Raw genomic sequence first — 72,089 nt, 5'->3', positions numbered from 1 at the left:
TTGTAAGGAACAAATGAAATACTATTTGCAAAGTATTTACCATAACAATTTGCTTAATGTTTAATAAGTGCTTATTTATTTTTAGGATGCTCTTACTAATTCTGTAACTCTCTAAGTTTTTCCTGTGTTATTTTCCACCCCAATTTCCCCTCCAATATTAGCCCTCAAAACCCCTTAAAAATCCTGAAGGATGGAAATGTGTTCATTTCAAGACCAGCAGGGCAGGGGGCTAATTGAAATGCTGCATCTCTTCCTGCAGTGAATGAGATGCTTGTTTATACCTTCATGTCCAAGTTGAGTCGCCCGCCAGAAGTAGTTGCTCAGTAAGTCTCTGGAATAACAGCTAGTTATTACTTCTGTGACCTAGGGTTAATCGCTCCATCTTTATGTGCCTTCTTTTCCCAATGGTTTAAAATGAGGGAGTTGAACTTGATGGCCTTTCAGACTTCTTCCAAATCTAAATTCGATGATGATGATGAAGGAATCTAAAGCTTTAAATAAGGGAGAGGATAGAATTCATTAACAATAAATTTATTCCAAATCTTGCATGTGTGCTGTATGATAAAAGTACAAATATAAGAAGGGATATAATAATAATGATAATGATAATAAAAAATTAGCAAATGTTTACATGTGCTTCTAATGGAAGGACTAGTTACTATGATAAACACAATACTTATTTCACTGCTCTCAAAGAATTTAGATTTGAAATAGAACACATTCACATGTAAGTAAAAACAGTATTAGGGATTTTAAAAGTGAGAGGGTGAAGAGAGAATGCATTGCTGACCTGGGTGTGGAGATGAGGTAAAATATTTCATATGAGGAATAGCATGCAGGCCAATACCACAGGTGCATGAAGAAGAATAATGGGTTATCAGCCTGGAAAAATAGGATAGAGTCAGACTGCTAAGACCTTTAAATGCCAAAGATAAGGGTTTGTACTATATCCTAAAGATTAGTGGAAAGACTTGAGGAAAAGCAATGAATTGGGAACCTATTGTAATAGTAAATGCCAGAGGCAAGGCAGGTCTGGTCTAAGCTGAGTGGGTGGCACAGTGAATAGAGAGCAGACTAGGTCTGGAGTCAAGGAGACATTTCCTGAGACATTTAACCTTCTTGCCTCAGTTTCCTCATCTATAACATGAGTTGAAGAAGGATATGGCCAGGTACTCTAATATCTCTGCCAAGAAAACCCCAAATGGAGTCATGAAAAGGCAAGCAGAACTGAAAAAAACTTAACTCAGAGATGAGAACAGAAGCAATAGATAGTGAATACATAAAATCAATGAGATTTGGCAACTAATTAGAATCTAGGGGTGTTCTAGTGTCAGTTCTAACCAACTTGAGAGAATAGATTGCTAAATCTGCAGTGTGAGCTCTGATATGCCCTAAAATCAGCAATCACTTCAAATTAGGGCTCAATTTCTTGTTTAATTGATTATTTTGACTCTAAAAAGTATTATATAAATAAAACTTAAAATATATATTTATATATGTGTTGTGTGTGTATGTGTGTACACACACATACACTCATACATACACACACACACACACACACACACACATTCTCCCGGAGAGTCTGGTTGTTAAACATTTACCAGAATAACTTTGTATTATCTTTGAAGCATTTTTTTTAACTCAGCAGGAGTTAAAATCACCATTAGACTGGAGGCCCATTTCCTTCTTTAGCTCATTTTATAGATGAGAAAACTGATGCAAGCAGGGTTAAATGTGCCCAGGGTCACACAGCTAATAGCAGTAGTAGTAGTAGTAGTAGTAGTAGTAGTAGTAGTAGTAGTAGTAGTAGTAGTAGTAGTAATAATAAGAAGAAGAAGCATTAATATAGTGCTTTAAATTTGACAAGGTGTTTTAACATCTATTGTCTTGTACCTCATCCATGTTGAGGTCTAATTAGGCTGCTTAGTATCTAATCTTAAAACTCCACTGGAAGCAAAGAAGGGTACATGAGGAGAAAATGTTGAAGATGACTCCTAGGTTATACATCTGTGCTATTGGAAAATGGTGGTATCCAAAAAAAAGGGATAGAAGTTAGGAGAACATGACGGTAAATTCCTTGAGATTAGGGTCTTTGATTTATTGATGATGTTTCAATACCAAGTGTAGCACTCTGCATAATTAGACAGAAAATACTTTTATTTTTGGTAGGAGGTAGGAAGGGAGGAAAGCAAAAGGAAGAGAAGAGCAAAGGAAGAAAGAAAAGATACTATTTGTTGTTTAGTCTCTTACTGAGATTTACCAGGTTACTTCTATAAATAGAATTAATGAATTAGTCATTTTGATTATCTTTTAACAATCATTATAAATAAATTTTGTTTATTTACTAATTATTTGAATTAAACTGTCATTTTGATAAAAAAGACTGATTTTTTCTGCATCTAGGTATAGCCTTAAGATTAGAACATTTCATTATTTCTCTCTCCTAAGTTCCATCTGTCAGTGCAGTGCCCACTCCTTTCTCTCCGCTTCCCCTAAAGAGAATGTGTTTTATTTCATTTTAAGGTACCTAATGTGAAATACAGTGCCAAATCTAATTCTTGACTGTGGTTTTATATTACTCTAGGTTTGTTTTCCTACCTTCCAGTTTTCTATTTTCAACTTCTGCATTCCCACACTCTGTGGTATTTTATGGTTATATAATGACTGGATACCAAGCAGCCTAATTAAACCTCAGCATGGATAGGGTCCAAGAGATGAAGAGTAAAAAAAAAAAAAACCAGAGAGATCAGTGTGGTATGAAAGCCTACTCTTAACAGTGTTTCCCTTGTCTCTGGGGAGCCATTGAAAGACAGTGTGATTTCATAAAGTGCTATGTAATTGCTAAATAATAATAAAAAAGCTGAGTTTAAATTTTTGAATGACTGAAATAAATCTTTCATCCATATAGAAGTAATTAGGATTATAATGTTTTATGTCAGTTCAATTCCCTAGGTTCTTTTTCCTATGTTTCCCAATAGAATGGGAAACAAATCCTATGAAGTCTGTCAGGGAGTTCCCAAAGGGCAATTGACTGCTTTTTTTTTGAAAGCTCTGAACCTTCTTAGAAGCTGACTGTCCACATTCCAAAAGATTTATTGCTCAGTGATTTAATTCTAATATTGGTGCATATCAATATGATTGCCTCTGGTATTCAATGAGGCTAGTGAGCTCTCAGTCAATCAATTGACTTTCATGAGCTATTTTAATTAATCAGTTGAGAAAGGTGATATGTCACTCCACAAATCATAGAAGAATTCACCCTTATACCATTCATTCATGGTAGTAAAATGACTCTCATTAAGGTTAAAGATCTCTAAAGATAGAGGAGTAAGAATCTCGGATGGAGAGAAACAAAAAAAAAGGAAAAGAGGAAAAAGAACAGAGAGAGAGAGAGAGACAGACAGACAGACAGACATAGAGGGGAGATGAGCAGGTTCGATTTTAAATATTATGAGGCAGTATTATTCCTCATATGAGTACACTCCCTAATTCTCTATCATTCAATCGGCTTAGTTTCCTTTGTCCTATCAGCAGGTTAACAGGGATCATGCTCATAGACCCTGGAAAAGTGACCTTCAGAATCTTCCAAACAATGGTCCATGCCTGGACTGATCAATTCTACTATGTGAATCATAGTAAGGCAAGATGAAGAACTAAGGAAGATCGTCTTTGCCTTTTTACTTTTTTTGCTTTGTTCATACTTATACCAATCATATATCCTAATATTAAGTTGTAATTCCTTGCACATTGGTACTGTGTTAATTCTCATCTGCAGCACCTTGCATGAAGCTTGGCACATAAGGGGATTAATAAATTCACATTGAATTACTGAATTAAAGTCATATTTCCATTTAAATCAGATTGTTAGAATTCAGTCAGCTAAAGTCCTAGAACAAATATCCATGTGGACAAGTGATTTTGGTTTTATTTTCATAGACACAGACAATTCATCCTTAACCCTGAACAGTTATCTCACAAATACTTGCTGTTGTCCCTATGGGGTCCTGAATGAAAAAATAAATTATAGAAGAAACAGTACAAATTCTTCATCACTATGGAAAAAATAATTAAAAGTTTTGGCTTTGCTAGATAGGAGGCTGCTGGCATCATCTCTTCTAAAATGAAAGGTAACAGTAAATGAAAGAACTCAGAAATAAAGTTGAAAGGATATACTACCTATATTTTATCTTCCACTAGTGTTACAAACTTTGGAGAGATTAAACATACAAGATGGCTAAACAATCCCAGCATCCATATATTTCTGGCCACATTTTGCAAAATCAACAAGTTGTTAAAGAAAAATAGATCCTGAAGATTTGAATTCAAATCCCCATTTTGTGTTTGCTATCTTAGATAAATTACTTAGCCAACTTTATTGATTTATAGGAAAATGATTATGGACTAGACCATTGAGAAACTTTCTTTCAGTTCTATATCCTATATATGTCTTATTTATTTTTAAGTTCATTTGTTTTCTCAATATAATGCTCTTTTTTCATATATTAACTATTTTATATTTGTCTTGGTAACTACACTCTCTGTCAAATCATACTCCTTTTATCTATCCTGATAGAAGTAAAATTCTCAAGGGTTGATTGGTTGACTTCATCATATAATCACTTTATATCCAACACTCTGTGTCCAAGTGCCCTCCCCTCAACTAATTTCTTTTGTTTTCAATGAACAAAACCACATTTTTTCTCTCTCTTTCATGCCATCCCTTCTAATTGCAAGAAGAACAGAGAGAAAAAAAGAAAACTAGAACCCCATTACAAATCTGCGGTCAAGCAAAGTAGCTTCTCACATTGGCCATGTCTTTAAAAAAGTCCCATTTTGCACTCTACATCTATCACTTCTTTGTCATTGTCAAGGGTAGAAAGTTAGATCATGAAGCCTCTAGAATTGTGACTGAACATTGCAGCAGTCAGCATTCTTAGATTTTTTTTAGTCCTTTATCTTTGAGGTGTTGTCATTATGATATAAATTATTTTTGTTCTGATTCTGCATTAGTTCATAATTCTTCCCACATTTCTATGAAACCATCTATTTCATTATGTTCACATAACATACTTTGTTCATCCATTCCACAACTGATAGATACACCTTAGTTTCAATTTCTTTGTCATTAGAAAAAGAGCTGCCATAAATATTTACATGTTATATAGGTTCTATACTTTGGTGTCTTTAGATTATAGTTTTGGTAGTAGCATTTCTGGGTCAAAGACTATGCACAATTTAATAGAGGAGGCACAGTTCCAAATTGCTTTCCAGAATGGCAATTCATAGCTGCATCAACAATATTTTAGTTTACCTCATTTCTCTCATAATCCCTCCAACTTTTTTCATGCTACTTTTGGGGTTGGGGTCAATTTTGCCAATTTAGTGGACAAAATGTGATGTGAAATTTCAATGGCTTTAATTTGAATTTCTTTAATCATTAGAATGATGAGGAACATTTTTATGTAGTTATTGATAGTTTGGAAATTTTCCCCTGAAAATAGCTATTCATATCTCTAAACCATTTATCTTTTGAGGAATGGTTCTTAATCTTATTAATGTCTTATTTATTTATGAAAGTATAATAAGTGACATGTCCATTTTCAATTAATTCTAGCAATGGCATTAAGAGAAAAGTTCCTCTTTCTCCTTGACATTTGTATACTAGTAAACATATTGAGGAACAGAATGAATTTGTTGTTGTTTCTTCATTTCAATTGTGTCCAACTAACATGACCCTAATTTGGAGTTTGCTTGACAGAAATGGAGGATTCATTTGCCATTTCCTTCTCTCAGACTCATTTTACAGATGAGAATTGAGGCAAATTGAATTGTGACTTACCCAATGTCACACAGCTATTAAGTGTCTGAGATCATATTTAATCTCAGATATTTCAAATGGATTGACCCAACCCAGGACTATCTAATGAAACTGCTTTTTTTCTATACTCTTTTCCAAAGAAAACTGTCTCTCTATGTAGCAACATATTGCTTACTCTTTGGGACTTATTTGAATAGTGAACTCATGTTAACACAACCCTTTGCTATATCTAATACTTATTGTAAGATTTGAATGCTTTGTTTTTAAAATTCATATTAAATAAGAAAAAATCTTTTTTTAGCATGTGTGTGTGTGTGTGTGTGTGTGTGTGTGTGTGTGTGTGTGTGTGTGTGTGTGTTTTGGGCCAGAAGAACTAAAACTAGACCTATATCTTAAGTTGGATGCTGTAATGTTAATAAATGATAGAGAAATGAAATTCTATTTTCTTATCATGGAGAATGCTCTTCAGAGAGAAAAGGGAAGGAAAAAGACATAATTAAAAGGAAATTGCTACTGAAATTCATGTTACTTGGGAATGCTGAATCTGGTGGGAGTTCAGGTATTCTGATTTATAGTTGTCTATGCTGAATAAGTGTCTCATTAAGTTTATCACCGATAAGGTAAACCTCCATTATATCGGATTGCATAATGTATTAGAGTGGTTGACTTGAGAATCATTTATGGAAACAGTAACCACCATGAACCAACATAGTTTCACTCAGAATAAATACTTTACAGATGAATGAAGTCCAATCCAACAAATATTTATTAAGCACTAAGTAGATGGTACAAAACACCAACATATTTTGTTATTTCTAGGCAAAGGTACAAACTCTTCTGTTTAGTATTTAAAGCACCTTACAACTTGCCTCCAATCTACTTTTCTTGGCTTATATTGTTACTTCCCCTTTTCTCATTCCATGATCTATCAGCAATGATCCTGCTGGTTCTCATGTGTGACTTTCCATCTCCACCTCTAGAAGACATTCCCTCCTCACCATTCATTGCCTAGGAGAAGAAAAACCCTAATTTCCTCCAAAGCTCTGATCACGTGCACCTTCCTTCATGAGACCTTTTATATGCTTACATGTATATGAATTATCTCCCTCAATAGAATATAAAGTCCTTTATTTCATTTTTTAAATTTGTGCCCTAATCCCAAACACATAGAAGATGCTTAATAAATGCTTATCAATTGATTGATGTCAGTATAATATCATTTAAGGAGGAGGCAGGCAGAAGAAGGAGAGAGGATGGGAGGGGAAGGGGAGAGGGGGAGGGAGGGAGGGAGAGAGAGAGAGAGAGAGAGAGAGAGAGAGAGAGAGAGAGAGAGAACAAACTAGGGAAATCAGGAAGGCTTCTTGTAGGAAGATCTGAAAGCTAAAAGATAGTTGATAAATTATATTAAAAGCATCAGGGATAACACCTACAAGGCACAAATTTATGAAATGTGATGCTGGGTTTGGAAAACAGAAAGTAGGTCAATTTGACTGGAATGAAGGGGAGACATGCAGAATTATCCTAGAAAGTAAGAATGGAACTGGATCAGAAAGAACTTTAAATATTAAGTAGGGGAGTTTGAATTTTATCCTAGAGGTAAAAGGGAAATACTGAAGTTTCTTGAGCAAGGAATTGAGATGACCTGATTCGTGCCTCAGAAAGATTATTTTGGCAACCGAGTAGTGAACTGATTAGAAATGGGAAAGATTAGAGTCACAGAGTCCAAACTGGAAATTGATGAAACAGTTCAGGATGGGGATGAAAAGAATATGAAGTTTCTGGTCTAATGGTTGGGTTTGTTTTTTTGAATGATGAGAAGTTAATGAATTCATGTTATGTTGGAAATAGACTTGCCAATTGATTTGTATATAGGGAAAAGGGGAGAGAGATGATTCCAAAGTTGAAAAACAGGATAATCTGAAGGGTTGAGTGCTATCAACATAATAAACTGGAAATTTGGAGAAGAGACAGATCTAGGAAGGGGACAAATTTCATAAGCTGAATACATACTGAATTTCAGTCAGCTACAGAGATATGCACTAGGTGGTTGTCCTCTTAGGGCTTGCTCAAAATACAGTCTAAAAATAGATATAAATATTTTGGATTCATCTGTGTAGAAATGATTATCTTTATGGAAATAAGATCACCAAGAGAACATAAAATTCCCAGGACAAAGTTGTGGCAAACATCTACAGTTAAGAGGCTGAAACTGAGTCTAGTAAAAGTGGACTGAGAAGTGGTCAGGTGGTCAAAAGAAGCTGAAAGAGAGCAATTTCATGTTAAAAAAATAAAGAAGAGAGAATACTCTGAGGAGGGGAATGGATTAGAAAAGTTGACCAGCTTTAGTCATTAAGAGATCATTGGTATCTCCAAATTACCTTCTTTTCTTTTTTTCATTTCTTTTTAGTAGGGTTTCTATTCTAATAGATCAGAGGAATGTCATAAAGATAATATCCACAGCTCTCAGCAAGGCACTTGACAGATTCTTTCATGATGTCCCAGTGGACAAGATAGATAAATATCTGTTAGAATAGATGATAGTACAGTTAGGTGGATTAGTAATTGGCTGAACAACCCACACCAAGAATATTGAATAATGGATTAATGTCAGCCTGAAGTATTTCTAGCAGGATGCTATAGGGATCTGTTCCTGGCATTATTTCTTTCATTTTTTATCAGTGACTTGGATGAAGACATAGATGACATATTTATCAAGGCTGAATATAACAAGAAGCTGGGAGGGATATCTAATATTTTGGATGACATAATTAGATTTAGAAACAGCTCCCAGGCTCAAATAATAAGTCAAATAAAATAAGGTAAAATATAATAAGTATTATTGTAAAGTATAACACTCACACTAAAAAAAATTCCACCATTACAGGATGTAAGGACCTTTGGTAATGCATGATATATGTGAAAAAGATGAAAGTTGTATGTTAATGCAAGCTCAATATCAATCAATTAACAAGCATTTATTAATTACACAATCTGTAATGGATGCTTGAATTAACCAGGTGACATGGAAAGCACAGAAATCTAATGTGATCTGAAGTTATTGATAGAATATTATTGTCCAAAAGTGGATGGAAGTTATATTCTCACTATACACTAGTGATTGAAATATATCTACATAAGCAAAGTTATTCCTTGGCATTGTTTTTTAAGAATGACAGTGATAAGTAGGAATATTGCCAACTAGGGGAAACCAATTTCTTATGTATGTAAATTTGCATGTGTTTTGGTGGGGAAGATTGGAGAGAACATGATATCATGTCACAGAAGAATTGGATAAATGAAATGAGGATATTCATTATGAAAATGAACAGATTCACTGACTTGGAGAATTTCTTAGTTGAAAGGGATCTCAAGTGGCCATCTAATCCAAACCATACCTGTTAAAGAATCTCCAATGCAATATACTCAATAGATCATTCAGTCTTTGCTGGAAGAGCTTCCCCATTGGGAATCTGTTGCTTCCCAAGACAGCCCATCTACTTTTTATTTTGATTTCATCTTTCATTTTTAGGAAATATTTCCTAATATCAAACTTAAGTTCGTCTCTGTACAACTTCTGTTCATGCCTTCTCCTTTTGTACTCTGAACAAAAACAGAGCAGATCTAATCCATTCTCTGAGCAAAATCCTTCAAGTATTTGAATATAGTTCAAATCTCTCAAGTTTCTTTTCCAGTCTAAATGTTACTGGATACTTTGACTAATCATAATCATGCTTTGTAAATCTTTCATTGTTCTAATTGCCCTATCAAAGTTTTCAGGCTTGCTGGAGTTCAGTTTTGGTCTGGCCAGTGAAATATTCTCAGAAGATATGCCTTCCATTGCAATTTAAGATTCAGAGAAGATGATTCCAAAGTTGAAAACCAGGATAATTTGAAGGGTTTCAGTGCTCCCAACATAATAAACTAGGAAATTTGGAGAAGAGACAGATCTAGGAAGGGGATGAATTTCATAAGCTGAATACATACTGAATTTCAGATAGCTACACCTAGTGGTGGTTGTTCTTAGGGCTTGCTCAGAATACAGACTAAAAATAGATATAAATATTTTGGATTCATCTGTGTAGAAATGATGATTATCCTTATGGAAATAAGATCACCAAATATAGGTATAGTATTCATCGTGTGTGTGTGTGTGTGTGTATGCCAGGTCTGTCTATCCTGTCTATCTTATACTTGTGAAATCTTTTTTAACCCAATACTTGACACTTATCTCCATTAAATTTCATCTTAATCGATTTGAATCAATGTTTCTAAGTCTCATCTTTTGGAATACTGATTCTTCCATATATTATATTAGCTTCCCTATCAAATCTGATGAGCATTATGTCAATGACTTCATCCAGGTCACTGGTAAAAGATTAATCAGCCCAGGACCTAGTAAAGGATATCTTACCTCCTTCCAAGCTGATATTAAACCATTAGAAATTTATTTCTATTCTATTTACCAATTTTAATTCCATCCAGTATGCTATGAATTATACTTCATCTTTCTTGCAAACATAGCATCAAATATTTTATCTAACACTTTGTTGAAGTCTCCATAGATTATATCTATAATATTCAATTGACTAACCAGTCTATTAAATCTGTCCAAAAAAAAAGGAAGAAAGGAAAGTTTGTCAAGTATGATGGTTTATTCTCTAGGATTCTTGCTTTCTTTTGTAAATTATCCCTATTCATGATTTAATAATATTTTCTTAGAATTTCACCAGAAATTGAAGTCAAAATTACTGGCCAATAGTTTACAGAAACTACCTTCCCTTTTTTTCTTTAGAAAAATCAGAATAATGTTTGTTCTTTTGCAGTCCTGAACCACCTCTCAGATTTAGTCTCTATCTTCTGAATTGCATCAAAGGGAAAGGAGATGGCAAATATTCTGTGCTGCTTCAAATAAAAACCTTCTTAGAAAATTCTTTGTGGAAGGGCGAAAAAACCATGCCTACCCTTTTACCTGGCAATGCTACTACTAGATCTGCATTCCAAAAGAGATGAAAAACAAAAAGTAAAAGCACTTATACATACAAGAATATTTATAGCAACTAGCAACTATTTTCTGGTGGCAAGGGAGGAATGGTTGAACAAATTGTGCTATGATGGAATGCTATTGTACTATATGAATTGATGAGCAGGATGCTCTCAGAAAAACCTGGAAAGGTTTACATGAGCTGATAAAAAAAGTGAAATGTACTGTATACACACCATAACAGCAATATTGAAGAATGATTAGCTGTGAATGACTTAGCTTTTCTCAGCAGTACCATGACCCAAGGCAACTCTGAAGGACTTATAAAGAATGCTGTCCATCCTCAGAGAAAGAGTTGATGGTATCTGTATAAAGATTGAAGCATACTTTTTTTTTTAAAAAACTTGTTTTTCTTGTGGTTCCTTTTGATGGAGGGATCTATACTTTCTTTCATAACGTGTCTATTTTGGAAATATTTTGTATGACCACAGTACAATATAAATTAAATTGTTTTCTCAATGAGGAGAGCAGGAACAAGGGAGAGAATTTAAAACTCCAAGTTTTAAAAATGAATGTTAAAAATTATTTACATGTAATCGGGGGGGAATACAAAATAAATACATTTAAAATAACTGCAATAAAAAAGTTCTTTGTGTTGACAAACAATATGTTCCAAATTATTCTAAAATAAAAAATGCTTAATTAGGCAGTAAGCTTTCTGTTCCCAGAATTTTCAGTGAGATAGCAGAAGGGATTTGAGCAAACTGATTGTCCTCTAAGGGCCATTACAGTGCTGGCATTCTATAATTCTGTGATCAGGTAGAACAACCTTAAGAAATGAAAAGTTGCATTGTAAATTGTTACTCCTATTCTTCAATGTAGAAGGATTTAAACTAGTTTAATAAAGAAATATATTAGTCATAGTATTAATAATGTTGGTTATTTTCAGTGCAGATTGAAACTACACCACATATAATCATAACATATGCCACCACCAAGATTCTCTGAGAAAATATATATATCTATAGTAAGGTTACACTCCAGATTGTTGCAGATGCTTCTAAGATAAAAAAATATTTTGATGAAAAATTGTCATATTTTGAATTGAAAAAAAAACTGGGTTTCAGCAGCTTTTTAGGTTAAATAGTCATGAAGCCAAATATAGGTATGGTATTCATCATGCAATTTGATTAGCACAGCTTAAAATCATAACCTTTTCAGTCTCATTTCTTATTAATAATAATGTTTTTCTTCATTTTTGAAGAAGGTGATGCCATGACAAACACATGAATTGGATTTGAGTGAGGGGTGTTGTGTTAAGTCACCAGCTTCACTTTCTCCTCCAAAGCCATCTGAGTCTAGTGACCAGATATGAATCAGGATGATTTGATGTGAGGCAATCAGCATTAAGTGACTTATCCACTGTGCCACCTAGGTGACTCTTTCATACACACCTGTAATAAAATTGACCTTGTTGTTTCCTGTAAATGACATTTTTTCTCTCATTTTTGTGCTTTTTAAAAAGTGTACTCACACACACACAGACACACACAGACACACACATATATACTTTCTATTTCCTTATCATTATACTTGTACCCAACTCCCCCAGTTAAAACATAAGCTATTTGAGGGCAGGGCAAGGGCTACTCCATGTTAGTCCTTTTATCATCACCACCTAACACAGTATTTTGCTGTAGAAGACTAGTGTTTTCATATTTTGTGTGCTCAGAACATAATATTATTCTTTGCTATAAGGAATTAAGGAATATTAAGGGAATCTGTAGACCCCTGCATGCATATCCATATACTTTTAAAGCTTCAAGGGATCATAGATTTAGAGATGGAAAGGAGCTTAAAGACCAACCAGTCCAAGTCCATATTTCATAGATGAGGAAACTGAGACCCAGAGTGGTTGAAATAATTTCCCCGGGGCGGCTAGGTGGCACAGTGGATATAAGAGCACTGGCCCTGGAGTCAGAAGTACCTGACTTCAAATCTGGCCTCAGGCACTTACCTAGCTGTGTGGCCTTGGGAAAGCCACTTAACCCCATTGCCTTGCAAAAACCTAATAATAACAATAATAATAATAATAATTTCCCTAAGACAAATGGCTTATAATTATCAAATGTGAAATTTTAACCCAATTCTCTATTATACCATACTGCCACTTTTAATTCTCTATCTACTACAATATTGGAAATTAATTTGAATTACTAAGTTCATAATAATGGAGGGGAAGTATGGCATAACAGACAGAGTGTTTGGCCTTGGTTTCAGGAAAACCTAGAGTTAGTTGCTGCTTCTAACAGACAGACAGTAGACAGATTATCTAGCACCCCAGTGATCCTAACAACTATTTAAGATTAAATTTTGGTGGGGCAGCTAGGTGGCGCAGTGGATAGAGCACCGGCCCTGGAGTCAGGAGTACCTGAATTCAAATCCAGCCTCAGACACTTAATAATTACCTAGCTGTTTGACCTTGGGCAAGCCATTTAAGCCCATTGCTTTGCAAAAACATAAAAAAAAGATTAAATGTTGGAAAGAGTTGTAGTATGCACAGTAAATGGAATTTCTATATATTGAATTCCCTACACCAGTGAAATCCACATTTGAACTCCTTCCCCAGAAATACGGTATTGCAAGAACCTTGTTCTAGCAATATCAAATATTATTTCATTACTTCCTTCCAAAGAACTCAAAGAAAATTTTATTAATTTTACTGTCAGGCCAACTGGTAGATCAGGTGTTTTTTGCTTCAGATCTATAATCTTCAAATTCTATAGCTGTTTGTATTTTCACTTGTAAATTGTTAAATCATAGCATGTATCCCAGTGATTAGAATCACTTTTGCCAAAGAATATAAAGAATCCAATAAGGTTTTTGGCGGAAAATACCAGCAGATTGCCAAAATGTAGAGAAAATGACTGTTTTTATAGCAAAGAAATAGCAAATCAGAGTAAATACAAACCCTATAGAATGCTCTTTTCACTGTAGTACTTAAAGTGTAAAATGGGCATTGTTGTTATTTTTTCCAGTTTCTAGGAAATGTGGAAAATGTTCAACAAGTTCAAGGGAAAAATCACCTCAATTTGCTACTATAAAATTTGCAATTTCTGTGTCCCCAGAAACAATGACATGATAATGATATTTACTCTTTTGCAGAGGGTGTGCTAAGAAAGTTGTGAGAAAAAGCAACACAGTTTCCATGATTCATATGTAAAAATATCTGCTACAAAGAAAAAAAGTCCTGTAAATTATGAATTTGATGAATTCTTGAAATGAATGCACCTGAAACTGAGTAAAACTATATTTAGACTCAATTTGCAAACAATTTATTGGGTCTTTGTATTGATCCAAGGAATCATAGATCTAGTACTGAAAGGGACCTTAAAAATCAACTGCTCCAATTCCACCATTTTATAAAAAGAAAAACTGGGGCCCATGGAGGTTAAGCAATTTGTCCAAAGTTACATAGGTGATAAGAATTAGAGGAAGGAGTTGAACCAAAGTCCTCTGATTATAAAACAAGTATTTTTTCCCAACTATATTATTAAAATTCATGAGATAATTAGATTCATGGGAGCTGATAATATCATCAAATGAGATAGAAGCAAGGAAAAAGATAAGAATACAAGAAATGGAGCTTTGAAAAAAATGACATAGAAAAGAAAACTGAAAAGAAGCAGTTTGATAGATAAGGGGAGAATAAATTGTGTCACCAAAATGTAAAGAGAACAGTATTGAACATTGTAAAGGATTTAAGAAGGATGAAGATTGAGAAAAGTTCATTATATTTGACAATGAAGAGATCCTTGGTAACTTTGTAGGAGATATTTTCAGTTGAAAGATGTAGTTGGAAACCAGATTGCAGAATGTGAAGAAAAAAGCTACTTTCTCAAGGAGTTTAACCATTTAAGAGAGGAAAGATATAGAATGATAACCAATAGGCATAACTGAATCAAGTGATGTTTTATTTAAGGACAAGAAAGACATGAGTGTGTACAGAGGAAAGATGCCAATGGAAAGATAAAACTGAATATGAGAGGGTAGGTATTATTGGAAGGATTCTGATAAAGAGGAAAGGAAGACATGGGATCAAGGATCTATCCATTCTTCTTAGCAAGAAGAATGACTATATATGACAAGAATAAAGGAAGAGATTGAAAGACAGTGATGTGAGATAACAGCTACCACATCATTACCCCATACTACTACTACTACTACTACTACTACTACTACTACCACCACCCCATGCAAGTTTCCTACTTTAGTTCCTTGAACCTATTCTCTTGAGGTATGATAGGAGATATGGTATTACACTTCAACTTCCTGATTCTTCTGAACTTCCCCCAAATTACAGTGTAATACCTTGAGTGTGGTGCTCAGAACTGTACACAATACTCCACAAGCAGTTTGATTAGAACAAATTTCAGTGGAATTGAATTCTATGAGATCTGAAATATATGAACAATACAAGCAATACTACAGGACTAGAAATAGGCAAGTGCTGTCCTTTTTTAAAAGAATAAGAACATGTATTCTTCAGACTATAAGTGAATTTGAGATCTCTGTCAAAATTCCAGATTCTAATCTTTTTTTTTCAGTTTTCAAATTTATTTTGTTTTTAATTAATGGAATAAAACAAGTATTTCCATAGCAAAGTACAATAAAAAAGATGATTGCACATGAAATTGCAAATCTACTATGAACAACTTGCTATTCCTTTCAAATATACAACAATGTTATCATATATTTTTCATTTTTGTCCTTTTTTCTTTTTCCTCCCCCCATCCCAGAGATGGTTATCATTAGACAAAAATATATAAAATATATACACATATATACATACATATGTAAAATTATTTCATACATTCTTCTAGTTTTCAGTTCTTTTTCTGGATTCAAATTACTATCTTTATTTTATGCTTCTTTAATTTATGCATTTATAACAGTCAAAATAATTTATTTATTCAAAGTTGCTCTTAAAACAATATTGCTGTTACTATATTCAATGTTCTCTTGATTCTGCTTATTTTACTCATTATTTCATGTCTTTCCATGTTTTTCTACTATCATTGAGCTAAACATTTATTATAGCAGAGTAGTATTTCAGTGCAATCATACACCATGACTTTTTCAACTATTTCCCAATTGATGGACATCCCTGCAATTTCTAATTCTTTGCTCACCACTGAAAGAATTGCTATAAACATTTTAGAACATTCCCCCTTAACCATCTATGGAATTAGTTCTAGTAGTGGTGGAATAGAACCTAGGCTTAAATAGAAGCTAGTCTTAAAAGAATGTGATGGGGTTTTTTTTGAGTATTTAGAATATAGAGAGGTGGTCACTGAGTTTTAGAATAATCTTATCAAAATTTTTTGTTGTTAAGTCATATCTAACTCTTCTTGATTCCATTTTCTTGGCAAGGATACTGGAGTGTTTTCCCATTTTTTTCTCCAGCTCATTTAACAGATGAAGAAACTGAGGCAAACAGGACTAAGTGACTTGTCCAGAATCACACAGTTATATGGATATAGGGTCTGATTTGAACTCAGGAAGATGAGTCTTCCTGATTACTGGTACAACATTCTATTCATTGTACCACTTTTCTGTCCCCTATCAAGAATAGCCTGTGCCAAACTCACTCACTTTTCCCAGTTTTATTAGTGTCACTGCCATCTTACTGCACGTTTACGTTCCTGCTGTTTCCAGTTAGGTCCAGAAGCCTCTCACCACTTAACTATTGCTTTAATGATTGCCAACCCTATGAGTACATGGTTCTCTAAAAGGATTCAGTGACTCTCCTGTGTTTTTGTTCACTTGTTTAAAAGCCTGTTCCAAGTTGTAGCTTTCTTATAGAAACTAGCTACAAATAAATGCATGACATGCACTGTGGAGTTCACCTTTCTCCTTCATTCCCCAAGCTACCTATTTATCCCAAACTATAACATTGCTTGAAATATTTTTTTCCTCAGAGTTGGAGATTGAATTAACCATAGCCAAGCAACTATTACTACTCCAACTCTCATAGGGATAACCCGAGTTTGTTGGAGAGTGGAGAGATTTACTTCTACTTTTCACTTCTATAGTTACTGAACCTCACTTCCTCTTTAGACAAAATCAATAACAAGGACACCATTAATTCTCTCCGCTTCTCTCTCTCTATTTCTATCTCCTCTTTTAAAATAAATGGTTATGGATTTTTTTTATATCACATAATTTTCCCTAGTATCCCTCTTCCTTCCTCTCTGAGAAAACCTTTTTATATAATTCATTTTATATACCAAATAGCATATTTAAAGACAAAAGGGGAGAAATTAGCAGTAAGTAAATATATTTTAATTGATTGAATTTTATGATTAATTCTTATAATGAATACATTATGATTATGAATTTAAAAAATCTTATAATAGGTGAAATGTTCCATATCTCTGGACCTTTCATCTTTGCAAAGAGTTGGGTTGGGAGTGTCTTCTTATACCTCTTTTTAAAAGTCATATTTGTTCTTCATAATTTTAACACATTTACTTTGACTTTTGTGTGTCTGTGGATTTTTTATGTTGTTGTATTACATAGTTCTTCTATGCTTCTCTGTTTTCATCACATTTATCATTTCTTACAGAATATTAATATTTTATTATTTGCATGTACCAGAGTTGATTAGCCTTTCCTCAATTGGTAGACATCATCTTGGTGTGAACTTATTTACTATTACAAAATATGCTGCTATAAATATTTTGATGTGCAAGAGGACTTGCTCATCAATGGCCTCTTTGCCAATAACTATGAGTCCAATAATGGAATCTCTGGGCCAAAGTATATTTACATTTTGTTAACCATATTTGCTTAATTCCAAAGTATTTTTCAAAGCAGCTTTACCAGTACCACCAACAAAGGACCTTGCATTGTCCCTGAAATCCTTTCAACATTGACTATTTCCATCGATGCTAAAATTGTATATTATTTTGGTACCTCTTACCCCCAACCCTTTTACTCAATAAATTCATGAGTAACTAATACGAAGTGCCAATAGCAGAAAGGGGGAACCTAGAAGTTATATATAAATCCTTCCGAAGAGCAAAAGGGCATACCCAACATATTAATCAAAAATCTCATCCTGTTAATATGTGCTGAAGAAGGGAAGCCATCTAGACTTGGTTGTCAGTGTCTTTTTGTCCTGTGATTATGTAAATATCAAGTGCTAAAAATTTAACAATAAAGTTTTACCAGTAATTTTGAGATTATCTGGATATATTAATAATCTCTCCCAAGATGGCACAGATAAGAATTATTTTATTCTCCCCAAAACCCTATAAAATTTGACCTCACATTCCTGCCCCTTAGCACTCCTCCATCTCCATATGGGTCTCTACTGTTGAGTGTTCCTAGCTCTAATTCATGGTTACATAATTCCCCATCCACTTCCTCACTCACTGGCTTCCTTCACCATCATATTCCCTGTCCTCATAGTGTCTGCCTCCATATATTTTTTTCACCTAGTCTCTGTGATTTTTGCACTATTTGCTCCTAAACTTTCTGTGCCTTTTTTAAGAATGATTGCTACTTTACTTACTGCTTCCATCATGATCTTTCCTGGCAAGAACTCAAAGACCTAGGTAAGACTGTCTCATTTCATTTCATAAATTATCAATTCACCATATTATATCACCTTTCCAATTTGCTATGTCTCTAATGGAGATAACGCCATTGACTTTTAAATATGAAATATTTGATGTGATAAGGAAAATGCAAAAATAATCATAATATTTACCTATTTAAAGGTAAAAGCTATCTGTTTGCCTCTTCTCCTAATAGCTCTTCTGCTTGGCAAAGATGTTTCTCCACTACCACTATTAGGCAACAGAAACAGTGAAATACTCTTACATAGCCAAATTTGTCAGAATAATAAATGAGTGGGCAAGTCAGGGAATTGCAAAACTTTCTCTTAGACATGCTCTAGGGCTCTGAAAAATTTTAAATTCTCAAGTTGAATAGAACAATAAGACCATATAATCTTTGTCCCAACTAACTGTTCAAATAGAAGGGCCTTCTGTTTTATCCAAAAAGCTTTAAACAAAGGCAACCTCCATTCACAGCAAAGCAGATGCAAACCCTGTCTTTCCTCACCCCTCAATACCTCTGTTCACCCATTTACACCAAAAAGGGCAGTAGAGGATAACACAGGCAACTAAATAGAATTCGCATATCTGAGGCTATGGATGGAGTTAGAAAGTAATAAACTCAGCTAAATGACAGCCCGTCAGCAAACTCACCCTCTGTATATTTGTTCTAGTTCAGCGATTGGCAAACTCTTTTTGTTAAAGGACTCTTTTTAAAGGATAGTCAATATTTTAGAGTTTGCAAACTAAGAGAGGAAATCAAGGAAATAATATAGGTACTTCTAAAAGAAGAGGGAAAACAAATTTCCATATTTGTACTGACAAAATTCAAAATATTATAGTGAGAATTCTTTATAATGTCTACTAATAAAGGAGTAACATTTCCTTTAATTGAAAAATGCAGCTATTACCTTTCATCAAAATCAGTTACTTATATTCAATTACTAATGCTTATCTGTAATGAGATTTTGCATATTGCATCTTTGAAAATGTCTTTTCATATAGCTGGGAATGGTCAAATGCTGATAAAGACATGTGATTTTAATGCAACATATTAATCACCAGGAAGTTATTTATAGAAATCCATTAGATTGTCCTCTTGATATTGACTTGTTAGTCTGTCATTAAATTGCCTATTAATCACTTCTAACTGAAGATCAGATGAAAACTCTTCAATTGCACATTTAAATGGACTTTGAAATATGGAAATTTAAAAAAAATAAAAAAAAGAAATATGGAAATTTCTTTTCCTTTGAAAAACCCTGCTGGAACTGTAGTTTGAGCAAAGAAATGTATTTGCTACAAATTTTGGGGGAAAGTAGATCTCACTTCCTGTTTTAACTTTTGACAGTAGAGGAAGTATATAAAGCCATTTGCTATTAGTTGTAATTCAAATATTAGTTTTTATCAAATTTATTTACCCTACAGAATGGTTCATATAAAAACATGGTTTTCCCTTTTAATTTTAGGTTGAATTCATTCAGAAACATTATTAGATCTATAACAAAAGTAATTTCCAAGGAAATTCAGTGCTCCATAATAGTGGCTGAGGGAAGTTCTCATTCAGAAAAAAATTCAGTCTCAGACTTAGCACCCCCAAAAAAATCATAGTTTTTTTTTCTTTTCTTGTTTTATGCAATGAATATATACTAATGGTTTTTTTTTAAATGTGGTGTTCTGGGGTAGCTAGGTGCTGCAGTGGATAGAGAATCAGCCATGGAGTCAGAAGAACCTGAATTCAAATCCAACCTCACTTAATGATTACCTAGCTGTGGTGACCCTGGGCAAGTCACTTAACCCTATTGTATTGTAAAAACACAAACAAAAAAAATGTGATGTTCTTGTAATACACATGATATTCAAAATACTGGAAGTTATAACTGCCTCACTGGGATTTTTAACTTATGGAGCAGTCACACAAACAATAAGAATACTAATTATTAAACTCTACCTTTATAGCTGAAAGCTGTATCTAATGTGATATGTGTCTACATACACAGGCAATTTAATGACAGACTAACAAGTCAATATCAAGAGGACAATCTAATGGATTTCTATAAATAACTTCCCAGTGATTAATATGTTTTGATAAAACTTTACTTATGTACCCTGAAATTTAAATTTTATATGATTTTTGTGTCACAAAAATATTATTCTTTTTTTTTTGTTCAGTCATTTAAAAGTAGAAAAATCATTCTTAGCTCATGGGTCATACGATACCAGACAATGAATTGGAACTAACCTGTAAGTCATAAGTTTGCTGGTTATTACATTATTCTATCTTCTACAAATAACTCTTCTTGATGCTTCCTGTGCCTTCTTTCCCCAGACTTCTCTGAGCTCAGTTTTTTTCTCCTGTTTATCGGCAACTTAGGAGGTAACTAGGTGTCACCTTGGATATAGCTCCGGGCTTGGAGTCAGAAAGACCTGAATTCAAATCCACCCTTAAATACTTACTAGCTATGTGATCCTAAGCAGATCACTTTATTCTTTCTATCTCATTTCTCATTTGTACTAAGAGGATCATAATATATATACCTGCTAGGGTCATAGGAGTCAATTGTGATAATATTTGTAAAGTATTTAGCACAACGACTGGCAAATAGGTACCTAATCCTTCCTCTCTCCTTCAATTCTTCTCTCTTCCTTTTACCTCATTCCTTTCTTCATCCCTTCCTTCCATCTTTCTTTCTTTTCACTCTTACTCCTTTTCCTTCTTTCCTTCCTCCTATGCTCCTTTCTTTCCTTTCTTCCCCTTGTCTCCCTTTATCCTTCTTTCCCTGTCTCTCTTTTTCCCTCCTTCTTTCCTCCTTCCCTTGCTTCCTCTCTTCTCTTCATCTTTTCTTCTTTCCTTCCTCCCCCCTCCTTGTCTTCTTCCCTTTTTTCCCCCTTCCTTCCCTCATCTCATCATCTCATTGTCTTCCTCTTCTATATTCAATTCTTCATCAACTGCACTTTAATACAAGAAATGAGGGCTTTCTCTAAGAAGTATCTCATTTGTGACTTTGAAATGAAAATCAAAAATTCAACTTTTCTTCAGGCCCATCCCCAACAATACTTTTACAGATTTTCCTTCCACCCCATCCAGTTTATTTCCCAGTTTTGTCTTTTCTTCTTTAAATTAATGCTTTTGCATTCATTAAATCACTCCATCTCCCATGTCCTTGCCTTCATGCTGGCTATTTCCCATACCTCTCTCAATCTCCATTTGTCTTCAAGACAAATGTCATGCACTACATCTATACTTTCCCTTTTCCCTTATCATAACTGCAAATGTAGATTCTTCCAAAACTCACATTTATTTTATTTTTTTTACAATAAAAATAAGTTTATTCTATAGAATCACAGTTTCATTCTTAAAATGGGTAATAACCTCCTAGGTCAACTAGTAACTTTCCTCCTTAACATCCCTATCAAATAATCACATGTAGAGTGATAGGGAACCCATTTTCCTCTAAGGCAGCCCCACTTTAAATTTGCTCAGTTCTAATTGCTGGTGATTTCTTTTTTTTTTAAATCAGTCTGAAAACTCAATTTTCCCTTGTTCTTTTTTTAATTGTTTTTTGAATTTTACAGTTTTTCCCCCAATCTTGGTTCCCTCCCCCTACTCCCCCCCCCTCACAGAAGACAGTCTAATAGTCTTTACATTGTTTCCATGAACAAAATTGAATGTGTTGAGAGAGAAATCAAATCTTTAAGGAAAAAATAAAATATAGGAGTTAACAAAATTACATAAGATACCTTTTTAAAAATTAAAGGTAATAGTCTTTGATCTTTGTTTAAACTCATATTTTACAATTATTATGTATATACATTTATATGTTGTCTTGCTCCTGAGAATGTAACATATTTGAGGGCATGGACAATTTTATTTCTGGATCTTTGTCCCTGGCACTTGAATTATCCATTCTTTCTTTGTCATATTGCTGGATAAATCTGCCTAAGCCATACTTGTTAATTATCAGTTCTCTCTTCAGCCCTTTGTAATCTGGCTTCTAATGATCATACATCTGAAAACTTGACAGTGACTTAGTAATCATCAGAAACAGTGGACTTTTTCAGTTGTCTTTATCCTTACACTGTTGACTAGTAGTAATTACTAATTTGGAAGTTGTAAATTTGGGCAAGAGGTCTCTAACAGAATGTCCTTGATACTAGGTTTAGCCCCAGGTTAGTTGAGATTTTTATCAATGATTTGGATAAAGGTATTGATGACACATTTCTGAAATTTTCAGGTATTCTAAAACCAGAAGGGATAGCTAGCATATTTAATAACTGAGATAAAATAATCTTGACAGGTTGAACTAAAATTTATATTTAATAGGGATGAATAAAAGTCTTATATCAGTGTAGAGTCAAGGTAGCAGCATGGAGGCAGTAATTCCCAGAAGCTCTCTTCCAAAATATTCTAAATACCTTAGAATGATGACTCTAACCCAATTCTAGAGTGGCAGAACCCATAGAAAGACCAAGTGAAACAATTTTTTACCCTGAGATAAATTGGAAGATCCATGGAAAGACTCTGTGGGTCTGAAGGGGCCACAGCACAATCAGAGTCATATTGCACCAGAGCAAACAGCTCCATGCAGGTGCCTAGGTCCTGGGGGCACCTGGGTTTGTGGCAGCAGGAGTATTTTCCAGACCTCCCAACCCAGGGATCGTCAAGGACAACTTGGAAGGTCAGTAGGAAAAACTGACACATCAGAGTGAGCATGGAGCCCAGGCCAGTCAGGCCTCAGTGCAGACCCAGTCCCAGGACCCAGAAGCAGGCCAATGGAGCCACCCAGCAAGGAGCCTCCCAACAGCTCCTTCCAAAGTGCTAAGCCCATGTAAGATAAGGGGGTTGAGGGAGATTATCAAGGTCTCTCTGCTATCCCTGGGACAGGACTCTGTGGCTTTGTCTATATTCAGACCTTGATCATAGTCTGGAGCCCCTTACTGTCATAGGAGTAGTGACCCTTCTCAAAACTTCAGGGCAAAGGGGAGTACTTATGACCAACCACAAATCAATAGAACCTCTCATAAGACATTGAAGGAATTGAGGTCCTTGGAGGGGTGTATCAAAAATACTCAAAAGCTTTGGAAGAACATTAAAACTAGATCATAGGATGGGAAAATGAGTAAACAGAAAAAAAAGAATCTGACCATAGAAAATAACTTTGGGCCCTTGGAGAATCAAAACACACACTCTCAGATCTTGATAAAGTCAAAGTTTCTGTATCCAAAACCTCCAAATAAAATAGGAATTAGTATTAGTCTTAGACTATGAAAGAGCTCAAAAAAGATTTTGAAAATCACATAAGGGAGGTAGAATAAAAATTGGGAAGATAAATGAGAACAATGCAGGAGAATCATGAAAACTAAGTAAGTAGCTTGGTGAAGGTGATAGAAAAAATATTAAAGAAAACAGTATGTTATAAACCAGTTTAGATCAAATAGAAAAAGCAGTCCAAAAGTTGAATGAGGAGAAGAATGCCTTAAAAAGCATAATTGATCATATCAAAAAGGAGATGAGAAAGCTCTCTGAAGAAAACAACTTGAAATTTAGAATGGAGCTAAGGGGAGCTGAAATCTTTGTGAGAAATGAAGGAACAATAAAACAAAAACAAAAGAAAGACAAACTAGAAGAAAATGTGAAGTATCTCATTGGAAAAACAACTGACCTAGAAAACAGATTCAGGACAGATAATTAAAAAATTTGGGGGCTATCTGAAAGTCATAACCAGGAAGAGAGAGCCTTAATTTCATCTTTAAAGAATTTTTTCGGGAAAATTGTTCTGATATCTAGAAAAGGAGAGGGTAAAATAGAAATTGAGGGAATTCACCCATCACCTCCTGAAACAGATCCCAAAATAAAAAATCCCAAGAATATTATAGCCAAATTCCAGAACTCCCAACTCAAAGAGAAAATTTTACAAGCAGCCAGAAACAAACAATTCAAATATTGTGGCACTACAGTCAGGATTACACAGGCTTTGGCAGTGTCTACATTAAGGGCTCATGGGCTTGGAATATGATATTCTGGAAAGCTTGGATTGCAACTGAGAATCAACTACCCAGCAAAATTGAGCACCTCTTTCAGGGGAAAAAATGGACATTCAAAGAAATAGGGGAGTTTCAAACTTTCCTGTTGAAATGACCAGATTTGAACATAAAGTTTGATCTCCAAGTACAGGACTTAGATAAAGAAGCATAGAGAGAATGGACGGGAAGAGCAAATTATAAGGGACTTAGTGATGTTGAACTGATTGTACTCTTTCATGGGAAGATGATGCTGATAACTCATATGAACCTTCTCATTTATTAGAGTAGCTAGAAGAGCATATACAGAGAGTATATATAGACATGGCACAGGAGCAGCTGAATATAAAGGTATAATGTATTATAAAGATGGAGTCGGATGAAAAAAGAATTTAATGGGAGAAAGGGAAAGGAGAAGTAGAATGGGCTAAGATAGTTCACATAAGAGGCAAGAAAAACCTTTTTCAATGGAGTGGAAAGGGGGCAGGTGAGGGGGAATGAGTGAGCCCTTATTCTCATCAGAAATGGCTCAGAAAGGAAACAACATATACACTCAGTAGGGTATAGAGATCTATCTTATCCCAAGAGGAAAACAGAGAGGAGGGGGATAAAAGGTGGGGGGGAAGGAGGAGAATGTAGGAAATGGAGGAGAGGGAGGATTGTGGGAGAGGGTGGTCAGATATAACACATTTTTTTTGCAAGGCAGCAGTATGAGTGCTTGCCTGGGGTTGCATGGCTGGGTGGTTGTTGGTTATCTGGGACCAGATTTAGGGGTCAGATCCTCCTGGCTCCAGGGTCAGTGCTTTATCTGTTGTCCCACTTGGCTGCCCCTCAACACACTTTTGAGGAGGGACAAAGTGAAAGGAGAGAGAGAATAAAATAAATGGGAGTGGAGAGGAATAGATGGAGGAAAATACAATTAGCAATAGTAACTGTGGGAAAAAATATTGAAGCAATTTCTCTGGTGGACTTATGATAAAGAATGTGATGTATCTTAAAAAGAGAGTTAATGATATCTAAACACAGACAAGAACAATTTTTTTCTTTTTCTCTCACTTTATTTTTCATGAGATTTCTCTATCTTTGTTGGGGGAGAGGGGATTATATTTGCCATTCAACAAGACATTTGCAGTATTGTGTAAATAAATTAATGAAAATCATATCAACATTTTTTAAGATTAATTTCAGAAGTGCAAAATTGGGGAGCCATAGTAGATAGCCGCCCTCTGAAAATAAAATGTGGTGTTTTAGCAGAATCCAAATTTTAAATAAGTTAAGAATATTATATGGCAGATTAAATAAAAAACACACTTCCAAACATGCCATTTTGGGAGAAAAAATATGATTTGAAACAGCTAGATAATAGATTGGATAGAGCTCTAAGTCTGCAATTAGGAAGTCATGAGTTCAAATGTAACCTAAGTCACTTAACTTTTACTCTGCTTCAATTTCCTCATTGATAAAATGGAGATGATAATAATACCAACTGATCAGCATTTTTGAGTATTAATTCTAGAGTGCATACCATAATACTTGAGAGATAATAGGTACCACATACATGCTAATTGCTGCTGTTATTATTGGCAAAATTCAGAGAAGAGTAGCAAAGTCTCACTGTATTCTGATCTTGTCATACTGCATCTACAATATTCCTTTTCCTTATGGGAATTCATTTTATGATAAACTGGTCAGTGACCAGAGAAAGAACATTGTCTATGAAGACTGGTTGATAGAACTTGACAAAAGCTTCTCCTTTTATCCTCATACTCCATTTCACATCATTCAGATAGTCTTCCTCAGTATCTTTTCATTTACCCATGAAGAGACAGCCCTTTTCCTTTACAAATAAAATTCCTCTATGTGCACCCTTGATCTTAACCACTTCCCTAATATCTGATATTCAATTTCTACCTATTTAAAAGCTTCATTCCTAATGCTTATGGACATACACATAACTCCCCAATCATTTGATTAAATAATTCTTCCAACTTATCACTCTATATTTCTCCCCCTCTCAACAACTAAACTCCTTGAGAATACTCTAGGTGCCTCCACTTTTTCTCTCCTTCACATTCTGCAATCTGGCTTCCAATTTCATCATTTAACTTCCAAAATTACAAAGGGTCTCTTAACTGTCAGATTGAATAGATTTTTTTCTCAATTTCTCTCAAAAGTCTTAAATTAAATCTTGTTTAACACTATTGATCACCTCAATGTAGATATTCTCTCCTCTCTGTTTTTTGGGGGTAGGGTGGTGGCAGGGTTGGGATTTTTTTTAGGTTTTTGCAAGGCAAATGGGGTTAAAGTGGTTTGCCCAAGGCCACACAGCTAGGTAATTATTAAGTGTTTGAGACCGGATTTGAACCCAGGTACTCCTGACTCCAGGGCCGGTACTTTATCCACTGCACCACCTAGCCACCCTGGGATAATTTTTTAATGTTTTATTTTTGAGGGGATAGTGCTTGTTTGTTTGTTTGTTTGTTTGTTTACTCATTTATTGATTTTTTTAAAAGTTGAGTTTCAAATTATCTCCTTCCTTCTCTTCCCAACCATTGAGAAAGCTAGCAATATGATGTCAATCATACATGCAATCATGCAAGCATATTTCTGTTTTAGGCATGTTACAAAATAAGCAACAAAAAGTAAGAAAGAACTTAAAGGTTTATGTTAGTTCTTTCTTTGGAGGTAGACAGCATTTTGCATCATGACTCCTTTGGAATTGTCTTGGATCACTGTATTGATCAGAGTTCCAAGTCTTTCATTTATTCATCATTGTAATATTGCGTATACTATTGTATAAATATTGTGCACAATATTCTCCTAGTTTTGTTCACTTCAATTTGTATCAGTGAATATAAACCATTCTATTTGTCTTTACTTATAGCACAATATTATTCCATCAAAATCATATACCATAACTTGTTCAGTCATTTCCCAATTGATGAAAATCCCCTTGGTTTCCAATTCCTTTCTACTACAAAAGAGCTACTATAAATATTTTTTAACACAAATATCCTTTTCACTTTTTTTGTCTTTTTGGAATATACCCCTTTGGGAACAGTTCTAAATTGTTCTCCAGAAAGATTGGATCAGTTCATAATTCCACCAGCAATGAGTTAATGTTCCTATTTTTCCATATGTTAGCCAATCTAATAGGTGGGAGGAGGTATCTTAGAGTTGTTTTAATTTACATTTCTCTAGTTAATAGTGATTTAGAACATTTTTAAAAATGTGACTATTGATAATTTTGATTTCATTTCCTGAATACAGGCTATTCATTTCCTTTGACCATTTATCATTTAGGGAATGGATCTTATTTTTAGAAACTTGTCTCAGTTCATTATATATTTGCGAAAAGAAGTATTTATCCAAAAGAATTGCTGAAATTTTTTCTTAGGATATTGTTTTATTTCTAATTTTGGTTGTATTGTTTTCATTTGTGCAAACCCTTTTTAATTTCCTGTAATCAAAATTATCTTTTTTTACATCCTATAATCCTCTCTGCCTCTTCTTTGGTCACAATGTCTCCCTCTCTCATAGAACTGACAGGTAAAATTTTCTATTCCTCCCCATTTTACTTTGGATATCACCCCTTATGTCTAAATCATTTACTCATTTTGACTTTATTTTGGTATGAGATATTTTTCTCTGCCCTATTTCTGATAAACTGCTTTCCAGTCTTCCAAGAAATTTTTGTCAAATAGTGAGTTTTTGCCCTAAAAGCTTGAATATTTGGACTTATCACACCAATATTACTATTCTCATATCTATTCTACTTATCTATCATTCTATTTTTTAAACTAGTACCAGATTATTTTGATGATTGCCATTTTGTTATATACTTTGAAATCTGAAACTGCTAGACTGTATTCTTCCACAATTTTCCCCCAACTATTCTTTTTATATTCATGATCTTTTGTTCTTCTGGGCAAATTTTATTTTTTTCCTAGCTCCATAAAATAATTCTATGTTAGTTTGACTAGGGTGACACTGAATAAGTAAATTAATTTAATTTAGATAGAATTATAATTTTAATTACATCAGCATGGTCTAACCATGAGCAATTAATATTTTCCCAATTATTTATATCTATTTTTGTTTCTGTGAGGAGTCTCCCTGGATTTTGGTGATGTTTTTCTCTCCTAGCATTTGTCTCACTACTCCTTTTCGGTTGCTCTTTATAGAACTTCATTCATAGCAAAGTCACTAATATTTGATGTCTAAAGTTCCATCCTTAATCCTCTTATCTTTTCCCTCTATTCTCCCTAAATTTAATGATTTTATTAGCACCTATGAAGTGTTATCATCTGTATACATCTTATTCCCAGATCTGCACAGCTTTGTTTTTTCTTCTAAACTATAGATCTCTATCACCAATTCAGACATTTTATATCTCAATTTCAACATGTTCAAAACTGAATTTATTATCTTTCTTCAAACCTTCCTATTTTTAAGGTTCCAAACTTTGGTCAAAAGCACCACCAACCTCACAACCACCAAGCCAGCTCCTTATATGTAATTTGTACTCATACCATGTTGTTTCTACCTTTATGGCTGTTCTTATAAAAGTCTTCTTTTATCCACCCACATAGTTCTCATCCTATATTACTTGAACTACTACTACAGCATTCTTCTTATTGATTTATTTTTTGCATTTTCTTCCCCAAATATTCCATCTTCCACTCAACTGCCAAAGTGATTTTTTCCTAGATATGACCATGATACTCCACTAAGTAAATTTCAGTGAGTCTCATGATTTCTAAGATCAAATATTGAATCATCTATTTGACTTTTAATACCCTTCCTGATCTAGTAATTCCTCTTATTCCAATAGTCTTATACTTTATTCTCCTCCACAAGCTTTGTGATCACCTATTTCCTGTTCCTCTCTCAGGACTCCTCCAGCACGTTTGTCCTGGATATCCCTCATGCTTGAATGCTCCCTCCTCTCTTCCACTTGCTGGTTTCCTTCAAGTCTTATTTTCTATCAAAATTTTTTACTTCCTATACCATCCACCCTTGAATGCCAGTCCCATTCTTCAAAGATTACCTTCCATTTATGATGAATATCTTGTGCATACCTAGTTATTTACATGATATTTGCCTCATTAGAATGTGAGTTAATTGAAGGCAGGAATTCTATTTTTTTGCTTAGTAGAAACTACCATAGAATGTAATTGGAAAAGAAATAAAATATTTATATAATAATTAAAAAAAGAACTGGGAAAAAAAAAGAAATACTCAGACGAGTGACGGACCCCATACAAGTTGGAGAAATCATCATGAGGTAAGTCCATAAAGATCTCCATGAGATTAATTTTACCTCCATATGCTATTTTTCTGTGTGAATTTAAGATATTGCTCAAGGAATTGTCAAATCAGGGTCTGCAAGACTTGAAATTGCATGACTTTAAACATGCTTCCTCCCTTTTTTTTACAACCTTGTTTTACTGGACTTTCCCTCCCATTCACCATTGCTTTCCTGCTTCTAACTAGTTAAATTCTTATTATGCCCACTGCCTTTGGGATATTTTTAAATTCAGCTACTACTTGTATAGCAATCAAATCTTGGTGGTGATGATAGCAGAACCTAAACAAAACCCATTACAGGGAGGTTTAGCCAACAGGACAAAAGAATTTTAGCAAGCATGATAGTTGTTTTTAATATTTGAAAGGTTACCATAGGAATGAAGAATTAGATTTGTTGTGTTTAGCTTAGAGAATAGAATTAGAAGCAATGGAAAGTGGCTGAAAGGTTGATTTTGTTTCCTTGAATGAAAACCTTCCTAACAATCAGAGATATCTTAAAGGGGAGTGAGTTGCCTTGAAAAATAGTGCCAAGTAATTCTTGGCAATCTTTTGGGAGGTATTTAGTGAAAGGGACTCTCTTAAAGGCATCAATGAATTAGATGACTTCTGAAGTCCCTTTCCACCCTCAGCTCTGTGACTGAATGACCTCTGTATATTTTTTCATCCCTTAGTTTTAGAGATACTAGACTCTGCTGGTTTTCTTCTATTTCTCCTATCTCCTTTTGATTCGTTCAGTGGCTCATTGTCACTTTCTCCATATAGCTAAGCAGGTATAATCAAAAGCTCCTTTCTTTTTCTAGACACTCTTTCTTGGTATATTCATTTTCTCTTGTGGTTTTGGCCATAATTTCTAGGTAGATGGCTGCCAAATGCACATCTATAGTCATAACTTCTCTTGAACATGGCAGACCTATATCTCCAACTGCTGAATATCTTTTACTGGAGGTAACTCAATGCCTGAAACTCAATGTCTCCCATGTAGAATTTTATTATCTTTCCCTAAAACCTGTTTTGCATTCTCAATTGATGATTTCTGTTAGAGAGACCATCATTTTCTCTGTCCCCTGAGTTTGAGATTTTATCTTTAACTCTCTTTTTCTCTTTTCATAAGCTTCAGTTGCTGTTACAGAAATTCCAGTTTCACAATATCTCTCACATCATTTCATGACTTTATGAGTACAAGATGTGTGAAAGGAGGTCTAAACCAAAGAGCAAGTTTTCATAGTACCTACATTCCCATTCTATATATCCCTTTACCCTGTCTCGGGATGAAAATACCTCATTATAAAAAAACTTTTAAGAGGAAGGAAAAAATTCAACTAAACCACTTAATATATCAAAAACATATGTTTACTGTGCCATACTCATTGTCCCTCATATCTTTAAAGATACAGAGGGAGGTGTCTTTTCACTTCTCCTCTTTAGGGCCAATTTTTGTAATAATTTCTCTGTCTTGTTTTTATTATTTTGTTTTTGTTCTTTTGAATAAACATTTTTAAAAGATAGAACAGGAGCTCCAGTTCCTTCCTATTTCTTTCTTCTTTTGTTTTTTTAACTGCTGTCATGCTAGTCTAGGGTAACCTCTTTTATAATCTCTCCAACTCCACTTCTATTAATCATTCATACTACAGTCAGCCTAATTAGTTGAATGACTATGAGAGTTCTGAAACTTCATTATTCAAGAATAAAAGAATTATATTGACTACCTCAGTCTCTAGGGACAGCCAGGTGCTGAAGACATCAGTACCATTATTCCTTCTTCTATTTCTCCTCCTCTGCTTTTTTAAGGTTCTGGTATATGAGGAGAATAAAGTAGGGTGGGGGAGTCTCTGGTGACTCAATCACACTATAGCCAAGAGCCCTCTTCTAGCCTTCTTTAAAAAAGATATACTATCTTGCTTCCTGTGGTGGCACATCTGCTTGGCAGATTCAAGTTCTAGTTAAGTTCGGGTAGACTGTTAGTTGTCCTCTCTCCTTCATCCTCTAACCAGCTATTTTAGTCAGGAAACAGTCCCTTAGATAATTTTTTTAATTCCCTTTGCCTTCTCTGGCCACTTATTTTGTTTTCTGGTAGCTCAACCCACCGTGTAGCCATGAGGCCTCTATTGGTATAGGCAAGAAAATTTTTAAAAAATTGGAATTTTAATCTTAAAAGACTATTCCTGTGGCCAAAAGCACAGATTCCAATCTCAGTCCCTCATAGAAAGGAGCAGACTGTAGAGAAGAGGGAGTAGTTAATAAAAATATTTAGTCAAGAAGATAAGGCACATGAGGTTATTCTGTTATAAGGAAAGAAAAAAGGGCTGAACTTAGCTAGAACTTTAGTTCTTGCTTATTCTTATTCTAGGCAAATCTCTTGAGTTTGGGAAATTTCTCTCCAGGGCAAAGCACAAATGCTTGTGCCCAAAGTCAGCTGAATAAAAATATCATTTTATACTTTTTATTTGAAGTACTATATTTCCCCATGTGTAAGACACACCTCTTTTTCCAAAAATTTTGGGATCTAAACACTGGGAGCATCTTAATACAGTGATTATAGATTTTTAAAATTGCATTTCCCACTATTTCGTGTTTGTTGCCTCAGTGCTCATTGTTTTGCATGTTACTGGTATATATTAGGCTACGTTTTTGCCATGTTTTTCCCAGAAGTAGTTCAGAAAAGATTTTGTAGAGTGCTGAATTCAAATTCAAAGTGATCCATTTTGCAAAAGTGAATGGAAATCCTGCTGCTGAATCTAAGTTTGGTCCTCCTCCAATTGCGGGAAGAAGAAACCCTACTGAAAATGCCCTAGTGGAAGAAGGCCGTGAGAGACAAGGCAGCCAAATGACCTGAGTAAGAGAAGGAATTGAAGCTATGAGCCACTGGAATTCCTGTGTCCCCAAAGATGGCTCAGCAGAAGGCAAGAAGAATTTCTAAGGAAAAAGAAGTGAGCAATTTCAAAGGAGGACACTATTGGTGCTTCAGGTTCATGAAATGGAATGGACTAAGTATGCATCCACACCAGACTTGCCCAGGGAGTGCTTGTAGTGAACCCCAGACCAGAGCACAGGCAGGAGAGAGCTTCTCCTAAGACAGTGATTTGTCATCAAACACAGATGAGGACAAGCTAATGGATGGGAGTTTTGAGAGTAATGAGGACTTGTATGAATTTTATGATGAATAAAACTTGAGTTCAATAACTTTATGTACTACATTTTTTTCAAATTTCAGGCCCCCAAATTAAGGTGCATCTTATACATGGGGAAGTATGATACTATCTCTATTCCACTATTTTCATTCTATACTTTTAAAATATCCTCATCTTTCTGCTGGTTAGGAAAGGGTGGTCTGAGTTATGGTTCATTCTTTGATGATTTTTACATTTATTGTGTTCAACACATGTATCCTTTCTCTTCAAGTGCCTTCATGGTTCTCTCTCACACAGGCAACTCTGTAGGAAGAACCATTTATCTTTCCCTTCTCTTACAAATATGTATATAACACTACTGGAGGAGCTTTATATACTGAGGAGTTTCCTGAAGTTCAAACATATATCAAACAAACAAAGGTTTTTATAGTATGTTTTACTTTGTTCTTTATATATTTTGCTTTTCATGGAATTTTCCCATAAGAAGACTTCCATTTGTGGTTATTTCCAAAGGTCTCATAGTGACCTTGGCTTGGAACTGATAACTACTCTCCTGAATCTTAATTGTGATAGTGATATCAATATACCATCCTTTAAAAATCTAACTCAAAAGTTATGACTTCAATGAATTTTACCTAGTAGTGCTAGTCATGACCTTTTCCCCAGATCCCTCCTCCAGCCTAACAATTGACATGTCTACTGTATTTAGCAATATGATTTTGTAGTACATATTTTTTTTTTGCAAGGAAATGGGGTTAAGTCACTTGCCCAAGGCCACACAGCTAGGTAATTATTAAATTCAAATTTAATTATTAAGTGTCTGAGGCTGGATTTGAACTCAGGTACTCCTGACTCCAGGGCCAATGCTCTATCCACTGCGCTACCTAGCTGCCCCTGTAGTATGTATTTTTTATGTAATGATATATCCCCTTATATTTTTAAATTCACTAACATTGGGAATCATGTGTTATGCTAACATTCTTGTATTAATAACAGTATCTAGCATTTATATAATGTTTTAACTTTTGTAAATTTTTATGTATTTTTCCTCAGTTGGTACTAGTAGGATCACAGATTTAGAGCTGGAAGCAGTCTCAGAATCTATGAAGTTCAACCTCTACACTTTACATTTGAGGAAATAATTAGCAGGGATCTGAGGTGGGATTTGAACCCAGGTGCTCCTTACTCCAGATACAATGATCTATTTTCAGTATGCTAAGTTCAAGAGGCCTAGGAACAACAATGCAGAACTAGCTTTGCTTCTAGCTAGGTAATTATTAAGTGTCTGAGGCCATATTTGAACTCAGATCTTCCTGACTCCAGGGCAGGTGCTCTATACACTGTACCACCTAGATGCCCTAAGACTCCATTTTAATGTATTATACTAATACTTTTATACCAATTATATACTCAAATCAATGATTAATTGTGAAATATCAATTATTAAGGGTATTCATACCATCTTTATCTATATTAAACTACACATATGTACACAATCTCCAATTTATCCTACATCTATCTTATTGGTACATAGTTATTTTCATTTTGTCTCATCCATCATACCGAGTTCTTGAGAACAGTGACTATCTTTTGCCTTTCTTTATATCCCAGGGCTTAGCACAGTATCTGAAACAGAGTAACTGCTTAATAAAATGTTAGTTGACTGACTGAGTCTGACTCTTCCCCATTTCATCCATCAAATGGAATGGTGCCACTACCACATATCAGCAACAATTAAGACACTAACTTGTAAATTAAAACTAGTCTGTTTGGGTCTTTTGTGATATTAGCTCTTGGGTTGTTCCACATTAATATCTTCCTGGAAACTCTCTGCCAATTGGGTAGTTGAAAGAAAAGATAACTTCGTTTTGGTCTATTTCATTTATGGATCTGCTACAAGCTCAGACTTAACTAAGTTGGGCAGTGTTCAGCCTTATATTCTTCAACAACTCTGCACTTTTTATTAAATAATAAAAATGAGATGTAGTTATTCATAATCGGCTCTGTCAAACTCAGTTTGGTGGAGCGTCAAACACATTCTACTTAAGAGTGCCTGGGGAAACTTTAAGTATCAGATGCTTGCCTGGAATAAAAACCTCGGTTAAATCCATTGACCTAAGTTGAACATCAAGGATTTCCAGGCATATGATATAATGTTTTCTCCTCTTGCAGAAGAAATGATGAGTCAAGTAACAAAATTTGATTACTTTAATAGACATCAGTGTTCAGAAGGTTTTGTCTGGATTCACTGCTCTAGTGATCACCTGTTTGTTACCCTGACAACTATACAGGTCTCTCTTGTGGCCTGGAAAAATCACACATTTCAAATTTGGAAATATGAGCCACATTCTCTCAGAGTAATTTTGCTCTATCCATCAATCTCAAAGGGTCAAGCCTAGTAAATATTAAAATTAGGAAAAACTCAACAGAAATTAATATGCTGCATAAAGTGAAAGATGGTCATTTAAAATCAGGTAAGACTTTTTCATGTGATTTAGGATTGCATGAGGCTAGTTATAAATGCCTCCAAATCCTTTTTTTGCAGCAATTCAATGCATCCTGACTATAATTGTTCTCAAAACAGCATTTTATTTATTAAAGCATTTAGAGCATTGTCTCAATATTACATGGAAAAACTCAGGAACCAAGATGCCAGAGTAAAGGTAGAAACTCACCCCTTTCCCCCAAACTCCTCTAAATATTTTTAAATAATATTCTAAACAAATTCTTGAGCAACAGAACCCATAAAAAAGACAGACAGTGAAATAATTTTCCAGCCCAAGACAACTTAGAAGGTTGGAAGAGTAAGAGAAAAGTGTAGTCCGAGGCAAAGATCCAGACCCGAAAAACCAGGAACAGGTTTCGTGGTAACTGAATCAATGGCAACAGTGGCAGTTTCCAGACTACACAGTTCTATAAAGAAATCAAACAATGGGTAAGAAGCAGATTTACAGGAGTCCCTTTACTGGCATTAGTGGAAGGACTCTATTGCATTGTCTATATTTGGATCTGGGAGTCTTAGTCCCAGTGAAAGGAGAAGTATTAACATAGCAGAGCTTACATCTAAAGGAGAACAGGGACCCCGGTCACAGTTCCAGGGTTGAATAGAGTGCTTATGGTCACTCCCAAACCAAGGTATGGTATAAAAGATCCCTAGATCATACTATCTTGGAAGACAGTTCCTCAAAATTATCTCTGAAAACAGCAGCACCAAAACACCTTCCTTCATTTGGAAAACAGAGTCACAATTTAACAGACTTAAAAATCTAGAAATTATTTGGTAAAATGAGCAAACAACAGAAAAAATTCTGACCATAAAGTCACTATGGTGACAAAGAAGTTCAAAATATATACTCAGAAGGCAACAAAGTCAAATATCCTGAATCCAAAGTCTCAAAGAAAAAAAAATATGAATTGGTCTCAGATGATGGAAGAACTCAAAGAGTATTTTAAAAAGAAAGTAAATGATGTAGAGGGAAAATTGGAAAGAGAGATGAATGATGCAAGAAAACAATGAAAGAAGAGTCAATAGCTTGGTAAAGTAGGAACAAAAAATTACTGAAGAAAATAACACCTTAAAGTAACAAAATAGATCAAATGGTAAAAGAGGTAGAAAAATCCAGGGAAGAGAAGAATTCCTTGAATAACAGGATTGGTCAAATTGGCCTCTGAAGAGAAAATTCCTTAAAAAGTAAAACCAGCCAAATGAAAAAAGGAGGTACAAAAAATCTCACTGAAGAAAATAACTCCTTAAATGTTAGAATCAGGCATGTGGAAGCTAATGACTTATGAGATATCAAGAAAGAACAATACACAATCAAAAGAATGAAAAAACTAGAAGAAAATGTGAAATATTTTATTGGGAAAACAACTGACCTGGAAAATAGAGCCAGGAGAGATAATTTACCAATTATCTCTTCCTGTAAGTCATGGTAAAAGGAAGAGCCTAGATCTTTTCTTTCAAGAAATTTTCAAAGAAACCTATTCTAGAACCAGAGGGCAAACTAGAATTTGAAAGAATCCACTAATCATCTCCAAAAAGAGATCCCAGAATGAAAACTCCCAGGAATATTATAGCCAAATTTCAGATCTCCCAGATTGAGAAGAAAATACTGCAAACAGCCAGGTCAATATAATACAAGATTTAACAGCTTCTGCATCTAAGGAGCAGAGACCTTAGAATATGATGTTCTGGAGGACTAAAGAGCTGGGATTACAACTAAGAATAATCTACTCAGAAAAATTTAGTATAATCCTCCAAGGAGGAAAATGGAATAGAAGACTTTCAAGCATTCCTGATAAAAATACCTGAGCTGGGGGTGGGGGGGGCAGCTAAGTGGAACAGTAAATTGAGCATGGGCCCTGGAGTTAGAAGGTCCTGAGTTCAAATCAGACCTCAAGCACTTACTAATTACCTAGCTGTGTGACCCTGGGCAAATCACTCAGCTTCATTGCCTTGTAAATACCTAAAAAATACCTGAGCTGAATAGAAAATTTGATTTCCAAATGCAAGATGCAAAAGGGGCATAGAAAAGTAAATAAGAAAGAGAAATAATAAGATATTCAATAATTAATTAAATTGTTTGTTTAATTAAATTGTATATCCCTGTATGGGAAAATCATATATATATAAAACTCTTCAAAACTTTCTCATTATTAGTACAATATTGTATAGTTATCTCCTATGATTAACTTAGCTCTTCTCAGCAATACAATGATATAAGATAATTCTGTAGGACATATATTGATAGATGCTGTCTATCTCCTGAGAAAGAACTGGTAGAGCCTAAATGCAGATCAAAAGTAATTTTTCTTTACTTATTTTTCTTGGATTTATTTTGGTCTGTATTTTCTTTCACAGAATGACTTACATGTTTACCTAACTTACAGTATGACTGAACTTGTAAAATCAATGTCAAATTACTAGCCTTCTTAATGGAGTGTGTACAGGAAGAAAGGAGATAATTTAGAACTCAATTTGAAATACAAGAAATGTTAAAATGGTTTTTACATGTAATTGGGAAAAAGTAAACTATTAAACAAAAAATTCATTATTTATATTTTTACTCATCTCCCTGGGCTAAGGAATATAGATATTTATAGCCAAATTTGTTCAGTATTCAATCTCCAAACATTATTCATTCAGAAAATTTATATTACTTCATTGTATACACATTCCAGTGATAATATTCAATATATATACAATATTCGATCTCCAGTCTCTATAACTTTGCATAGTCTGTCCTCCATTTTTGGAATTCTTTCCTCTTGCTTCAATAGCCTAGTACTCTTAGTTTCCTGCAGAATTCAGCTGATGTAGTATTCTGAAGTTTTTCCTGATTCCCCGATGATATGTGCATGCTCTCATTCATACCCAGATTGAAATTATATTTATTATGCATACATGTACATATTAGGTCATTTTCCTCTCTTTTCCCCAATAGAATGTTAGCCCTTTTAGGGAAAAAAAAAAAACTTTTTTTTGTAAACCAGTATCTTCAGTGCTATCATGAGGGTACTCAAAGACTTTGTGATCCTTTCAGTGTGGGTTCTTCCTCCCTCTAGTTATATATACACTATGGTAATTCTATAGCTTTCTACTGTATGCCACCTTTTCATGACCAGCAAATTCTCTACAAGAAGCCCAGCAAATGGTCTGGGAACTTTATTCTAACAAATGAGAACCTCTGCATGAATCATAATTCTTCCAGCAGATACTGAAGAATAATAGGTTATTTTCTAGTCTGGCTACATAAGTGACTCATGTCCTCTTTTGGTCATAAATCTCTCTGATGATGTCAATTATATCATTTCTCCAGTTATATACCCTTTGGGAAATATGTTTAAACCTCTGTGGTTCATTTGTTTCAGCTGTGTCCAACTCTTTGCAACCCCATTTGGACTTTTATTGGTTAAAATACTGGAGTGGTTTGTCATTTCCTTCTCCAGCTTATTTTACAGATGAGGAACCTTAGATAAACAGGGTTTGGTGACTTGCCCAGGATCACATAGTCTAGCTAGTAAGTGTCTTAGATTGGATTTGAACTTAGGCATTCCTGACTCCAGGCCCAGCAATCTATCTACTATATCTCCTACCTCTTTATGCCTATTTATACACTAATCAGTATTTATTTAATGGTATTTATCAGTATTTATTAAATTAGCATTAATTAAATGTGTAATTTTTGCCAAACATTGTGCTAGATGTGAGGGATATCAAAGAACTTATATTCTAATAAGGGAAATAAGAAGTAAAAATATATGTTGAATAAATATTAGGAAAATATATACAAATTCATAAAAAGGTAGTTAAATAGAAGGTAGTTTGGTAGGAAAGACACCAGCCGTTGAAAATATCAGAAAAGTCTTCATTAAAAGCAGGGGTTCTATGACAGGGAAAACTTTTCCTTGATTTTTCTTTCCTCCCACCTATAATAGTGGGAAATTTTTCCTAAAAGAAGACAAAACCACAAAGTCTTGGTCATCTAAGGACAAACAAATTCTCAGTCTAAGCCCTCAGACATGGTGGAATTCTGAAGACCATATGAGTTACATGTCTTTGCTCATAATCAGATACATTTTCATAGAGACAGGGTGGATAAGGGAGTACCTTCAAAAAACTTAAGTGTCACTGTGTCTATGTTGCATATCCTTGCTCCCTTAGGACAAAGTGAGCCTTTTGTTAACTACTCGATGTCTTGTGACATCCCCTAAAACTGAAAATGAATTAAGAAAATATTAGTATTAGAACCATCTTAGTCAGGTTCTTAATCTTTTTTGTGTGTGTCATGGACCCTTTGGAAGTTGAGGAAAGCCTATAGACTTATATTTATTTTTGTTGCCATATTCATAGTAAAAGAAAATGCTAATTTTCATTTAGTGCAAATAAAGATGTATTTTTTTCATCAAAGCTCATAGAACCCTTGAAAACAATCCACAGAACCCTTATTAATAGACTAACTGGTTTGTCCATCAACTAGAATCAAAATCTGAACAACAGGCAATTCAGAATTTGATGAAAAGCTCATTGAATACCTTTGGGTTACAAGGCTAATTCACTTTAAGGTTCCTGGCAAATGATTGTTTCTTTCCAATATGATCCAGCTCAATAAATGTGTATTTATAATTCATTCTATATAAATGTCAAATGATTTAAAATTTAAGATAAAAATAATTGCTCTTCTTTGTGCAACAATACAATCTTTGTACATATAAAATAAATATCATATATATAATACATAAATTTTATATATAATATAAATCTATTAAATAGATATGTAGTAAGTTTATAAATATATGCATATATATAGGTGACACATAAAATATCACATATTGAGGAATAGATAAGCCTCCAATTCTATATTTGGGAGACAGAGTTAATAAGGACAGATATGAAAAGGAGGTTGAGGAACTGACCATTGTCCTTTGACAGGTAATTTGAGGGTACTAGTCTATAAGTTTACTCTTCAGTATATAGAAAGGAACACCAAACTAAGATAAAGCAGAGGGTTTTAATGTTAAAACTAAAGTCTAGACTTTAAGTAAACCAGAAATCTGAACCTAGAAGAAACTATATATCCTATAATATCCTCTTCCCTAGACTTCCCTAGGTTTCTAGTGCTTCATTTTGTTTCCTGTAAACAAAAACATTCGCATAACTATAGCCTTATTGAGATAATGCTTTAACTTCCACAAATGTCTCCAGCAAAAAACTTTTAAGACTCATACCCAACCAAAAAGTGAGAGGATTGAAGTTCATGAATTCTAAAGTCCTCTTTGAATTGTAAATTCTATAATCCTTAGTTATATACTTTCTTAACATTTTAATAATCTTTTCTAAAAGGTTAAATAAAATAAAAAAAATTGTGACCATTACCAGAAATTCCTTCTGGTCAATTCTTTATTTACTATCACTTAGCACTATAACATTAGATTCTCATATAATTCTTAGTGGTCACTAAATGTAATAGAGTTCATGGACTAAACAAAGTACTTAGTACTTGATCAAACCAGTTAAACATTCTAAATAGAAAGGTCTTATTTTTATTTTTTAAAGGACTGCTATAAAATAGATGTATCCTATATGCATCTTGCTCTATAATTGCATTTTTGCTTCCTTGCAAATGGTTAGTGCCTATATACAAAATAGTTCCACTCAACAGAGCACATAGCTCAGAGAATTCTGTCTTGTTTTCAGTGACCTGGAAAGTACAGAGTTACAAGTTGCAGAAGGAGAGAGAGAGAGAGAGAGAGAGAGAGAGAGAGAGAGAGAGAGAGAGAGAGAGAGAGAGAGAGAGAGAATTACTTTACAAGAATATTTGTGGACCTTTATTATCAGCATAAATTTAAGACCCATCCATTTCTTGGGAGAAAGCTATTACAAGGAAAATAGGAGTATAGAGTCCTATCACCCTGCTCTTTCATTTGGGAAATTGTAAAAAAGTAATGATGATAATGAAAAGAGAGTATCTCAATCCATGGAATGAAATAATAATAAATTAAGTTTAAAATAAGGTCAAAGAAATTACTATCATGGTGGCTTACTAAAGGAAACTCTTATCAGTGCTATATTACTTTTGTAAACAATATTTTACTTGCTTGACACACCTACAAATTACTTTTCTTTTCTAAGACTATTTAATCACTGACACTGGTGCCATTAGTTATAGAAAAGCTAATCTAGAACCAACAATTCACTTCCTAAATGGACAATGGAGAAAATTACTTTTATTGAAAAGTGTTCATTTTATTAGTTGCTTCATTTCAAGAGTTGATGGTGAATTCACATTTGGTCTAAACCATACCTAGACAAAAATTTCTTTTAAAAAACTCCTGAAATTCTCTAGGTAGGTAGTGCAATGGATAGAGTGCTGGACTGGAGTTAGGAAGATTCATCTTTCTGAGTTCAAATCTGATCTCAGGTTTTTGTGTGTGTGTGTGTGTGTGTGTGTGTGTGTGTGTGTGACCCTAGACAAATCACTTAACCCTGTTTTCCTCATCTATAAAAATGAGATGGAGAAGGAAATGGAAAACCACTCCAGTATCTTTGCCAAGAAAATCCCAAATGGAGTCATGAAGAGTCAGACACAGCTACAAATGAACAATAACAATGTTTTCACAATACAGTTCTTTAAGATAGACTGTAACTTCTGTGTTTTTATTTAAATAGCAAATGTATTTTTGCCCCTGGAAAGATAACTATATCTTTGAACATGTTCATGCTAAATAAAACATTGATTTCCATTTCAGTATTTGGTGGCACAGTATTTAGCATGCAGGACTTGGAATTTGGAAGGTCTAAGTTCAAATTCTACATTTGGACCAAATGTGAATTCACCACTAACTCTTGAAATGAAGCAACTTATCAAATGAACACTTTTCAATAAATGTAATTTTCTCCATTGTCCATTTAGGAAGTGAATTGTTGGTACTAGATTAGCTTTTCTATAACTAAGGGCACCAGTGTCAGTGATTAAATACTCTTAGAACAGAAAAGCAATTTGTAGGTATGACTGAGTTCAAATCATGCCTGAGATATTACTAGATATGTGACCACTCTCAGCCTCAGTTTCCTCAAACATAAAATAAGAAGAGGTTGGATTCCATGGCCTCAAAGGACTCTGTCAGTTCTAAATCTGTCATCATTTGATTTTATTCATCCACTTAATTCCTTAGCAAATGACTGCAGCAAACCCCAGATTGCAAGGATGCTTCAGAAACACTTTCCTTATTTGCTTATTTAATACAACAAAGCAACTGTCTTATTTAAGCCAGCAAAATAACCATTTGCCCCCCCAAAAGAAATCTGAATCAGAAAAACTAATTCTCTAATAACAAAATGTTGTTTTAATGCTTCATTTTCAAAAGTTCATACTCTTTACCTAATGCTCTAATTCCTTACTCTTGAGGTTTATGTGAACATTTCATGCCTTTGGTATAAATTTTCCATATTCTGCAAACATTAAATATTGTACCATATGTTTTGAATTAATATACACAAGATAATGCCTGATTTTTAGTGAGTAATAAAATATGACACAATACATACCATTTCTGGAAACACTATACCTAGCCTCTAGGTTACTCAACAATTACTAATTATTTCACTTGCCACTTTCTTAAATTATGAGTTTTCTTAGTATTAAGAGTTTTTTTTATTCCTTAGACTAATTATACAGCTGTTTTTTTATCCTTTAGATAGCAAAATGCTGATTTATTTCAATTAGCATTTAGCAGTTCATTTTCCCATTAGATTAGTAGTTCTTTTGGCCTTGTTATTTCACTTTTACTATATTTAATGTTAGCATTTTGTTCCTAAGTGAATCTAGTTGTGTTCTCAAATGAAAGTCTCAGTGTGGGCCAGAAATATATTTAAAATACCCCCCCACCTTACTCAATCCATCCCACTGGATTCAAGCTTCCCTCCCTTATAATCCACCCACCCCCTTTACCCTACCAAAAAAATCTATAAATATTTATCTCTTCCCTTTAAATATATACTTGGGTATCATCATGGTTAGTCTATTTAGCAAGTCAATCAGTGCAGGCATAATGTTGAATTTAATTGTATTAATTCGCCTCCTCAGAGAAAGAAGGCGAAGTTTCCATCTGGCTCTGCCAGTTTTGTTTCTTCCTAAGGAGAAGAAGACAATGACATTTATACCACATAGGTGCGAAATGTACCATATTCTTCAATTTTGCTCCCACCCTCACTTGAATTCCATGAAATATTCCAGTCAAAAAGAATATAGCTTGGGGGAGAAGAGCAGCACAAGCAAGGTTACAGTCACTAATTTTAGCAGCTGCTCCTTCTTTTTTTAATCCAAGCTCCAAAGTAGAAAAGCTTCACTAAGTTCCATTTCTTTCCCCATGGTTATAGACCTTTAAGTGATGACCTGGTCCTTTGGGATATTGCATAGACCTTTCATGCATGAAATTAATTCCATGCTGTAGTCAAAATAATGGACAATGAACCCCTCTCTCAATGATTTCCAAAAGCTTAAGACAGGAAACATTTTAAGTGGGAAAAATGTTTTATGTGAGATACATCCCATAGGTATGCAAATTTGTCTGGTCATTTAAAAAAAATTAAGGGAAATGTTTTATTCAGGTTTCCAAATAACATGTTAAATGAATTAAAATCACTCCAGGACAACATGTTTTTCCCCTTTAGAAAAAGTAGAAGCATGGATCAACAGGGTACCACATCACTGAGGGGTGTAATTGAAAAAAACTTTCCACCTAGATCTTAATTATAAGGATATCAGAAGTAGTTATAGTATACCAAAAATGTAAGTAGCCCAAGGATGGTGGCTGCTCCAGTTAGGATCTGTGGTCCACTAGTGTTCTGATGCTTGAATTCAATTCTTGGACTTTCTTCAAGTAGCCAAAGATTTGTCTCATTGTACTCTACAGAAGTAATGCATTGGTCATCACAGCTGTAATACCAGCAATATGGAGCTTAACAAGGGTTTCTAAATGAACTTAAAATCTCCTCCACATTAGAAAAAAACTATTTCTAGTGGAGCTTTCAAGGAGGCCTATACTCAAACAAATACTTTACTCCCTGGCATGTAGAAACACTAAAGGAGGAATTGATTTCCACCATCCTACAGCTGAACCAACAAAACAGCCGAGAGCAATTTGTGTAACCTTCATCATTTGGTTCCAGAGGACCAGGTGAATGTGAGGAATCACTAAATGAGAGGGAAAAGTATAGATCCTGCAAAATCTCTAACTCAAGCATCCTTTATCTTTTTAGTTGTGTTAAGGACCCTTGGAGAAAGGTCTTGTGAAGTCTTTGAACCTCTTCTTAAAACAATATATTTAAATACATAAAATAAAATTCATAAGTATATAAAGGAAATCAATTAGATTGAAATATTTGTTATTTAAAAATTAACAAACACAAATGAGTACATGTAGTACTTTCCAGTTTCTCAAATACTGCTTCTCCCTTGATACTTGGATAAAAGTACAGTAGGGAGAGATAGGATATCTGCTAGACTATATTAGTCTTTTTTATAGGTCCAGGTTACTCTTAGTGGTAAATTAATTGCTGATAATGAGAAGGTGGTCACAGTGATATAAAAAGTTGAGGAAACTTCTGTAAATAAAAATCTGTATATTAGCTTTCCATCTCTAATAGCCTCCTTTAATATCTCCGAACAAAGGCTCTTCTTGTATCAGTGATTCTTCTTATTCCCTTTTTATATCCACAGTTAACTATTTTTGAAGTGCAAAATGTTGAATCTGCATCCACGATCTAGAATTATAAATATGCTTTAATACATCTTTGGATCTTTAATCTCATTGATGGATATTCCTCTCTTAGTAGAGATTGCCACTCAATGATGCCTTCTTATTACATTATTTTTGTTGTTGAGATTCTGGAGTTAGAGAAATTTGCAAAAAACACTATTCTAACATCCTTTCAATCCTATGATTTCACTATTTGTTGCATGATCATCAGCTATCTTTGAGAGATTCCTCATTGAAGGGAAAGCTGTTATTTTTCCTATTCAAATAAAATGTTTTCTTCTTCAAAACAAAATAAGCACAGTATAATATTGTATTCTGTGCCTTCAAGTATTTTTCAGTGTGACTGTAAATGTTATCTGCTATGGAAAACTGTGAAGCATTGCTTTTTTTCATTCTTATATTTTCATTGATAACTGTTAATACATTGAAATAATACTTATGAAGAATTTACAGTCAACAAAGTCAATTTATGGATCAATGATTATCCAAAATAATAAAAAATATAAATATAGAAAGAAAGAATAACTATCTATCAGCAGGCATTTATTTTTTAATTTAATTTTTCCTGGTTAAATGCAATCCCCACTTCCTTCCTCCCATGCCAATCCCCTCATTGAGAAAGTAAGTTATTTGATATAGTTTAGAAATGTGTAATCATGAAAACTATTACTAAAATAATCATGCTGTAAGAGTAAACATAATCCCCCCCCACCAAGAAAAGAGAAATCTCAAGAAAAATATATTTCCAACTTTGGTCTTTCAAATAATGTTTGCATAAAAAGCACAATTCATCCTCAACCACTCAAGAAGAAACTCAAGATTCTTCTTAGTCAGGGAAAGAATTTGTTCTCAAGCCAAAAAATACCAGAGAAGATAGTAACTACCACTTGTGACTTTGTTTTGGTTACATAGCAACAAGTGAAAAGAGGTTTGCCAGAGCTTCCACTGGTTTCATAAATTACTTTCTGGAGTACAAATTCGAACTTCAAATTCAAGCTCAATAAGCATTCATTATATCTTCTATTTCCAGGGAATGCATGGAAAAGATTGACCTTTCCCTGAAAGGTCTCTGCTCTGCTCCTTTTATTTCCTTGACCACACACTGCAGCCTCTATCCACTGCTTTAGCATCAGCATTGAGTCTGATTCTATCTGAGTGATTCAACCAAGATGATCTGCAGTACTTGTGTTGAGGAGAGAGCTAATTTTCCAACTGAGTAAACAAACAGAATACCATACAGAGCATTGCTCTGCAGGTTGTGTGAATATACTCTCCAGTCTTTCACCTTCTCACCATGGGGCTCCAGGAGATATTTTCCAAAAGATTGGGCACTGTAGCTTGCAAGCAAAAGATGTATCATTTCAGAGTTCACTAATATAAGATAATAAATTCAACAAAACCTCAATGAACAGGAACCTAGCTCCCTGATAATATTAATCAACCACAATTTTTTTTGGTCCTTCACTTTTAGATTAAAGGCAAATGGCAACCAAATAAAAATATCAGAATTTATTAAAAAATAAAACCTTCCCTATTCTAAGCTAATTTTCCATCTGTGTCTCCATCTATATGATGAGGCAATTTTTTTTCTTGCCTCTCTCTCTTTAGTTAACCAAGAAATGCAATTAATTACAATAATCCTTTCCTCAAGTATTCTGGCTAATTGAGATTTACTGTATATTTATAGTAGAACTAATCTTTGCCCACAGCTCACACTAAGATAAGTTAACATTATTATCTTCATCAAAAGAATTCATTAAGTATTGGTCTGTACAATGTTCTTCATTAGGTACCAAATAAAATAAATTAATGGAAACAGTCCCTACCTTCATTGATCTTTCTTTCTATGATGAGCAGTCTAACAGCAAAGATTGTAGGAATGTCTATTAAATCAAAATATCCCTAAATGTTAGGCTCGAAAGGAATCTTAAAGGAGCCTTCATCTAAACCTCATCCTTTATAAATGACAAAACTGAGACCCAGAGACATAAGGGATTTATCCAAATTTCACTAGAATCACAGGTTCTCATAAGCTAGAAGGAATTTAGGAATCATTTAGTTATAGAATCAAAAATTTAGATTTAACAAGAACTTTAGAAATTATGTAGTCCAAACTCTCATGTTTTGCAAATGAGGGAATGGAGGCCCAGAAAATTAAAGATTTGTTCAAGGTCACACAGCTAATAAGCAACAGAGTAGGATTTCAATTAAAGTCCTCTGACCCCAAATCCAGCTCAATTTCTACTGTGTATTGTTGTCTCTCTCATTTTTTCACATATGTGAAGAAGCCCCACTTCCTATGCAAGCACTCAAGAAAACACATATAAAATACAGGCCAGGGTTTCTATCTCTTCACAGACAACACAGAATAAACAAATGATTCGCAGAAACTTCTTATCCATCAGTGTCACTCTCCCTCTTTGGTCTTGATCTTTCCTTGATCTTTTCTATTAAATCAGACCTGGAGTTTTTTTTTCTCTCTTTGTATCCCCAATGTGTAGGAAAGCATCTTAAGAGGCAGGCTATATTTGAAAGGAAGCTAAATTTGGCATTGGGAAAGACTTTAATTGGAACTCTATCACCAACTGACCTCAGGACTGTGTCTCTAGGCAAAATACTTAAGTTATCAATTCATTAGGTAATTCTCTAAAATTAAAAGTTATAAAATAGTTGCCAATATGCATTAGTAGAAGGAATTTCCTCACTGTAAATTATTTAGACAATTAAATTGTAAGTCTGGTGTGAAAAGACCTACCTCACAGGGTTATTGTTAGGACAATGTCCATAAAGTAGTTTGTTAAATTTAGAGTGATATATATGAAGTCAGTTATAAGGTTCATAATAAATATTTATATTATTTTAATAATTACTGAAAATTAACAAATGATCATTAATAACTAAATAATTTTATATTAACATAATATTTAAGCCATTTAAATGTATTCATTCATCAGACATTTATGGAATATCTGTGGCAGCATCACATCAATTTTAAAGTTATAGTTCTATGTAGAGGTAATTAGATGGCACAATATATGGACTGCTGGTTTGAAATCAGGCAGAGCTCAGTTCAAAATCAGCTTCAGACACTTACTAGATGTATGACTCTAGTCATCACTTAACCTCTGTCTACCTCAGTCTCTTCATCTATAAAATGTAATGTAGTATAGATTTGATGTAAAAAATCTAAAATATATTATTATCTGCATCAGGGATAATTATTGTTAGAATCAAATGAGATATTTGTCAGGTGCTTTGAAAATCTACCTGCCATACTAATATTATCAATTATTCTATTTAAATTTTTAAAATTTCAAGTGTTCCCTTGCCATGAGACAAAATATATGTTTCAATGCATTTCTCTTACACTCACCCTTGTTAAAATTTCCTTTTCATTGTTTATAAATTAACTCAGATACCACTTCCCTTATAGAAGATCATAACTAGCATTTTTTTGCATTTGGAAAAGTCAAGAAAATTAGCCAACCTGAAAACCCGAAGCATCCTTTGAAAGAAGCTGCCACTACTCTCATGAAATTAAGTGACAAGAGAGAAGCCACTTCCAACACACTATGGGTGGCGCCACCAATCTAAAAGGAAGCAACAATTGCTGCAGCTCTAAATTATCTATTCACTCTAGTTATCATTGTCACCACAAAGCTTTGTCTAATTCCAGAAATGGAAAATAATTGTTCCCAATCTAATCTTTCATAATTCTTTGTACCTCCTCTATTTATTTGCTATGTTCACATTTATACCATAGTCACTTACATACATACCTCATTTATTCATTCATTCACTCAACAAACACTTATTAAAACTCTCCTGGACTAAAGACACTCCTGTTGGTTAGATAAAAGGATAAATGAAACATATACTCCTTTCCTCAAGAAGTTTATAATATATCAAAATATATACCCAGTTAAATAATAATACAAAGTAGAAGATATTAAGTACAAAAGCAGAATATATGAAACGTTATCAGATCAGATGAAGAAAAACAATTCATCCAGGGCTAAAAGGATCATTTGGCCCAGATTCTTAAGGTCTGTCCTCTATAGGAATTCTTGTTTTAATTTGGGTTTTTGTTTTGTTTTGTTTTGGTTTTTGCAAGGCAATGGGGTTAAGTGACTTATCCAAGGTCACACAGCCAGGTAATCAAGTGTCAGGCTGGATTTTAACTCAGGTCCTCCTGATTCCAGGGCCAGTGCTTTTATGCCACCTAGCTGCCCCCCCTCTATAGTAATTCTTAACCTTTCTTTTTTTATGGCATGGACCTTCTTTGCAGTTTGATGAAGCCTTGGGATCCCTTCTAAAAGTACTATTTTAAATGCATAGGAAACCATTACAAAAGGAATTTACAAAGGAAACCAAGTGCATGTAGTGAAATTCAGCTAATAAAATACTAAAAAGGCAAGATCACAGACCTTGGGTTAAGAATAGTACATCTAGACATTATCATCTCTGACAGAGTGATGTTGCAGAAGTATTAAAGATATATATTTAATAAAAACAATTATTTTATATCTCATGTTAAATTTTAAGAACCCAAAGTATAGGAATTATATCTTATTCATTATTTCCTCTAGAATAAAATACAAACTTCCTTGCCCGGCATTTAAGATGTCTTCAAAATCTAATTTAAACTTTTTTCTTGTCATATTTAATTCCCTCTCTCTCTCTCTCTGCCTTTCTATCTCCCCCCCTTTGTTCTTCTCCCCTTTCTACTCTTTCTCACTCTTTCAAACTGCTCCCATGTCCGATGCATTATGAAGTTCTGTTAATTATATCTTTGTATCATTTCTCTATATTACCCCCTTCTTTCTTCTGGCACTACCCCATCCTTGTGCAGGCTTCAGTACTAGAGTATGAAATAGCATGTTGGTTGATTTTCCTTCCTCAAATGTCCCCCCACTCCATCCAGTTCATTTTCCAAATCAACTATCAAAGTGATCTGCAAAGGTCTGACCATGTCACCCTCTTAATGAATAAACTCTTATGACTTCCTATTATCTCCAGAATCAAATAAAAAATCCCCAAAGCATTATAAAACTGTGTATATTCTTTGATTCAGCAATATCACTACTAGATTTGTATCCCAAAGAGATCATAAAAAAGAGAAAAGGGCCCACATATACAAAATATTTATAGCAGCTCTTTTTGCAGTGGCAAAGAATTAGAAATTGAAGGGAGGCCCATCAAGTGGGGAATGGCGCAACAAATTGCATGGGAATGTAATAGAATACCATTATACTGCAAGAAATCATTCAGTAAAACTTGGAAAAACTTAAGGAAATCATTGTACACCTTAACAGAAATATTATCTCATGATCCACTGTGATAGACTAAGCTTCTCTCAACAACACACTGATCAAAGGCAATTCCAAAGGACTTGTGTTAGAAAATGCCATCCACATCTAGAGAAGAACTATGGAGTCTGAATGCAGATCAAAGCACATTATTTTCACTTTTAAAATTTTTTTGTTTTTTTCTTTATCATGGTTTTCCTCCTTTCTGGTTACACTCCTCTGATTCATCTTTTACAATATGAATAATATGGAAATATATTTTCTGTGATTATACATGTATAGCCTATATCAGATTGTTTGCAGTCAAGGGGAGAAGAAAGAAAAGGAGAGAGGCAGAAAAATGTGGAACTCAAAATCTTAGAAAAAAATGAATGTTGAAAATCATCTTTACATGTAATTTGAAATGTTAAAGTAAAAATAAAAACAAATACATAAAAAGTCTTTCACAATGTGACCCCTTCCTACCCTCAATCATCTTAGACCCTTCCATGTACAAAATAATCTAATGGCTCAGATATGACATTTATCTATTTATCATCTCTCTCTCTCTCTCTCTCTCTCTCTCTCTCTCTCTCACTACACACATTTTTTTCATACTTGATCCTTTAACAGGACATACCTTTTTTCCATATTTTATCTCTTTCTTCCCGTAAAATAGCACCTTCATATAATAGGTGCTTAATGAATAATTTAATTGAATTCTTCATCTTTGAATCTGTCTCAGGGGTCAGAGAAGTGTCATATATATATATATGTATATATATATATATATTATAGGTATTTAATAAATGTTTATTCATTCAACAAATATTCATTGAGCATCTGCTGTGTATGTGGAGCACTAGGCTAATCATTATTTATTGAATGACATTGAATTGAAATGTCTGTCCAATCAAAAACTGATGTGGCCTGAGAAAAAGGGGGTACCTGGGCTTGGGATGCTAAAAATTAAGGTAGTTCTTGTATATGGAAGACCATTTGAGGCATTGTTGATTAGCTATAAAATCTAGAGACATCATATTTTCCCCTTCTCTCTATCTGGAGCTTTCTATTGCATGTGTCCTTACTTTTCTTACCTTCCTTTCATTTGATACCCATGTACCAGGATTTAGTATTTATTGTGCACATAAAGTAATAATAACAAAAATGATGGCAACCAGAATTCCTCTCCCTAGAGTGAGAAGTGGGAGAGCCAACCCATTTAAGTTAAAATATTCAAGCAGAGAGACATCAAAATTATGTTTGAATTCTGTGTAAGAAAAAGAAAAGCTCTGTGATATTTTAAGCAGCATATTAACATTTTACTCACAAGTAGAGGCAAATCAAAAAAGTCTTGAAATAAATTTCAAATATTTTGGAAAGTAAGAGTTGTATAACATAGAAAGAGAGTAAGAAAGAGAAGCAGCACTTATTATTTTAGGATGCTTATCCCAGTTTAGTTTGCAAGCTCAATGTTTGGTTTTGAATTTATTCCCTCCAAGTGCATCTGCACAGAAGTGTTGAAGAAACTGAATTAGATTTCATGGAGACACCATTCAACAATATACCTTGATAGAATTTCATTCATGGTTTCATCAAACTTTGTTCTATTTACTAGCTGTCGGGGGGGGGGGGGGGGGTGGGGGTTGTTTGTTTTTTAAAGAATTTCTCATGCAGAGAAGTTCTGAGGCATAGTTAATTCACCATTGAACTTGGAGTCAGGAAGGATTAGATTTGGAATTCATTTACTATGTGACCATGGACAATTCGCTTTGCCTCTCTGAGCCTTAGTTTCCTCAACTAATAGGAGATAATAACTATAGCAGCAAATTTAATATGTTTGTCTTGAGGCTGACAAGAATAATTCATATAGAGCCCTTGGCAAACTTTGAAGTATCATATCTATGTCATCAAACAATATGAAGATAATGTATTTAAAGTACTTGGTGGGGCAGCTCAGTGGCATAGTGGATGCCCTGGAGTCAGGAGTACCTGGGTTCAAATTTGGTCTCAGACACTTAATAATTACCTAGCTGTGTGGCCTTGGGAAAGCCATTTAACCCCATTGCCTTGCAAAATCCTAAAAAAAAAGCACTCAGTAACTATGGCTTGATCCAGTTCAACAAACAACAATCATCTGCTATAGGCAGAACATTATGCTAGGTGATGCAGTGAGATATGACAATTCAGTATAACGCAATCACTCCAGTTTTCATAGAACTAGAACCCTAGTAGGAGGATTTGGCAATTATATGCAAAAGTTCAATTAAAATAATTCCCAGTAAGTACCTGAGATTGGTGCAAAATTCTGTATGAGTTCTAAGCAAACTTGTCTTTTTGATATTTAAAATCCTTTAATGTGACTATATCATCTCTTTCTAGACTCATTAAACATTACTTCCTTTCATATATTCTCTGGTTCAAACAAATTGGTTTTCTTGCTCTTCTTTACAAATGACCCTTCATATCCATGTCTAAACTTTGCCCAAATGGGGCTTTTGTGCCTGGAAGGCTCTCCCCCTTTTCACCTCTGCTTCTTAGAAGCTCTGGTTTCCTTTAAAGCTCATTTCAAGTGCAGCCTTTTACATGAAGTTTTTTCCCCTGATTTCTTCCTCAGCTACTATGAGGTGCTTCCCCCATCCCATTTTCTTGTATTTAAGTATATTTTGTATAAATTTATATGTATATATAAATGTTATCTACCCAATAGACTATAAGTTCATAGAGGATGGAATTTTTTTTAATGTCTTTATATCCCCAGTGCCTAGAACAATGTCTGCCATATAGTAGGTGCTTAATAAATATTTCTTCATTGATTTATTGATCAATTGAGTTAGGGGAATGGAGGGAGATCATAGGGAAGAGTGATAGGAAAAAGTCATATAAACCTAGGTAAATAATTGTATACAAAGGGCAGCTAGATGGCGCAGTGGATAGAGCACTGGCCCTGGAGTCAGGAGTACCTGAGTTCAAATCCGACCTCAGACACTTAATAATTACCTAGCTGTGTGGCCTTGGGCAAGCCACTTAACCTCATTGCCTAAAAAAAAAATAATTGTATACATAAATTCATTATTATCATCATTCAGAATGATAATAATTTCCTGATTCACCAGAATTATCAGCTGAAAAAGGTTAAGACTAATTTCTGTTGATTTAGTTTCTTTGTAAGAAAAGGAAAAAAAGAAAAAGAAAAGTAGAGCACATCGCACATTTTAATATAAACTTATTCAGGTAGCTTAAGAAATTTCTCCTTAAAAGATTGCATGTACTCTTTCAAAAATATCAATTTACTGCTCAGTCAGTTCATCAAGAATCATTTATTAAATGGTCACCTAGTTGATAGAGTTCTGGCCTTAGAGTCAGGAGGAAGGGAGTTCAAATCCAGCCTCAGACATTTGAAACTTAGTTGTGTGATCCTGGGCAAGTCACTTAATCCAGATTACCTCATATACAGGTCCATCTACAGTCATCCAGATTCATAGCTGACCACCAGATCCATAATGTTCTAGAAGAGAAAATAAGGTTGGTGACTTAGCATAGCATCTTCCCCCCTCAAATCCCATTCAGGTGCTTGCTATGGCATCAGTTCCCTGATGTCATGGTCTTCTTTGGGAATGAAGGAAAAATTTCAACTTCATAATTTATTGAATAATTATTATATGCCAGTCTAGACTGTGGTTGGGGTTAGGGATATACAAAGACAAAGTCACAAGGTCCATGCCTAAAAATTGGAAATTAAGTGAATGTCTTTCAATTGGGGAAATGGCTTAACAAACTGTGGTATATGTATGTCATGGAACACTATTGTTCTATTAGAAACCAGGAGGGATGGGAATTCAGGGAAGCCTGGAGGGATTTGCATGAACTGATGCTGAGTGAGATGAGCAGAACCAGAAAAACACTGTACATCCTAAGAGCAACATGGGGGTGATGATCAACCTGGATGGACTTGCTCATCCCTTCAGTGCAACAATCAGGGACAATTTTGGGCTATCTGTAATGGAGAATATCATCTGTATCCAGAGAAAGAATTATGGACTTTGAATACTATTACCATCAAATTAGAAAAAAACTTTATTTTTTATGTAATTTTACTACCTCCTACTTTATTTTTCTGCCTTAAGGATATGATTTCTCAACCATCACATTCAACTGAGATCAATATATAACATGAAACCAATGTAAAGACTAACAGACTGCCTTCTGGGGGGAGGGAATCAAGAATGGGGGAAAATTGTAAAACTCAAAATAAATAAAATCTTTCTTTAAAAAAGGGTCTTTGGGGCAGCTAGGTGGCATAGTGGATAAAGCACTGGCCCTGGAGTCAGGAGTACCTGGGTTCAAATCCAGTCTCAGACACTTAATAATTACCTAGTTATGTGGCCTTGGGCAAGTCACTTAACCCCATTTGCCTTGCAAAAACCCAAAAAAAGGTCTGCCTTCAAGGGGCTTCCATTCTAATTGGAGAAATGTGGGTGCACAGTTGAATATGTATATGTGTATATATATATATATATATATATATATATATATATGTAAAGCACACATCATCATTTCTGAAAGAGAGAACAGGAACATTTGGGGTTGTCGAGTGGAATGGGGAGAGAAATCAGGAAATAGTTCACTTATAAGATAGAGGTGAGTCAAATTTTGAAGGAAAACAGGGATTCCAAGAAGTTGTGGTTAGGAAAGAGACCATTCCAGTTATGGTGAACCACTATAAAGGCATAGAAATTGGTATAGAAATTGGCAGAAAAGGAGGTATGAAAAGCAATAAGTAGACAAGAAAAATGATATCACAGAGTCTACAAGCAGATGTGGTGGAGGGAAGGGAAGTAATATGTAAGAAGATCAAATAAGTAGGAAGGAGGCCATGTAATAAAAGTTTTAAATTTCAGACAGATTTTGTAATTTGATTCTAGAGGTAATAGGGAGCCACTGGAGTTTGATGAGTAGTTGATATGGTTAGATCTGAGCTGTTAAAAAGGATTTTAACAACTATGGGATGGACAGATTGATATGTGGAGATACTTAGGAGAGGCAGTAAGTCAATAAGACATTGTGAGTTGATAAGGGCCTGAAATAGGGTGATGGTTATGTGAGTGGAAAGAATCCAATTTATAGGAGATGTATTTATTGTATAGATAATTTGACTCTGTTCCTATCAACCATTTCATCATTTATGAAGTAGTAATTCTTATTAGTTTTACATTGCTTCTATTTCATCTGTCTTTAAAAGTTTAGACTTTAAAATGATGAGTTTTTTATAGTAAATGTTTTTGAACAGACACAAGATCATTGAACTCTTTCTTTCTTTCTTCTTTAAATAATTGGAGTCTCACAACCTTTTTTTCTAAGAATAATTCTGAAAATGTGTTGCCTACTTTCTAAGCACCTTAAGCCAAGTCTCAAAAAGATAACAAGCCATATATTCAGATGTAACATTCACCTTCTCCTTGTTTGAATTGTTCCCTTCTACTATATTGGCTTGCAATTAAGTGCCAGTGCTTCCCACTGCCATCAAGGGCTATGCAAATGATTCCTGGCAGGTCTCTATAGCACATATGCTTCTTCTAAGAATAACCAAGAAGCAATCTGCTTATGAAAAAACTTTATATTTCTTTCCTAAAGTCCTCCAGGAATGCTTCAACTCCACACTGCCTAAACAGAACAATAATATTGCTTCGAGGTAGTCATTCTCATTATTTCTGCAAGTCATTCAGAGATACATGAAAAAAGGCAAATTCAAAATCAAAATGAAGGAATCATTCTAGCTGGAGACATTATTATCTTTTTTTTCTAAAAAACAATTTAAGTGGTTTCTAAACACATGCAAATAGATAAATTTAACCTTGCATGTAATAGCAATGCTAACAACATTATGTGAGTCACCAAGATTAACCTCTCCCACCCAAAAAAGTAAGATTCAACTTTGCAAAATAGAAAGAAAATCTGCTGTCATAGCCTTCACAGAGATTATTATCTTAATTTATGTTCATCATAACAACAGAGATCATAAAAATACAGCCAAAAATGTTTTATGTGCCTCTTAAAACCATTGTGAAGAACCATTGTCAACATTAGTTCTGCTGGGTGAAGGCTATTTTATTGAAAGTGCTTAACCATATGCCACTAAAGGCCATTTTCTAAATCACAAGTGAGGTAGTATCTCCTTATTTATTTTCATCTCATTCAGCATTCCTAAGATAAAAATAAAAAATAAAAATGCATTTAAAAGTTTACTTGCTCCATAGTGGTAGATCCATCACACAGATTCTATCCTTGCAGTTTGGAAATCTCCAACAATCTAAAACCTCAGAGGAGAGAGCTAGGTTCTCCATTTGTACAGTATTATGCTTTTTGTGTTGACAATTACCAATAGTCACTGAAGGAGAGGATTTAAAATTTTCTTTATTTATTTAAGGCAATGGGGTTAAGTGACTTGCCCAAGGTCACACACCTAGACAATTTTTTTTTTTTAGGTTTTTGCAAGGCAAACAGGGTTAAGTGCCTTGCCCAAGGCCACACAGCTAGGTAATTATTAAGTGTCTGAGACCGGATTTGAACCCAGGTACGCTTGACTCCAGGGCTGGTTCTTTATCCACTATGCCACCTAGCCGCCCCTCAGCTAGACAATTATTAAGTGTTTTAGGTCGAATTTGAACTCAGGTCCTCCTGACTCCAGGGCCAGTGCTCTATTCACTGTGCCACCTAGCTGCCCCTGAAGATTTTTTTTTAAGTCTTTGAAAGATACAAATACTTAAAAATAAATTTCCTATTGGGTATATAGAAGCTCTGGCTGCACATTTAGAACATCAATAAAATAATTGAAGCTTAATGAATACTTTCTGTGTGTTTTAACATTGTTCTGGGCACTATAGAACCTACAAAAAAAATAAGACAAAAGCCTCTACCCTCAATATTGAAATCTAGTTAGGAAAAATGTATTCAAATGTGAAAAATTAAAGAATAACACAAAAAGGTACATAATAGCTGAATGAGTTCAGAGAAGGGAGTTGTTGCTTTTTAAAATTTTCCAACTAGATTTCAATTTACCAACATAGAGGTAAAGGAAATAATGCCTGCCAAGACACTTTTGGGAGGCAATAAATAGAAGAGCATGACTAGGGGTCCATACTGGTCTCTCAGGTCTCATTATAATAGGAGTTGAGGCATAACTGTCTGTGCATATCCAATATCTATGATTATGCCCTACACTTAGTAGTTATTTAACACACATTATTGGATTTGAACTAGTTTCTAAGGCTTGGAGGGTAATTAGGAATTTTAGGATAGAACAGTGACATGTATTTGTTCATTCACTCAACATTCTTGAAGGGTCCACTATGCAGAATTTCATTTTCTAGGTATTCAAGAAAAATATGAATATGATACAACATGAAAGTAGTATTTCAGAAAAGTTAATCGGGCTAACAGAAGTATAAAGGATGAAATCAGGAGAGTTTGTTTACAGGAAGAGTGGTTTAGAAGTCATCACAATTGTTTCCAATAATCAAAGATTACAGTACATTAGTGTCAATAAAAATGGAAATGGATAGAACAATATAGAACTCATTGTTCTATCAATCAATATTCTATACTGAGGAAACCATCATATCACTAATTAACTGAATGCACTTGGAAAAGTTGTTTCAACTTTTTAGATATTATTTTCTACAAATATAAAATAAAAAATTGTATTGAATGATCTTTATGGTCTCCTTAAGTTTCAAAATTCCATTATTCTAGGAATCTGCAAAAATCAACATGAATTAGTGACTAATTGTATATGGGGGAAGCATTAATTAATATCTTCACTTAATGCATGTCTTTGAAACTGACTCAAATGTTTTGAGTCTGGATGAATGGGAGAATGATGATACCATTGACAGAAATAGGAAAGACAGGAGGAGGAATTGGATTTCAACAACTCAATTCATTTTTAAAAAGTAGTGCCAAGTAAATGCAAAATACAGTACAAGGTAATAGGGAGAAATAATAATAGCTGACATATAATCCTTTAATTATTGTAAAATGCTAACATTATATCACCTAATCCTCAGACCAGTCCTTTGAGGCAAGGAAATGATCTGAGAAGTGTTAAGTGATTAACCTATGACTTCCCAAGTAGTAGATGCAGAAGGCAGAATTTGAACCAAGGTCTTTTTTTTTACTCCAAATCCAGTGCTCTTTCCTCTATACCAATTCACTGCTCTGAAGAATGACAAGACACAGCCCCTGGCTTCAGGAGGTCACCGTGTCATTGGGAAAAAAAAAAAACCCAGATATTCATAGATACCCTGTCCTCATTCTTTTAAAGTTATCTAATGGCTTTGACAATTTGAATATTCTCTTCTGGTTGCTTTCTCTTCTCTGGGTTTTTGTGATTATACTCTCTCCTGGTTCCCCTCCAACCTATTTGAGTACGTCTTTTGAATTTCTTTTGCTGAGGTCATCATCTATTATCATTCCCCCTAACTATGGGTATTACTCAAAGTTCTGGGCCTTTCTTCTTCCTTTATAGTCATTCAGTAACAATATCAGCTCCCTCAAGTTTAACTATCATTTCTATAAAGATGACTGCCAGATCTACTCTATTCCCTTTTTGCTAATTGTCTATTTTTTTAAATTGTATTTTCTATAAACTTCTTAAATTCTACATGTACAAAAGTGGACTCACTATCATCCCCACTATGTCTTTGTCTTCTCCATTTCCTAATTTTCCTATTTCTATTGAAGGCACCATCATCCTTCCAGTGTCCAGGTTTATAATCTTGACATTATTCGGGACTCCTCCATCTCCTTCACTCTATATATATATATATATATATATATGTATATATATATATATATATATATATACATATATATATATATGTATATATATATATACACATAGATATGTATACATATATATATATATTTATTATACCTGATAAGTAACCAAATATTACCTTTTCTGTTGTTACAACATCTCCTGAATTCTATGTCTCCTCTGTACTCAAACAAATATATTCTTTAAGGACCTCTTGAAAGCCTCTTAATTGATTTCCTTGCCTCAAGTCTTTCACCAAACCAATCCATCTTATACACTGCTGCTTAAATCATTTTCCTTAAACACATTTTAATCATATTACTCTCCACCACCCTCAAGGAAAAAAATATCATCACATCTGTTTAGCTTCTAAAACCTTTCACAACTAATTATTTTCCATACTCATTGGACAATATTCCCTCTCACACATTCTGTGACTGAGACAAAATGCTCTTCACTCTATTCTTTGATTCACAATACTTAACCCCCTTTCTCACTTTACATTTATGCTATGTAAAGACATTGTATTCTTATGTCTGACTCATTAGAATGTAAGCTCCAGATGGGGAGGACCTGTTTCTTTCTTTTTACTTGAATCCCCAGTGTTTAGCACAGTAGCTAGAATAGAATAGCCTCAATAAACACTTGTTGATTGATTACTTGATTAAAGAAAACAGAAAGATAAAACGAAAAATTCAAGTGCAATTAATTATAAAAGAAATTTGATAAGGATAAAGAAGAGATATTGATGAAGTGATTGAAGAAATTTAAAAGGGAAAGTGATCATTCACAGCTGGGAAAGATCAGAAAAAGATGAGTAAATTTGACTTCGGATATATACTGAGCTTTAGTTTATTGTGGTATATCCCAGTGGAGGTGTTCAGTAAGCAGGTCAAAGGATAACAGAGGATTCAAAACTTAAACTAAGGAGACAGGAGTCAGAGCTGGAAATAGTTACTAACAACAACTATTAAAGTTACATGAATTTTTTTTTCAGGGGGAGGGAAGTAATGATTTTGGTTTTAGGCATGTTGACTTTGAGCTGTGGTGGAATATCCAAAGGGAGATTCTTATAAGACCTTGAAAAAATACAGAAAACTAGAGCTTGAGGAAAAGTTTGGAAATAGTTAAAGAGTCCTCTCTAAGCATATGACAGCCCAGAATGAGACTGAAGGAAGGATGTCAGAGGAGAGTATAGAGAGAATATGATAATAAATTTGGAGTTAGGAAGAAATTTAGAGGCTATCAAGTCCCCGCCCCCTTCCTTGAATAAGAGCAACTAGGTGACATAGTGAGTAGACTCCCAGGCCTGGAGCCAGGAAGGTTCATTTTCCTGAATTCAAATCTGGACTGTTATTTAATAACTATGTGACCCGGACAAGTCACTTAATTCTGTCTGCCTTACTTTCCTGACGTGTAAAATGAACTTGAGAAGTAAATGGCAAACCACTCCAGTATCTTTGACAATCCTAAATTGGATCACAAAGAATCTGATAGAACTGTAAAACTACTTAAAAACAACAAAGCCATGAACAGAGCAGTTAATTGATTGGCTTAAGATGGCACAGGAAGTAAGTGGCAGAGGGAAAATTGAACCCTTGTCCCCTGATTCCAAATCAAACATCCTTTACTGTGTAAAGAGAAGTGGTAACAATCACCACTACAGCCATAATGTCATTTGTATAGTATTTCAAGAATTTCGAAGTGCTATATATACATTATAACATCCCATTGGAACACCACAATCATTCTAGGAGATAAATGGATATGGGACTAGACCTATGATTTCACTGGCATAAGGGACTTAAAGAGGAAACTTCTAATTCATTGTATAGAGGATAAAATACTTGACTTGAAGTCAAGAAGCTCTTAATTCACACCTGGTCTCAGTTAATTCATCTATAAAATTGGGATAAAAATGGCATCTACCTAACAGGGGTCATAGGATCATAATCTCAGAGGAGAAAGGGATTGTGAAGTCCACTGAGTCCAATCCTCTTTTTTGAGGTGAGGACACTGAGGAAAGAGTGATTAAATGACTTGTCTAGAATCTTCCGATTAATGTCTGTCTAGACCCTAATTCTGAGGTTCTCAGGACTTTAAGTTCATTGCTTCTGTCAATTACATCATGTTGTCTCACACAAATCGCTTAATTTTCTAAGCCTCATTTTCCTCCTTTGTAAAGAAGTGATAATGAAGCTTTAATGGGGCAAGACTTGACCTTAAAAGAAACTGGAAAAAAGCGTTTGTATGTGGGGGATACCAGAGAGAGACAAAGGTACCCAGCTAGGAGGCAATGAGAGTCCTGAGGACAGTCTGGAGAGATACTAGACATGATTAGTCGTGGGTTTCTTCTTAATCAGAGATTCTAAGAAGAGCAATCAACAGGAGAGGCAAGCAGGAGCAGGGAGTACTTACAAACATGTCAATTCCTGAACTGGAATGAGACTTCAGAATGAAAAACTGGGACATGGTAGAGGAGGTCCTGGTACAACTTTGAAATGAATTAATATCCCAGTCTGTCAGCCCAAAATGTATACTATTTATCTATAGTCTGAAATCTATAGCATCTTAAAGAGTTTCACAAATCATCTATTTGATCTTCTGGATGTGGCAGAAAACTGAATAAAGATGTACCATGATACTGTTTCAAGAACCCTTTTCTATGCAGACCATCTTGTCTTGGAGTGTCAATGTTAATGACTATAAATCTTGGTTCCATATTTCTTTCTTCTAAAGTTTTTAGGTTGGAGAATTATATAGAAAATACAATCTTGTCAACTGCTGTGATATTGTGATTTCTAAGAAATTATCTCAATAGGGCACAAGTTTTAGTGATTCCAGGTTTTTCAGTCTGAAAAGTTTAAGTTTCAGAATAGATGAAGGATTATCCAAGGTGTCCCCAAAGTTTGAGTGCAATTTTATAACTTTAAAACTGAACCAAGACTTTTGGGACAACCTGTACATCTTTTAAATAAGAGTCCACTGATCTAAGTTCACAGAAGCCCTTTTCCAAAAGGTTGACCAGAGGGGATAATTGGGGGTGAGGTGTGGTTCATACCTAATGATGTGTTATCTTCATAATATGGAAGCACTGTGATTTAAGTCAGTGGAAGGTGTTATCTAAATACTCACTTCTATACATAACAGTTCCAATTATCTCAAGGCTTATTTGAGCTTCCCATAAATGTTGAATTTCCAAAAATTTAGTGAAAATTTCATTTGAAGGCTTTGAGGTAAATTTCTAACATATTCATTGTTGAGCTACTAAGAAAACATCCCAGCATTTTTTCCCATTTTTGTTATTTGTGAATTACATTCTTCAACTTGAAGAACAAAGACATTAAAACAAAGTGACAAATGCATAAGAATAAAAAAATGATATTTCAAAATTTTCAGCAAACCTCCACCTGTCATAGGTCTTATAAACACATGTCAACTCAAGGATAAGATGATTTACATTTCATTAATTCTAGAGGACTAATGGCTGGGAGAGTAGGAGGGAGAAGAAAAGGAGATTTTATTAATAGGAGACCATGTTCTATTTCTAGGATCTTCTTTTTTTTGTTGTTGTTAAATTCAACAAATCCTAGATGCAGCCTTATTAGTATCCTTTTTTGGAGAAAATATGCATAATGTATAATTTCTCTAGATTTAAATTTAAACTCATAAAAATATTTTAGATTCACAGAAAATAAGCATTAAATGTATGTGTATACTTGAAGAAAAGCATATGGTGGCTATGAGTAGGCTGCAACATATGATAAGTAGGAAATTAAAGGAGGAGTGGGAAAAAGTATGTTATCAAAGAAATCGACGAAAAAAAGATGTACTCATCATATGGTGAGAGCAAATGATAGCAGATGGAATGTATACGTGCTCTATTGACATCCTTATGATATTGAAGAGACATGAGAAATGAGTCCAAGGCTTGTGATGGACTTTGAGTACATGGGGAAGAGCTGTATAGTATAGTTAAGCTTAAATGAATTGTTATCTACATTGTTGTTAATAATATCTTCTACTTGTTTCTATGTCTCATCATCCTTGTTTTGATGACTGAGACAGAAAATCTGATGGTTTAGTGTTACAGATGAGGTAAAAGGAGAAATAACTTCTGGTTAATGAATCTCTTGGTCAATTTTAGAGAAGATGACAAGTGATTTTAGTGGGGACAGGGAGAAGAAGGAAGAGCTCTTCTCTGCCCAGGTATAGGTAGGGTGTGGATAAAGAATCAATATGCCCTGGATGAGAAAAATAATGCCACCTGTGATTTAGGACTCAGACAGATTGTTTTGTCCTAGAGAACAGAGATTAATTTACCTGGTCCCTGGGGAATTTTGGCAAGTTTGGGTCAAGCTAGCTTTAAGAAAGAATAGCTTATCATCCTTGAGGGGACTAGGCTTGGAAGCCTGAGTATCCCCAGGCTTGGTGATTTTATAGTCATATTTGGTAGCCTCAGTTTCAGACTTGGTTCCAGACTTCAGACTTGGTAACCCTGATCAATAGATCTAGTGACATTGGCAACCTTAGGGTCAGTAGTTCTTGAAACATTAGAATCCAGTTTGATTATCTTGGGGTTTGCAAATTTGGTGCCAACTTCTAAGCTTTTTAGTAGCAATGTTTGACTTCTGGAGATTGCCTTAGAAGGTTTTGGGCTTGGTGAGCTTGGGTCTGACGAACTTGGATTTGAGAACTTTGGTTCTGGAAACTTTAATGGCTTTGGTTTGGGTACCTGTGGATATTGTGGACCTGTATCTTCTTCATTTGCTTTTTACTATCTTTCTTAGCAATGTACATGCTTTTTAGAAACTTGTCATGAACTTCTAGTCATTTGAAAGCCTGGTTGTCTTAGAAACTTAGATTTGTCCATCTTCATACTACTGTCTGCTTTTGGACACAATAACTGTTAAATAGATTTGGGAAAATGAGATAAGCCCTGGTTTTAGTTCAAACACTTTGCAACATATATATATATATATATATATATATATATATATATATATATATATATATATATATGTGTGTGTATATGAAACTTAGCATCAATACTTAAAAAATATGGTAAACTACCTCATTACTTATTTTCCCAGTATCTTCTTCACAATTTAAAAATCAGTTGTCAGCATCTTCTTTGCCACAATATAAAGTCTTATTTTTTTAACTGTCTTTCAAACTCTTAGACAATGTTGTTTAGTTATTAATGTACTGTATTTAAAGTATGCTGGGTTTGAATCCTACCTCACATACATATTAACTGTGTAAATAGAAAAAAGTCACTTTACCTTTCTGAGTCTTCCAAGCTATGAAAAATAGTAATAAATTCATCGGAAGCAACAAAAGGTCAAGAATAGCAAGAGAACTGATGAAAAAAATGTAAAGGAAGGTGACCTAGTTCTACCAGATCTAAAACTATGCTATAAAGTGGCAGACATCAAAACTACCTGGTACTGGCTAAGAAATAGAGTAATGGAGTAAGTGGATTAGGATAGGTTCAAAAGAATCCACAGTAAATGACTACAGTAATCTACTGTTTGACAAACCCAAAGACATCAGCTCCTGGGATAAGAACTCATTATTTGGCAAAAATTGATGGGAAAACTGAAAAATAGTGTGGCAAAAACTAGGCATAGACCTACATCTCATACCCTATACCAAAATAATGTCAAAATAGGTTTAGGATTTAGACATAAAGGCTGACATCATATATATAAATTAATAGAGCAAGAAATACTCTATCAGAACTATAGAAAGGGGATAAATTTATGGTCAAACAAGAATTAGAGTATAAGTTGCAAAATGAATGATTTTGACTATATTAAATTAAAAAATTTTCACACTAATACAATCAATACTGCCAAAATTAGAAGGAAAGCAGAAAGCTGGGAAACAATCTTCACAACTAGGAGTTCTGACAAATGTCTCATTTCTAAAATATATAGAGAACAGCATTAACTTTATAAGGTTACAAATCATTCCCCAATTGATAAAAAGTCAAAGGATATGAATAGACAGTTTTCAAATGAAGAAATTAGAGCTATATTTAATCATATGAAAAAATGCTTCAAATCATTATTGATTAGAAAAATGCAAATTAAAACAACAGTGAGGTATCACCTCACATCTCATCTTGGCTAAGATGAGATAAAAGGAAAATGATCAATGTGGGAGAGGTTGTGGGAGAATTGGGACACTGATGCATTGCTGGTGGAGTTGTGAATGGATCCAACCATTCTGGAAAGCAATGGAACTATAGCCAAAGAGCAATAAAACTGATCATACCTTTGACCCAGCAATTCCAATTCTAGGTCTATGTCCAGAAGAAATTACAAAAAAATGGAAAAAATTCTACATGTTCCAAAATATTCATAGCAGCTCTTTTTGTAGAGGCAAAGAATTGAAAATTGAGGGAATGTCCATCAATTAGGGAACGACTAAACAAGTTATGGTACATGAATACTATGGAATATTATTGTTATATAAGATACCATAAATGGTTGTACTCTAGAGAAGCATGTAATGACTTACAGGATCTGCTGCTGAATGAAGAAAATAGAACCAAGAGAACAATGTACACATTAACAACAACACTGTGAGAGGATCAAACTTGATGGAAGCAGCTCCTCTCAGCATTTCAGAGACCTAGGACAACTGTATTAGACTGGCTAGGGACTATGTTATCCCCATCAAGAGGAAGAAAAACAAAACAAAACATAACCAAAAAAACAAACTTTCAGAATCTGATGAACACTTTATAAAAATTATCTCTTATGTATCTCATTCCCTTAATTCTAATTCCTCATACTGAAAATGACTAATCTGTAAGCATGTTTATCAAAAATATATATGTACAATGCTAAACTGACTCTTTACCACTAAGGGGAGAGGGGTGGGAAGGGAGGGTGGAAGGACATTTTGTAACTTAAAAATATACATGTGCATATGGATGAAAAACATTAATTAATTAATTTTAAAAACAAACTTTTTTGAGTCTCAGGTAATTTGTATGTAAAAGAGGATAAAAATTAGACCTCTCTCTCTCTCTCTCTCTCTCTCTAAGTTTTAGAAAGTTTAAAATAATGAAGTTAAACCATTATATATATGTCAGTCATTAATAACTAAACCAGGTATAGCAAGCAATAAATCATTCAACAAATACCTTGTTGATTAGTAAGTATGAAACACTCTACTGGACTCTGCAAATACAAGTACAAATCCCTACTTGCAAAGGACTAATATTTTAATATTCTAATATTCTAATATTCTGAATTCCCAAATAAATATATGGATCTGCTACCCATGAGTCAGCTAGTCAAAAAGCAAAATTTGTTGTACATCAGACACTGTGCCAAGTCCTGGGGATACAAAGAAAAATCAAATCTCTGCTTTCTAGCAGTTTACATATTAATGGAGGAGAAATCATGCAAATAGCTATGTACATAAAGGATGCATAGTCTGGGGTGAGTTGGGGGAGAGGATCATTCATCCCTGAATATATGAATGTACATATACATATATGGACATACACACATATATAAATATAACCATATACATAAAATATACATAGATATTTATATGCATCCCTAGTGTGTAGTGAGTTGGAGGGGTGTCTTTAATATTCAACCCAAAATTTATGTGTGTGTATATAAATTGTGTGTACATAGAAATTTATATATATATATCCATACATTAATTCCATAAATCCATATATATGTATAAATCCATATATATTCATCTCAAAACATATGTATATATGTGTTTTTATGTTTATATATTTATAAACCATGTACATAAAGGATATTTATATTTACCCCAGTCTGGGGAAAGTTGGGGTAGAGGCCCTTTAAAAATTCATCTCAAAATGTATGTATGTATTTATGTATGTATGTATATATATGTCTCCATAGTTTTATATATATGTGAATATATCTATGCAAACTAAGTGCATAAAGAATCCATAGATATTTATATACACTCCTAGTCTAGGGTAAGTTAAGTGGCCTTTAATCAATCATTCCCCCCAAAATATTTATACATACATATATGTTACTCACACACACATACACACATAAAATGAGTATATGGAGGATATTCTAAAAATGAAGGAGGAACTAGGAGAGAAGATGGATTTGAGCTGAGTCTTGAAGGAAGCAAGGGAATCCAAAAGGCAGAGGGGAACAAGGAGGGTAATCAAGGCTTGAGAAACTGCCAGATAAAAGGCTGGGAATTGGGAGACAATTTCCTGTGCATTGATCAACAAGGAGACCAGAGCCACTGAACTGTAAAGTATGTATAGGGAAATAAGGTATTAGAACAATAGAAAGGAATGAGGAGTCATGGTTATAAAGGGCTTTAAACACTAAACAAGGATAATAATAGCAACTGGTGTTTATTGACTAGTAGAGTGACATGAACAATCCTTTAATAAAATCACTTAATATCATTTTTTCAAATTGGTGTTCAGTTAGACTAGAGGACATGTGAAAAACTGGAATCTTGGTTTTAAATTTCCTGACTATGAAGATGGTTTTAATTCACTCAATGTTATATATGGTTATTCAACTCATATTTTTAAAAAAATGTTCTCATTTCTTTTTGTTGTTATAAGACAATTCTCCCTTCTCTACTATCTTACTCCAGTGTCTCATCTTAGGATCGATATAACCCTGGGTTCTAGAAGGCATGGTAAGTGCCATTCAAAGCTGAAAAGATTTAAGGTAAAGTTTATTAAAATAACATATGTTTATTTTCCTAAGACCAGTCTAATTATAATTAAAGAAACTCACCACCAGGCTGGGTGCAGAGTGATGAACATTTTCACTATAGTAAATCATGAAGCTTAACTATTAAGATTTGCATGTGTGATGACATACATACATACATACATATATATATGTATATTTATATGTGTGTGTATGTATATATATGAACAATATCTTGAAAACCTTAAAATGTTGTATAAATATTATATTATTATAGTTTATTCAATTTAACAATTCAGTTTAATACAAAAAAAATATTCATTAAACCCCTAATATGTGTGAGATCTAGTATAAAGCACTAGTTACACTTGTGATGGTTAGATAATAATAAAGAATGTGCTTTAAACAAGTTGACAATCTGACCTGGAGTATTTATTCTTCCCATATTCCCTTCCCTTTTGGAAGTATTGGTTGAAAATAAAGTTTGCCCACTTCAATGATCAGGAAAAACTTAAGAGAGTAAGAACATTTTATGATTAAGAGCCCTCTGAGTGATTAATTTCTACCATGGCTTAAATGTGAGCTCTGATCCTCAGTGATTTCCTCATTGACCTGATTTTAGGACCATGAGTTCTGAGTATCTACTTCATGCTTTCCTGCTAATTATTTTGACTGACTTGGTTATATATTTATTTTTAAGCATGATTAGAAGAGTGCTGTTGTGGTCTTTAAAAGACTGCAAGCAGTGTTGAGAAAAAAGTTGTAATAAAACTCTGGTTAGATTGGAGGGTGAAGAGTAGAAAGTGCTAATTTGGAATATCCATTCATCAATATAATACAACAATACAATACAACACCAGTCCCTTGCGGTATGTCAAAACTCATTCTATGGGTTAGCTTCTTCACTCCAAATATCCTTATACTGGGAAATCTATTTTCCCAGATAGACCACCACTATTCAGTTGTATTTATATTCTCTTAGAATTATAGGTGTGACTCTGTTTAAAGGGTATATGCTTTCCCTACTCACCACTTTAGCTTTTGAGAACCCATCCCACATATCTACCTACAATGTTATGAATTCATATTTACAACCAACCACTCATAGTAATGACACTTCTATCATTATATTTGATTCAATTTAACAATTCATTTTAATCCAACAAATATTTATTGAGCACTAAAATGTGTGAGGCCTAGACACTTTTAGATTTTAGACATAACTATCTTATGAAAAGGACAAAATAATTGACAATGCTAATAATAGTATAAACTCTAAAATGTCAAAGGCAATAAGTATATTGCATAAATAATAAATACTTAAAAATACATAATAAATAAATACATACATAATTAAAATATACATATAAACCCAAATAATAGTTTGCCACTATTGTACACGATAGCCATGGGGAAGAATAGGCATATTATTGTAGAAACCTGAAAATTCAAAGCTCACAACTCTGAATTGTAGGCTTTGCTTATAATTAGCTTTTAATATTATATTATATTATATTTTATAATTTGCTTATAATTGTCTATTCAAGAACATCTGTAACACAGAAAAATGTTTCTCTGCTCATAACTTGATTGTTAGTCCTCGTTACTCTTAAGTTGGGAAAATAGCTTCTCTTGTCCATTCAAACATAACATTAACAAACTCACCTCTCTCTTTTTAAAAAAATCACTTCTCAAATTATCATATCAAAATAATGTTTTAAAATCATACCTGTTTCTATTTATATGATTTTTAAAATTTTTCTGCAATAATCATAGTTTTATGTGCAAATGAGCTAAATACCATAATCCACTGCATCTCTAAGTTTCTAATATGATCTTTTTTGACATTCATATTTCTCCACTTCTTTAATAGATTAAAAAAAACCCTTTTTTCTGCATCTTCATAGCACAATACTTTTCTTGACAAGGCATCATTCTATATCTTTTATCTTCATATTCACCTTATAGTTCATTTCCTATCCAAAACTGTTCATTTCATTAGAAGACTGTGTTTCTTCCTACACATATATTTGCAGCTTCTCGTCAACCAATTAATATTTATTAACAATCTACTACATGAAAGGCACTCTTCTATTCATTGATGCAAATGACACCCACTGCCCTCAAGAAGCTTAGAATTTAATGGCAAAGACAAGATGATGACTACCAAACTATATTTAAAGCAAGTTATAAACAGAATAAATAGGAAATAATTAACAAAGAAAAGGAGCTATAATTAAGAGGGCATGGAGAAGCTTTCCAGTAAAAGAAGGGATTTTACTTGGGACTTAAAGAAAGCTAGGGAGGTTAGTAAGTGGAATAGAGGAGGGAGAGTGTTCCAAGTATGGGGAACAGCTAGAGAAAATGCCTAGAGTTGAGAGATGGATTTATGTTGGTGGAATAGGCAGGAGGCTATTTTCATTGGGTCAAAGGGACAAATGGGTAAGAAGACTGGAAAGGTAGGAGGGGGTCTAGTTTATAAGGGACTTTTCAAACAGAGCATTTTGTTTTTGATCCAACAGGTCATATGCAGCCATTCTAATTTTTGTCATATGTAGCCATTTCTAGGATATTGAGTAAGGGAGTAACATGGTGAGACCTGAGCTTTAGGTAAATCATTTAAGTGGCTGAATGGAGGATGGATTGGAGTTGGGGGTGGGAGAAAGGAGACTTGAGGAAGGGTAGTCCCACAGGCAGCCTATTACAATAATCCAGGTGTAAGATGATGAACCAGGAAAGAGGCGGGGCATATTTGCAGAGGTTAAATGAATAGGATACCAGAGAGGGGAGAGGAGAGACAATTTAGGGTGACCCCTAAATTGTGAGCCCAAGGAACTGGGAGCATAATGCCATCTATAGTAATAAGGAAGGTTGAAGGTGAGAGGGGAGATTGGGGAAAGGGTTCTGTTTTGGACATGTTGCTATTGGACTTCCTATTTAAGCTGTCTGAAAGGCAATTTTGAGTTTGAAATTGGAAGTCAGCAGAGAGTTTGGGGCAAGAAATGTTGAACTGAGAATCATCAACATAAATATGGTAATTAAATCCATGAAATCTGATATTGCCAAGTGAAGCAATACAGAGGGAGAGGAAAAGGACTAGGATAGAACTGAAGGAGATTGTGATCTGAAAGAGGATCCAGCAAAAGAGATCAACGAGGATTGATCAAATAGATAGGAGAAAAAACTAAGAGAGAGTGGTGCTCCAAAAACCCTAGAGAGAAGAGAATATCAAGGAGAAGAGTCTTCAACATGGTCACAGGCTACAGAGAGGTCAACAAAAATGACGATTGAGAAAAGACCATTTGGATTTGGTAAAGAGATCATTGGTAACTTAGAGCAGTTTCAATGGAATAATAAGATATGAATTTGAATTATAAGACATTTAGGAGAGTGAGAGGAGAGAAAGTAGAGGCATCTATTGCATATGGATTTTGAGGAGTTTACAAATGGCAGGAAAAAGATAGGATGGTAATTAGCAGGGAAGGAAGAATCAAATGCAGATTTGGACAGAGGAGAAATGGGTACATGAGAAGATAGTAGGAAAGGTGTCAAAAAAAGGAGAGATTCAAAATAAATGCTGGAGTAGGAATAACAGAGGTAGCAGATCTATTATAGAAGACAAAATTGGATGGGATAGCCTAAACAAGTAGGAGATGGCTTTAGTAAGCAGTAAGGCCACTAAATCATGTGAAACAGGGGCAAAGGATGATATAGTGGCAGAAAGTTTATGAATTATAGGAAATAAAGAAGATAGAGAAAAAAGGCAGCTCAAAGCAAGTCTCAATTTCTTCTGTAATATATTAGACATGGTTTGCAGGTATTAGAGTTAGGGGAGAGAAAGCTATGGGAGGTTTGGGGAGTGATGGAAAGGTTGGGAAGGATCACTTCCCAATGAAAGATGGGATTGAGAGATAAATTTAAGACAAAGCATTTTCCCTACTCTTTTTAAGTATCAAATGTTCATCTATACCAAAGATAATACTTTACATACTTTGACATTTAATATAATCTTTTTCTTTACTCACCAAAAACCTTATTTTGTCCTTTTCAACATTAAATTGCTATAAATGAAAAGAGTCTTAGAGAGACAGAGAACATGCCATAGAGATACAAAATAAGGTCATTTGAAAAAGCAAT

Source organism: Macrotis lagotis, chromosome 7 (assembly GCF_037893015.1).
Source record: "Macrotis lagotis isolate mMagLag1 chromosome 7, bilby.v1.9.chrom.fasta, whole genome shotgun sequence".
Lineage (NCBI taxonomy): Eukaryota > Metazoa > Chordata > Mammalia > Peramelemorphia > Peramelidae > Macrotis > Macrotis lagotis.
This window is presented reverse-complemented; position numbering follows the sequence as displayed.